Source organism: Sabethes cyaneus, chromosome 2 (genome assembly GCF_943734655.1).
Source record: "Sabethes cyaneus chromosome 2, idSabCyanKW18_F2, whole genome shotgun sequence".
Lineage (NCBI taxonomy): Eukaryota > Metazoa > Arthropoda > Insecta > Diptera > Culicidae > Sabethes > Sabethes cyaneus.
The window spans coordinates 178,029,211-178,101,299 of NC_071354.1; the positions used below are offsets into that span (position 1 = coordinate 178,029,211).

General features: G+C 39.3%; 1 protein-coding gene across 1 annotated transcript; it reads left to right on the plus strand.

Annotated features, from left to right (window-relative positions):
- The first annotated feature begins 6,370 nt into the window (after window positions 1–6,370).
- LOC128737315 (uncharacterized) lies at window positions 6,371–35,161 on the plus strand. Its single transcript, XM_053831931.1, has 3 exons — window positions 6,371–6,670; window positions 33,765–34,016; window positions 34,072–35,161. Exons 1-3 carry the CDS (start codon window positions 6,644–6,646, stop codon window positions 34,957–34,959), a joined length of 1,167 nt encoding a protein of 388 aa, XP_053687906.1. The 5' UTR covers window positions 6,371–6,643; the 3' UTR covers window positions 34,960–35,161.
- The last annotated feature ends 36,928 nt before the right edge of the window (window positions 35,162–72,089 follow it).

Sequence of the window (72,089 nt, forward strand, 5' to 3'; positions counted from 1 at the left end):
TTGTTTGACTCAGAAGCTGGTCGCTTTCCTGTGTGTCTGGAACACTCCCAGAACGTGTCCGAGTATGACTAATGTGATCCTGGACACTATGTATGACAACAAATGAACTATTTCAAACTAGTTTTGCAATTTCGAGTACCGACTTAGAGATGTCACATGTTGTATTTTAGTTCCGGAATCCGGAACATTCACGGACATGTTTAGATGTGGCCATTGACATCTTGAACACTTTATACGACTACCAATAGTCTCATATTTATATGTTTTACTATGCTGCCCCATATATTCCGAACGTGTTCCCACTGTAACTTCGGAATCGTGAATCCGATCCAAATTCTCCTCAATAGTATTCTTCTAGGCCATAAAATCTTCTATTTAGTAGTTGCTGCAGTCGAATACGTCCAGGTATTTCCAAAAAAACAGATGATTATTGATATATTTTTACTACTGTGACTGTTATGCGTTTATTTGTAATATGGGACTGACATAGTTTGATATGTTTTTCAACATCTTGGGAACAAACATAACTTTTTTGTTTGAAATATTGAAAGAACAGTTAATTTAAAAACGATTCCCAGGTTTATCTCAAAAGTGGTGAAAAGTCAGATGGGACTGTTATGCATTTATGCGCAGTATAGACATTCAAATATATGCATCATGTCCGACAGCCAAGCAGCTCTAAACGCTCTAAAGTCGGCGACATGCACATCAAAACTTGTCTGGGAATGTATTCAATCATTCCAAAAATTGTCTTGTCGTAACCAAGTCAACTTGTACTGGGTCCCAGGTCACTGTGGAATTGATGGAAATGAAAGAGCTGATGCACTAGCAAGACTCGGATCATCTCATCAACTTGTAGGACCTGAGCCCTTCTGTTGCTTATCTGCTTCTGCTTTAAAAATGGAGCTAAAGCATGGGAATGTACGAAAGTGGAATCAAATTGGAATAAAACTTTCAATGCTAGGCAGTCGAAACGTTTTATCTTTCCAAACGTTTCAATGACTCGCAAAATCCTGGAGCTTTCGAAGAAAGATCTAAGCATTTATACTGGTCTAGTGGTCTTATAACAGGACATTGTCCGAACCGCTATCATCTGAAGCTAATGGAAAAACTTTATGATGATATATGTCGCTTCTGTAGCATTGAAAAAGAAGACTCGGAACATCTGTTATGCCGATGTCCGGCAATTCTCAATAAAAGATTAAGGTTCTTCGAAAGAGGGCTGTTAGAACCCTCTGATATTTGGAGAACAACTCCCAGCGCAGTAGTGCACAATGACAATTACTTCTGATAGTGGTGCGTCATCTTGACAACATAACAATAATAAAACGGGGAATATATCACAATAGATCAAACAAAATAAAAATACCCAACATGGAAAAAAAATGTTTCGAAGACGTGTCGATTTCTATCTCAAATAGCAAGTAAGACCGTATAACAAAGGTTCCTTTCACCACTAGGTGGATTAAATCGGGTTTTTTGTTTTGTTTTCGGCCACCAAATAAGCGATGCATAAGTGATTCTGGGTTTAACTATTGCTGAGTATATCCAGTAAATCATATTTGGTTTAAGGCCCCATTTTTTACCGAAGGTTCTTTTACAGACCCAAAAAGCATTTATTGCTTTACTTGTTTGTTGTTCGATATGTGTGTTCCAACAAAGTTGTTTATCTAAGGTATTTGACATCTGTAGATAGAGACAACTTAACGTCTCCTAGTTTTAAATCAGTAAAGGGCACTTTGCGTCTTTTAGTAACTGGCACAATTGTTGTTTTCGTAGGATTTATGCTTCTAGCTTAAATGGCACCGTTCATGTTCGGTCTTGTCTAGACATGTTTGCTTATGCCGCAACAAGGATAGGAAGTCATTTCCCATCCCGAGGAGATAAGCACGGCTCCGACAGGCTTTAAACTGGATTTTTACAAGGATTGTGAGGAGGAGATGTGGAGTGGTTTGTTCCATCTACAAAAAGGGTGATCGGCTCCCCTGCTGCAACTATCGTGGCATAACACTGGTGAACGCCGCCTACAATGTACTCGCGCAGATTCTGTTACGCAGGCTGTCACCGATAGCACAGGGTCTCGTAAGGAATTATCAGGCGGGCTTCATGGTCATGGGGCTCGCGCAACTATGAACCAGATTTTTTCCATAAATCCGATAAATCTTGTAGAAATGTCGGGATATAATGATGTGTTAGTGATGTCGTGGTCATCTATAGAATAGTGGATGTCATCGACACTCTCGAGTCCCTCGAGACACGGCGGGGGTTGAGACAAGATGACGGTTAATCCGGCATGCTGTCCAACATAGTTTTTGTAGATCAGAGATCACCTCGACGAGTAGGTATGTGAGGCATGGTTTTCACCAAGGGTAGCCAACTTCTAGGCTTTGCAGATGACTTTGATATTACAGGACCTTTGCTACGGCAATTTACGCCAGAATGAAAGCAGAGTCATTTTTTTATAGAAGCCTGAAGCATACGCCGCTGCATGAAGCTGACGATGTATAAAGCCCTTATTAAATCAGTAGTGCTTTATGGACTTGAAGCCTTGCCGCTACTCACGGAAGACAGGTCGGAGAACAGGTCCGGCGCATATCCTTGCCGTGTTCGACCGGAAGGTACTGCGGACGATATTTGGCGGAGTACAAACTGAAAGCGAAGAGTGACGGAGGCGTATGAATCACGAGCTACACGCACTGGTAGGAGAGATTCTCATCGTACATCTGGCGAAAATCGGTATGCTACGGTAGGCCGGACGGGACGTAACGATGCTGGACGATGGTGCGACGAGAACAGTTCTCTTCAACAACCCCACCTCAACGTGCTCAGAGGGGCTCAACGTGTAAGATTGCTCGGCTAGGTCGAAAGGGCAATTGGCGACGAGTGGCCCAATATTGAGTTAAATAGAAACAATTGCTTGAAACAGTACGAGTCACCCCGGCTGTAGGCAGCTGACGACGATGACGATCACAGTGTAATGTGAAATGATTTAAATTTTAAGTATTCAACGCATTTTGGATACAAAAGAATAATTGAGATTAGCAACGATGTGTAGATCTGAAAATATTTTGACGTAGAACTACGTCTTTGTTTACTATACTGGGACTGGGTAGCACTTTGTGAAAACGAAAATAGAAGTGTAACGTTTGAATGAAAGATTTCAAATGGTAATAACTACTAAACTACTGAACGAAACTGAACAATTTATATGTCGTTGGATAGATCAAATGAACAGCAATTTTAAAGAGGGGGTAAGAGACCAATATTAAGGAGGGCATAAAAGGGGGGGTTCTATACAAATGAAACACAAATTTCCTCAAAATTCGAGAACTAATCAAGCAAACGGAACTAAATTTGGCATGTGGGGGTTTTTGAATGTTAGAATTTTTTCTATGGTGTACTGAGACCCCTTCTACTTTTAAGAATGGGGGTTCCCATACAAATGAAACACACATTTCCTAATAACTCTAGAACTAATCATGCAAATTGAACCAAATTTGGTATTTGGGGGTTTCAGAACCTCCCAGTTGGCATCGAGGTAAGACGCTGGTCTAATAAGCCAGTCGTCATATGTTCGAAACTCGGCTGGGAGAGGCTGTTAGAGTCAATAGGATCGTAGCACTGACCCCGCACTGTCCTGTATTCTAACAGCTGGTTGCGAAGTCTGCGGTTTAAAAACAGAAGGTCAAATTTCGATAACGGAGTTAGCACCCAGGCTTTGCTTTGCTTTGGGTTTCAGAACGCAAAAATTTGTTCTATGGTGAATTAAGACCCCTCCCCTTTTTAGGAGGGGGGCGATCAGGCGATAAACGAAAAGCTTTATTGAATTATGGCGATGGCTGTCAAGCAGCGAAAGCTTTACCGGTTTTATTGCTGCTTTCAACAGAGCATGATGACCTGATTCTTACAGCGATTACGAAAACCTTCTGAAAAGCGGGCCACTTAGTTTATAGCGGTCATCAGAATGTTCTGGTGGAGCTCATAGTTTTATTAGCGGTTTTGTGAAATTGGTCATGAAAACCACTATACGAACGTAATAAAACTTGGAATTGTTACTTGGATAGTTGATTCGCAGCAGCCATTTCGAAAACGGTTAATTAACTACGCTCGATGCTTTGTTTGTACTGCCAGTTTTATCCCGGAGCAAAGAGGTTGCACATCATGAGGTACTTCGTGTCTGCTGGATATAACTGATTCGGTATTTATAATATCCTCTCCCTTCTGTAGATTCTACTGTAGTTCTGTGCAGTGCAGACGATGAAGAGGATGATTGAGAGCAAGGAGGCTTCATCGTTCCAAGCCTTTGGCTAAGTGACCTCAGCAACCGGACAAACGGTGAAAAAGTAACTTGCCAAATTGGATAATTTTATGTGAAAGCGTTAGTCGAGGCCAGCCGTGTTTGAGCAGCAGGCAACCATCTGGAAAAAGGGGCTGTAGTTGCTCGTGAAAACCATCTTTCCGACGAAGCACGATGGCGAGGTCATAATGGATTATGAGACCTGCTTAATGCTGGACAGGAACGACTGACAGGGGACCGAATAATTTACCCTCCCCGAATGTGCTTATAGCTATCCCCTGTAGGCCAACAAAAGAAATGTTCAATTTTTCTCTATTTCTAGTAAATTATCTGTCCGTCATTCATTTTTTTCTTAAAAGTAACACACATTCATCACCAAATCTTTTTAACGAGCAATTAACGAGTGAACTACTTTTTAGTAATTACAGTTCCTAGCTCCGGCGAAATGCTTACTTCTTAATTATCTATTATAATGAAGCCAAGTTGGTGTTGGCATGTCGCGGATAAACCGGTATTTATATGTCACTGGACGAGATAGACAGGCCGACGATACGCGTTGTTTCGAAGACTGCCAACCCTCCCAACTTTCCTCAGCTGCGACCGATAGAAAAATTTTGAGCGAATCTCAAACGGATAATTTTGTATTTAAAATCTCTTTAATCATTAAAAAAATAATTATTTCGTGACCAAAACGGAGAAGCACTTGATCACCAAGGTTACGAAAGAAATGAAGAACAGGCCGACATCCTTTTTTCATCGGCCCTGGCTAAGGTTTCGGCCTAATGCCGTTAGGTTGTGGTCGGGTTGGCGTCAAAGCATTTTCGTAGAAGGCCCAATAAATGTAGTATTTAAGAAAAATCTATGCCAGTGAATAATCTTGTGTACTGTTTTTCATCGTCATCTGAAATTAGTCCATTTTTCATGCATACGTTATGACCAGCATGATAACCTGTGTTCTGAAAGCCGTAAAAAGAAATATTTAATTTTTGTCTATTTCTAGTGAATGATCTGTTTACTTGTTTTTTTTCTTAAAAGTAGACTCCTTTCAGTATTTGGCAGATTAAACCGATTTTTTTCTAAATGTAAAATTTATTAAAACTCTTTTCTGAAATCACCTATGTGCGCATTATTCAGATATTCAGAAGACTAAAATGTATAATCCTGTTTTAAAATCAGCTCCATAGCTGTTCGCTTTGCTCGCCTCATTTTAAAGTATTATAATACTAATACTTGCTGCTGTCATCTGAATGCAGCATAAGCATCGCTGCGCAGTAACCCTGAAGATATGATGACAAACAAGAGAGCGCGAAAATATATTCGATTGTCACTGCACTGTTTTTGTATCCACAAATAAATAACGTATCAAGATGCATCCATCAGTTCAACATCCATTGGATGCTCTGTGTAGCATACCCATTCTGCACCATTTCACGTATCGTTATCGCTATGCAGGATACAGAGGACGATTTTGTATTTTAAAAAATAGTCATAATGGAACTTATGATGAGTGTGAAATACCAGATTGGATTGAGAATCGAATCAAAATTTTACAAGATTTTTTCTAAAAGGAATAAACGCATTTTCTTAATCACTGTTTGAAATGTTTTTATTTTCACAGAAAATTTTTAGTGTTTCACAATTTCACACTTCCAGTGTGGCGCTCATGTACAACCCGCACGAAACGCCATTCACTTGTGAGCGAATTCCTACTTTGTCGTCGCGGTCCTCATCCTCAGTGAGTGGTGCTGCGACTATGCGAAGAGCTAAGAGCGTGAAAAGTTCTGATTAGCGACGACACGTCCATTCTGGATAACGAGTTCGGTCTGGGGATCATTCCCGATATACCTGTGCTGTGTAGTGATCTCAAGGCAACCGATCATTCGGCGTTGCTCTTCCTGGTGAGGGCGATGATCGTGTGTGGATCACCCGCCGCTGATGCCGCGGTCGCGGACTGCGGAGACAACAGCAGCAAAACAAAACATCGCGAAGACGTTCAGCTATATAAAAAGCTACGGCACGATCGAACCGGCGAGTTATTGATTTTTTAGCCGGCAACCGGCAAAGTCGAAAGCTTATCACGAGCGGGAACGAAAAGTTGATCGCGAGTATTTGGTGGATAGCTGCGTCAACCTATTGTTCGGTGATCTTATTTCTTTTTTCATCGGAAGGACCTTGAAACAAGGCAAAGAGAGGACCCCACAGCCTGTGTTGGGAAGTGAAAAGTGGAATAACAGTGACGAACACTTTTTTGACTCTAATTAGTCACGCAGTGTCTGGTGGCGCAAATTCTAAGTTGAGCTCGCTTGGATCGGAGAATAGTGAACTAAATTAAGGAGAAGACCCGAGATGCTCCGAATTATATTTGTTTTAGTGGTATGTTTGGTGGTTGGTTTGAAATGTATTTGTTAAATGTCAATTTGAGAATAACCGTTATGGATATTGTGATTCTGCTCAGAAAATGCATTAGTGACTAATTTACGAGGCGACGAACCGTGAATTATGGATGAATTTGAATAATGAGAAAAGTTCTGAATTCATGATTAATCTGGTTTTGTGAATTATGAACATTTAACATGTTTCAATTGTAGATGAACTGCATTTTCTTGGTGTTTTGCAAGATGTTGGCAACAATGGTGATAACATTATAATAAAATCATTCCACGTTTTTGGATTGGTAGAACGTATTACGGCGAATACATTCTGTCTTCGATCTAGAATTCCTGGGTTTGATAAACAGGCTCTTTCGAAAATTGTTCTTAAGTTTGGAAAAACTGTTGGGAGAAGGCACAGTTTCAACGCTCAGTAATGACGAATTTGATTTGAAATTTTTTTAATTATGGACAGAAAACAACTGATTCTAGGACAAAGATACCGTGCATTTACTAGTTTTTCCCGAAAAAACTAAACTGTGACTATTTTCTATAGCCGATAACACATTTCAGGTTTGACTCGTGAGCCAGGATAAAATTGTAAACATTGTTGGGATACAATTTATTGTTGAATTTGAATTTAAAAATCTACAAAGAGACTTACGTAGAGTCCTGCGTCGCCTATGCGGTCGTGCCTTGTACACAATCCCTCTGATTTTTTTTCAATATTTTCAACATTTTAATAACCAGTTGGTCCTTCAGCGCGGTCGATAACTTGGAAGTTTCCTTTCGGGCTCAATTCCAACAAAGTTTAATGAATTTTCCATTTGAAAACACTCCTACGCTACTGAAATTATCACTTAGTCAGTATCTCAATACTGTTATATTGCTTCTTGTTGACATAGATCCAATGCATAATCATTCTTCAGATGTTTATATAGATTTAGAACTGGATTGCGGGATGGTCACCATAATTTTCGAGTTTCAATCTAGCATTTGTAGTCGTACTGCTTTGTAGACTAGCGTTGTCTTGCTGGAACGCGAATTTTGCTTTGAGTAAAAGCTGTTTGGAGCTTCAATAAAACGTATGAGTTAAAAAAAATGGACTAGTATCGGAAGGCGATGTAAAATAAACCCACAAAAGACAATTCTCGGGTAATTTTTCAAATAGACCAAATTTTCAAATGTGACAATGAGAGCTTCTCTTCGCGTCTCCTCTCTTCCGCTTGTTACGGCTACATAAATGCATAGAAAAGAAAATTTTCAAAACATTTAGATAACTAGTGACTCCGGCAACCGATTCATGTAAAGCTGATATGTTAAAATTAGGGCTGTCGGTATTGGGCGCTTTTGGTGAAAACCGGTATTTCGATATTGGTGTAGAAAATACCGGTAAGACCGGTAAAATACCGGTATTGGCAAAATATTCAGGATTCAGTAGAAATGTTGACGTTTTTCAGTGAATATTCTTTGTTTTCCAAACTTTAGCTTCAGTATTATTGTTTAGCGAAGTAGAATTTAAGCAGATATAATAAGCTTAGCGATTTATCTCCTTTGCTAGAATGCATTTTGTTGTCAATGCTTCCAGCAATTGAAAAATTTGCCGCTTCCACCGAAGTTTCACGAACGGCTCCAGGGGCATCAGGAATTTTTTTTCCATTTCTACAGACTTATAGTAGGGAAACTCGTTTTAAATTCTTTTCTAAAATCCAAGTGTTGATTGCAAGATTTGGCACGCATTTTTCGCTTCGATTTTGCTCCTTTGATTACTGCTACTCAGCCAAGCAGATTTAGAATAAGTTGTGTATGGAACATTTAAACTAGTAATTGTCAACAATAATGCTGAAGAAAATAAAGTTTTACCTTTAGTATTCACACCGCTGTAGAGCTGCAATATCGTATGTGACAAAAAGAGCTTTCTTTATACTACCAACGAGGTAGCAGCCTTATAGCGCCATAAATACAAAAAGCTTAGTAATACTTTCTTAAGCGATATTGTAGATAATAGCTCAATCTACAATTACCCCATACATCACTTCTTCAAATTCTGCTGGGCTGAGGTGCAGTAATCAAAAGAACTGCAGCTTCCAGCATAATGAATGCCCCGGTCTCCTGCAGTTTCTTCACAAATTTTTCCTGCATCCTCAAACCAGAACACCCTAGCATAGCTTCATCTACTTCATCCACGTTCACAGATACCTTCTCTTCTTGGTTATCAATACCAGTATTGGGCATTTCATCTGCTTGCTTTATTAATGTATCACTCGAAACCTTAAGAATATCCCGAAATATTTCCTGGCAGATCCTTAACTGACAAGAATCCCCGTATTCTGATCTTGTTTTCTAAATTCGTTGTTTGACAGTTTCGAATAATTTGGTAGCTTTGAATATCAAGTTGTTCACAAATAAATTAAAACTTGACGTCTGGCTCAGGCAAAAAAACATTTGCACGGCAAAGATTCTCTACTGCGCTTCAAACGGGTTTAAGAGTTTCAATTATTAGACCCACAGTTTCACCCTCTTCATTGCTAGTAGTCGAAGAATCTCTGCAGCATTAACACCAAGTTATTTTTAGGATTTCCACAATCTTCTATCAAACTTAGTTCTTCTTCGATACCAAAGCAGACATATTTTCGAAGCAAAGTTTTAAAGGGGTTTAAAAAATTATGATATTATAAAATACCGAAAATACCGGTTTTTTGCCTTTCCAAAACCGGTATTTCGGTATCCAAAAATTGGCCGGTATTACTGGTTTTGGTACTACCGGTACTACCGGTTAGACAGCCCTAGTTAAAATGCATAGCATCGCCGTAAACAGCGGAAGAGAGGAGGCACGAAGAGAATCTCTCATTGTTACATAGGTCTATTTGAAAAATTACCGGAGAATTAATCGCCTTGGTAATGAGATGCCTCTCTGTTTTGGTCATGACATTGTTGGAGTAGGAACCTCCGTTTGAGACTCGCGACTCCAATATTCTTTTGGCTTAATGGGCTGATGCCAGTGTCGGCCAAAAGACCAAATCCTTCTTCGCGTGATTCTTCTTGATGCATCTTAAGCCACTCCTTCTGGGTGATTACCTGCTGTTCATACTCGAAGCTAGCCGATGCTTCCATTTTAGTACTTCTCTACTTCTAAAATGTCAATTTTAGTAAGTCTACACTTTAATCATTGTTTATTTGAGCGTCTTAGTATATTTTTATTCTTATTCACTGTTTAGCTGATTACTCCGATCTTCCGGCGCAAAGTTCGGAACAGTGAAGCCACCTTGCTCTCTGTATTCCTCGTAGTGGCCGCTCCACTTTACTTTCGCGCAGCACCGTCGGGTGGCCTGAACCAGGCTTCGATCCGACGTACTCGCCTTTCTCCAGAATAGTGAAGATGTTATGAATACAGGATCGGCTGGAGAATCTGGCACCTGGCGGATACGAAGTGCCTCATGATGTCCGACTTCTTTGCTCCGTGGTGAAGCTGGCAATACGAACACAGCATCGAGCGTAGTTATTTGACTCTTTTCGCCATGGCTGCTGCAAATCAACTGATATGGTTGTCAATTTTTTTGGGCATAACTATTGACGGCCACTTAACTGGGTTTTACCCATCCTTTAAAGATTGCTCTACTTTATCCACTCGTTCCTTACTGCCAGTACTGTCTTATATTATAGCATTGCGTGGCGAGGACTCATAGTGTTCATTTGACCAGTGCGCTTAAACGATAAGAGTGACTTTTGCACTGTCAAAAGGTTTCATCGGGGTATATTGAATTCTGCTTGAAATAACGGTAATGAGGGGCCTGAGCATAAACCCATGCTGGTTCCACTAAGATTCAAAGTTCGAACCCATGACCATTAGCTTCTAAAAGCAGACTCGGTAACCTTGCGATTACGGAGCCTCCCTAAAGTCACAGCTTTTCGTATCATTTAGAACAGCAATTCCATGAAAAAAGGAGTACAGCCTGAATTCGTTAATTCAGTCACGACTGCATTTCAACTATCGAATCGTGCTTCGCGAATTAGGACAACTGACAGTTGATAGAAATTTTTAAACTCGGATATTCGATAGAATTTTCATTCATTCACATTCAAGCATTTTGCAGTTGGAGCATGGCCCAACTAACGAATACCCAATTAACGAACCGCTCAATTGGGGAACACTGAATTAGCGAAAAATTGCGGTATCGAACTTTAAATGTGCGCCGATTCTGTTTAAGGACTATGATAGGGCAAAGCAAAGCAAAGCCTAGGTGCTAAAACCCGTTATCGAAACTTGACCTTCTATTTTTATACGACAGACTTCGCACCCAGCTGTTAGAATACAGGACAATTGCGGGGCCAGTTGCTACGATTCCAACAGCCTCTCACAGCCGATATTCGAACCTACGACGACTGGCTTATTAAGCCAGGATCATACCTCGAGGCCAACTGGGAGGCTCTTGTAACAGGGCATTGGATGATATTTTCGGCATGCTTCTAATTATTGGGCCTGTACGTGAAACACCAATTTATCACCACGAAACTTATGTGCTACATGTAGTACTGTACTGTCAGTTCACAATCATGGGTCACACACAATTATGGGTCAGTTTAGGTTTTTCTGCTGATTAATGCGTGAATATTATACGAAGTGATTGATAAATTTTTTTTAGAGTGGTTTTAACCGAAAGGGTCATTCATCAGATGATTGATAAAATTGTAACTCAAGCACTAATAATTTGATCAATCATTTGGTGATATTTAAGCGCTAATCAGTAGATAGAGCTAAAATGACCCACAATTGTGTGTGACCCATGATTGTGGACTGACTGTATATTGGAATGAATTAGTAATAATTTTCTCCCTAGGATGCGAAGAACAGAGGATAGGTCCAAAATATAAACAGGCTGACAAAGATGTGCCGCAACCATACTTGTTCTGTTTCGAAAATTTTTACACCCATTCAAGTATAATTTAGGTTACGCTACGTTATGTAAGGTACCGGAGATAACTGACAACTAAACAAACTGCTTTGCATCATTTACACTACTATAAATGTGCGAGGTAGAGGCACCAACGCTCCTAGTATATTGAGTAAAAGTCCATACTAAATTAATTATATTGCCTGTATATTGGCAGCACTAGAAAAACACCAACACATAAATCATCTGACTCCCTTTTGGTCTACTATTGAAGTACAGAAATCCGCTGAAAAAGCCTTTGGGCGGTGCTGTTTACTCATCACAATTTCTCGGGCTGCTTCAAATGAATATAGCTGATTTTTGATAGGCAATATGCCCTTGACAAGCTCGAACAATTTACCAAAAATCAGCTTTATTATTGACTAGCTGACCCGACAAACTTCGTATTGCCACAAATTAACCTGTGTTGTACATAAATCATGAATCTCGGATGATCTTTGTCACTATCTCGAGTTTTGCAAGCCCCCCAGTGGGCGGCGCTTCCGACGGCGGGTCACCGGCAACACTCGCGACCGGCTCGTCCTGAATGATCTAGTGTTACTATAGATAGTTTTTGTGGTCTTGTTATTGATTAATGTTTTATGGAAGAGTCTCGAATTTCTCGAGTTGGATTAGTTTTTGAGTTTCGCAAAAATTTCTGTTTTATTTGTATGAGAGTCCATATCCCCCTACCACAGGGGTGAGAGGTCTCTAACTATCTATACCTATAAAGAAGGATTTCTGTCTGTCTGTCTGTCTGTCTGTCTGTCTGTCTGTCTGTCTGTCTGTCTGTCTGTCTGTCTGTCTGTCTGTCTGTCTGTTTTGTGTTCCTTATAGAATCAAAAACTACTGAACCAATCGGCGTGAAAATTTGCATGTAGAGGTTTTTAGGGCCAGGAAAGGTTTTAGTGATGGTTAGAGACCTCTCCCCCAACTAAGAGGGGGGGCTCCCATACAAATGAAACACAAATTTCTGCATAATTCGAGAACTAATTAAGCAAATAGAACCAAATTTGGCATGTGGGTGTTTTCGGTGACAAGAATTTATTCTAGGGTAATTTGAGACCCCTCCCCTCTTTATAAGGGGAATTATAACTCCTCTCTCCTTTAAGAGGGGGGGTTTCCATACCAATTTCCTCATAACTCGAGAACTAATCAAGCAAATGGAACCAAATTTGGCATGTGAAGGTTTTCGAGGGCAAGAAAATTTTCTATGTTGAATTAGGACCCCTCCTCACTTTAAGAGGGGGGGCTCCTGTACAAATGAAATACCAATTTCCTCATAACTCGAGAACTAATCAAGCAAATGGAACCAAATTTGGCATGTGTGTGTTTTTGAAGACAAAATTTTTTTCTATGATGAATTGGGACCCCTCTCCACTTTAAGAGGGGGGGGGGGGGCGGCTCCTATACAAACGAAATACAAATTTCCTTATAACTCGAGAGCTAATCCAGCAAATGGAACCAAATTTGGCATGTAGGTGTTTTTGGAGGCAAGAATGTTTTCTATGATGAATAAGAACCTCTCCCCACTTTAGGAGGGGGGGCTCCTATACAAATGAAATACAAATTTCCTCATAACTCGAGAACTAATCAAGCAAATAGAACCAAATTTGGCATGTGGGTGTTTTCGGTGACAAGAATTTATTCTATGGTAAATTGAGACCCCTCCCTCTTTATAAGAGGAATTGTAACTCCTCTCTCCTTTAAGAGGGGGGGCTGCCATACAAATTTCCTCATAACTCGAGAACTAATCAAGCAAATGGAACCAACTTTGACATGTGAAGGTTTTCGAGGGCAAGAAAATTTTCTACGGTGAATTAGGACCCCTCCCCACTCTAAGAGGGGGGGCTCCTGTACAAATGAAATACAAATTTCCTCCTAACTTGAGAACTAATCAAGCAAATAGAACAACATTTGGCATGTGGGTGTTTTTTTTGGTGACAAGAATTTATTCTATGGTGAATTGAGACCCCTCCCCTCTTTATAAGAGGAATTATAACTCCTCTCCCCTTTAAGAGGGGGGACTTCCATACAAATTTCCTCATAACTCGAGAACTAATCAAGCAAATGCAACCAAATTTGGCATGTGAAGGTTTTCGAGAGCAAGAAAATTTTCTATGGTGAATTAGGACCCCTCCCCACTTTAAGAGGAGGGGCTCCTGTACAAATGAAATACCAATTTCCTCATAACTCGAGAACTAATCAAGCGAATTGAACCAAATTTGGCATGTGTGTGTTTTTGGAGACAATTTTTTTTTCAATGATGAATTGGGACCCCTCCCCACTTTAGGAGGGGGGGTCCTGTACAAACGAGATACAAATTTCCTCATAACTCGAGAACTAATCCAGCAAATGGAACCAAATTTGGCATGTAGGTGTTTTTGGAGGCAAGAATTTTTTCTGTGATGAATTAGGACCTCTTCCCACATTAGGAGGGGGGGCTCCAATACAAATGAAATACAAATTTCCCCATAACTCGAGAACTAATCAAGCAAATGGAACCAACTTTGGCATGTGAAGGTTTTCGAGGGCAAGAAAATTTTCTACGGTGAATTAGGACCCCTCCCCACTCTAAGAGGGAGGGCTCCTGTACAAATGAAATACAAATTTCCTCCTAACTCGAGAACTAATCAAGCAAATAGAACAACATTTGGCATGTGGGTGTTTTTGGAGGCAACCATTTTTCCCATGATGAATTAGGACTTCTTACCTTTTTAGGAGGGGGGGGGGGGCTCCCATTCAAACGAAATACAAATTTGCTCATAACTTTAGAACTAATCAAGTAAATGGAACCAAATTTGGCATGTGAGAGTTTTAGATGGCAGAATTTTTTTTCTGTGGTGTATTACGACCCCTTTCCCTTTTAAGAGGGTGGGCTTCCATACAAATGAAATACAAATTTCCTTATAATTTGAGTACTAATCAAGCAAATGGAACCAAATTTAGCATGTAGGAGATTTTTGAGTCTTGAATTTATTTTATGATAGTTAGAGACCTCTCACCCCTGTGGTAGGCGGATATGGACTCTCATACAAATAAAACAGAAATTTTGGCGAAACTCAAAAACTAATCCAACTCGAGAAATTCGAGACTCTTCCATAAAACATTAATCAATAACAAGACCACAAAAACTATCTATAGTAACACTAGATCATTCAGGACGAGCCGGTCGCGAGTGTTGCCGGTGACCCGCCGTCGGAAGCGCCGCCCACTGGGGGACTTGCAAAACTCGAGAAGTGATAAAGATCATCCGAGATTCATGATTTATGTACAACACAGGTTAATTTGTGGCAATACGAAGTTTGTCGGGTCAGCTAGTCATAAAATAAATTCAAGACTCAAAAATCTCCTACATGCTAAATTTGGTTCCATTTGCTTGATTAGTACTCAAATTATAAGGAAATTTGTATTTCATTTGTATGGGAGCCCACCCTCTTAAAAGGGAAAGGGGTCGTAATACACCACAGAAAAAAAATTCTGCCATCTAAAACTCTCACATGCCAAATTTGGTTCCATTTGCTTGATTAGTTCTAAAGTTATGAGCACATTTGTATTTCGTTTGAATGGGAGCCCCCGCCCCTCCTAAAAAGGTAAGAAGTCCTAATTCATAATGGGAAAAATGGTTGCCTCCAAAAACACCCACATGCCAAATATGGTTCCATTTGCTAGATTAGTTCTCGAATTATGAGGAAATTTGTATTTCATTTGTGTAGAAGCCCCCCCTCTTGAAGTGTGGAAGGATCCTAATTCACCGTAGAAAATATTTTTGCCTTCAAAAACCTCCACATGCCGAATTTGGTTCTATTTGCTTGATTAGTTCTCGAGTTATGGGGAAATTTGTATTTCATTTGTATTGGAGCCCCCCCTCCTAATGTGGGAAGAGGTCCTAATTCATCACAGAAAAAATTCTTGCCTCCAAAAACACCTACACGCCAAATTTGGTTCCATTTGCTGGATTAGTTCTCGAGTTATGAGGAAATTTGTATTTCGTTTGTATAGGACCACCCCTCCTAAAGTGGAGAGGGGTCCCAATTCATCATTGAAAAAAAAAAATTGTCTCCAAAAACACACATATACCAAATTTGGTTCAATTCGCTTGATTAGTTCTCGAGTTATGAGAAAATTTGTATTTCATTTGTACAGGAGCCCCTCCTCTTAAAGTGGGGAGGGGTCCTAATTCACCATAGACAATTTTCTTGCTCTCGAAAACCTTCACATGCCAAATTTGGTTGCATTTGCTTGATTAGTTCTCGAGTTATGAGGAAATTTGTATGGAAGCCCCCCCTCTTAAAGGGGAGAGGAGTTACAATTCCCCTTATAAAGAGGGAGGGGTCTCAATTTACCATAGAATAAATTCTTGTCACCGAAAACACCCACATGCCAAATTTGGTTCTATTTGCTTGATTAGTTCTCGAGTTATGAGGAAATTTGTATTCCATTTGTATTGGAGTCCCCCCTCCTAAAGTGGGAAGAGGTTCTTATTCATCATAGAAAAAATTCTTGCCTCCAAAAACACCTACATGCCAAATTTGGTTCCATTTGCTGGATTAGCTCTCGAGTTATAAGGAAATTTGTATTTCGTTTGTATAGGAGCCCCCCCACTTAAAGTGGGGAGGGGTCCCAATTCATCATAGAAAAAAATTTTGTCTCCAAAAACACACACATGCCAAATTTGGTTCCATTTGCTTGATTAGTTCTCGAGTTATGAGGAAATTGGTATTTCATTTGTATAGGAGCCCCCCTCTTAAAGTAAGGAGGGGTCCTAATTCAACATAGAAAATTTTCTTGCCCTCGAAAACTTTCACATGCCAAATTTGGTTCCATTTGCTTGATTAGTTCTCGAGTTATGAGGAAATTTGTATGGAAACCCCCCCTCTTATAGGGGAGAGGAGTTATAATTCCCCTTCTAAAGAGGGGAGGGGTCTCAAATTACCCTAGAATAAATTCTTGTCACCGAAAACACCCACATGCCAGATTTGGTTCTATTTGCTTGATTAGTTCTCGAGTTATGCAGAAATTTGTGTTTCATTTGTATGGGAGCCCCCCCTCTTAGTGGGGGGAGGGGTGTCTAACCATCACTAAAACCTTTCCTGGCCCCAAAAACCTCTACATGCAAATTTTCACGCCGATTGGTTCAGTAGTTTTTGATTCTATAAGGAACACAGGACAGACAGACAGACAGACAGACAGACAGACAGAAATCCTTCTTTATAGGTATAGATTGAGCAATTAAGTAGTTACGGTGTGCACACACGCAGCACAACCCATTGAGTTATTTGAGGAATTGTTTAATCTGTCTTTGGAAAAGTTTAATAATAAAACCTAGCGCATCTTTCTGGAATTCTAAGGTGGCCTTCACCTATCAGGGTGATACGAACTTTTGTTTTTTTTTAATAATTTAAAAAACTTTTTTTTCTCCGAAAAGTTGCAGAACATAGTAAAATAAGCAACTTCACTGAATATAGAAACTATCTATCTCTTACCGGTTCTGCGAAATATAATGATGTGTTAAAAAGAGCACTTAAAAACCAAATATGCCCAACAACTTTGCACACGATTTTCTTATTGCTTTCAAATGTTCTACAAAGTTATTCAGTATGCTAAAATACATATTTTCCATGCAGACTGGTTATCACTAAGATGCATATTTAATAAGCTATAAAAATTTTTAACAAAAAATAACAAATATTTTAATTGATTTTGTCTGGGATTCCTTTGGAGGTCTCCTGATGGAAATATTTATTTTAGAGTATTTAGATTTTAGAGTACTTTTACCTAATGGTTGCCTGGTTTGCGCGAAGTTGCCCGAAATCGAAAAAAACTTTTTTGAATATTATGAATTTTTTTCATATATTTTATAACTTATTAAATATACGTCCTAGCGACAAATAGTCTTCAAAGAAAATGTGTATTTTAGCATACTGAATGACGTTGTAAAACACTCGAAAGCAATAAAAAAATCGTGTGCAAAGTTATTGAGCATTGAGCATTGAGTGTGCAAAGTTATTGAGTTATTGAGCTACTTAACACATCATTATATTTTGCAACCGGTAAGAGCTAGATAGTTACTATATTCAGCAAAGTTGCTTATTTTAGTATGTTCTGCAACTTTTAGGAGAATTTTTTTTTTAAATTTATTTAAAAAATCCGATTTAATCCACCAAGTAGTGAAAGGAACCTTTGTTATACCATCTTATTTGTCATTTGATATACCATCTGATTTGTCATTTCCAATTAAAATATTATTTTTGATTGGAATGAAGCTTTGCTGATATCAAAAACATTCCATCAAGAAGACTGGCATCTCTTCGTCGCGCCCATACAAATGACGAGCAACAGAAGGAACAGCACACCCCGCCCGACAAAAGTTGAAGCTGTGTGTACATGGTGGGAAAATATGTATGCGAGCATGGCAATGCATTGCATACGTGTTTGTGTACATCCATATTGTAATATACACACACTAGTATGTGAAAGTTCAACTTTAACTCGGCAGATAGCATTGCTGTTACTGTCGCTCCACTTTTAGCAGAGTTGCCAGTCTTCTTGATGGGATGTTTTTGCTGATATGTTGGATACCACGCAAGGATTCATTTTCCATTAAGGGGGCATAGTACTTTTTCAATTTAAAAAAATCGAAATTTTTTACCTTTGTTATACTATAACAAAGGTTTAGGAATTGGTCGAAAAACACGAAATTGATCCGAGGCCCGGAGGGCCGAGCCACATATACCAATCAACAGGGTTCGACGAACTGAGCAATGTCTGTGTGTGTGTGTGTGTGTATGTGTGTATGTATGTGCGGAGCGCAACTTTTCTATCGCCTGTTTCTCGGAGATGGCTGAACCGATTTGTTCGCTATTACTTTTGTTTGAAAGGTATTATTGCCTAGTATATCACTATTGAATTGTTTCGAGGTCCGACATTTCGTTTAAAAGTTATAAGTAAAAAAGTAAAAATTACGTGACACGATTTTCTCCGAACCCAAATGACCGATTTCAACGATCTTGGTATCGAATGAAAGCTCTTGTTAACACTAAATTTTTCGGATAAATTTTATTGAAAACAAACAATCAGTTTAAAAGTTATGCTTAAAAAACCTGTTTTGACAAGGTAATAATTATCGCCTGTTTCTTAGAAATGACTAAAGCGATTTATACGCTATTAGTCTCATTTGACAGGTAACATAACCTAATAGATCACTATTGATTTGTTTTTTGATTGGACGTTTAATTTGAGAGTTATGATCAATTGAATACAACACATTAAAATTTACAATAATTTATAACGATTTCATCTAAAATGATTTATCTAGTTTGAATTATTTTGGCATCAAATTAGAGATTTTAATGCTACAAATATATCTGCAAAATTTCAGAAGAATCGGTTTTGCCGATCAAAAGATATTAACCCTCCAACACTCGCCCCGACTTTTGTAATTCGGTTTCTCGTGCGCACAATGGTCCAAAGCCAAAAAGACATGCGCATTAGAATTTTGACTGGGAAAACTTGGTTTTAGGTTTATGGAACCTTCGGAAGAATTTCTTGAAATTGAAAGTTCTATCGTCTGGTGCAATTTAAATTTTGATTAATCCCCCTATAAGTGAAATAAAAAAAATATTTTTCTTCAGTTTCAATATAACACATTGATGTGTTCTGCAAAGTTTTAGAACATATTATTACAAGAAATTTTGTTGAATACAGTAACCTTCTATCTATTAAGCGAAGAGAGAAAAATCTTATTCATTGTATATGAATTTGTAAGATCAGTTTTTTCTATTTTAGCTCTTTTTGTAATTGTTGCATTCCTTTTTATGTACTACAAAATTGTATAAATAGTAAAAATACACAACTTTGATTAATATAGTATACCTCTATGTTTGTTTGTTTAGGTGCTGTAGAACTTTGATTAAAAAAAAGCCTTAATTTTGACCCCGAATGACTCGACTACCAACAGATGCATTTTAAACATTTTATATTTGCTAATTATGTTGCTGCATACAGACACCATTTTTACATATGAAGAAACGAGAGAAACTTCCAGGGCCAATCGCGGTACAACTCACATGCTGATTGCTTCGTTTCTGTGATGTCAGTTTATGCTGATCTATTTGCCCAACAATTTAAAGTATTAATGCATAATTATGACATTTTGCTCATAACAAGGTAATTGAAGAACATACGTTAGTTAAGCAGAGATTTGTAACTTTATAACAATATGGCATTCAAAAACCTACACGTGTTGTACAAAATGCAACAGCGTGAGTAATCGAAGGTTAATAGAAATTGATGAAATTTATTCAAGAAAACTTTATTGATGTCAATCAAAAATAATGGCGTTACAGAAATTTATGCGTAGTTCAAAAACCTATGAACTAGACTTTTACTACGCAATGTATATGTTAAAGAATAATATTTCCTCTTATAACTTACTTTTACTTGCACTTACTCAAATTAGAAACAACCAGCTTACCCTTACTCAGTAATTTAATGAAAAAAGGATCTATCAAAATTTATAGGTGCTGCTATTTTGTTCAAATTTTGTAAACTTATTAAATTTCCAAAAATTTAATGAAAACCAACGCACCACGCAACGTTAACCAATAGATGAATTATGTTTCAAAGACGTGTCGATTTCTATCTCAAGTTCTAAGCAAGTAAGACCGTATAACAAAGGTTCCTTTCACCACTAGGTGGATTAAATCGGGTTTTTTATTGATTATTTCGAAAGATTAACATTTTAACCATACGTGTTTCAAGTCATTTCGATGAATTCCAAAAATTGACAAAGTTACAGCTATTTGTACCGGGCATGTCTGGAGCGATTACGCAGCGAATAAAAACTTCAACGTCGTTTTTCTCGAAACCAGGTTTTGAAAGTCGGTACCATAAATATCTCAAGAACGGCTCAAGCAATTCTCATGATTCTTTTTTTGTTTTAAAGCCAACAAAATTATCTAGTGTTTGACCCATCCTTTTTTGATATTACAATTTTTGTATTTTTTAGAAATGTTTAAAGTCAATTTTTTCGACTAAAAACGTTACTTTTATGTTTGAATGTCCGCCATTTTGTTATGCGTTCGAATTTTAAAAAAAGGATGGGTCAAACACGAGATAATTTAATATACTTTCATGTCGTTTTGGAATTTTTCAATTCGGATAAGCCCCCCAGCGCCAATCAATGGTACCGTAAATCATGTTTTTTTCGAATGATCATGTTCAAGAAGCCGTAGGGGAGAGGGGAAGAGGTTCACATATGCATACAAAATTGTAAATATTAGTATAAAGTGCAATGTTTTGAATGTAAAAAACCAGAATCGATTCGCTTTTCGCGTTATCGAGAAAAAAATATTTGAAATAAGGCAAAAAATATGGTGTAAAAAGTACTATGCCCCCTTAAGGGGACATGAACGACTAAAAATTTTGAAAAAATCATTATTTTTTTATTTCACATTTTGATTTTGAAATCTTTTCCGCTTATTTTGATACTAAATTTGTAATGATCCGACCACGGGAAGTGGTCAAAAAACGATCATGCACATAAGCATTCCAGTGCGGTGTGGAACAACTTCGGCGGAATAAAACGCCTCTCCTAGAAAACCACGATTTTCAAACTTTATGTACCTTTTTCTCAGAAACTACACAACGTATTGGAACAAACTTTTTTTTGTTTTGTTGGTAGTAGCTTGGCAAAGACTTTTATAACTTTTTAGTTTCGTAAACTAAACACAGCTAGAGAAAAAAGAAAAAGAAGACAAAATTTTATTTTTTCAGGCTTCTATTTTTCTTCTTTTTCATTTTTCTCAAGCTGTGTTTTGTTTACGAAGCTGAAAAGCTATAAAAGTCTTTGCCAAGCTACTACCAACAAAACAAAAAAAAAGTTTGTTGCTAATTTCCTCATTTTTTCGAATCCGGACCACCGTGGCGTGCATCCGTTTACAAATGTTTGCATTTTTGTGTGTTATGATGCGCATTCAATTTCTGATGGATGCACAAGATGAGCTGTTTCTAATTTATTTATTGGAATAAACTAAAAATGTTAGACCTTAAATTTTTCAGTTGGTTTAACATATTTGTCAATATATCGCTTTGAAACAAGCAACGAAATGTGTCAAATCAAATATATCTTCGAAATCGTATGCAATATACCATTGAAATAATAATTGAATATAGTCATCGCATCTTTTCAGTTTCAAATTGAGGAATGTTTCCATTGTCAACAGTTCGGCGTCTTGAAGACTTGCGCAGCCGATATTCAATTTACACAGCAGCGTAGCATCAGACACGTGCTCGAAAATATTGATTAATATTCTGGTTCCCTCTGACTAATCCGTGTGTCACGATAGTCAATCACTCATCGGGAGTTATAGACAAGCTTAATCCGAGGGCGCAGACGTATGGAATAATTGCTGTCATTCGCGAACGAACGTGAACAAACGCTAGCAGGAACTGCCAAACTTTCTATCGTCTAGTCGTGTCGTGGTGTTCGGAGATAGATTTTATTTCGAATGCGATCAACCCTAAAACACTTGATTCTGATTAGCTCGACGGAGCCAGTATTTATCGCGAAAAATTATTGATATCATAAAGAAGTCATTCGCCTTTCTTGCCAGCTTACTTTCCTGCTGCAATAGGTACAGCCTTGAACCTGACAAACATCCAAATAGTTAGTTTCTTCTTCCAAAAAGAGGTATCTGTTTCGAAGAAGCTTCTGCACAGGAAAAACCTGTCTAACTTGCTCGAGTTTCTATCGCAGACCGATCCCCAAAAAAGATGATCTAACCGAACGTTTGCTTGCTTGCGGTTGATAAAATTAACTCACATCCACATAGAGAAACTGGCTGGGTTTTAAAATTAGCATAAATCTCCAATAATATTTAGTAAGTTGTTGTTATAGCTAGTAATATCATCGCGCAGTTTTAGCCGTGGCGATTAATGCAGTTTGTTTCGATGTTGTTTACTGATTTGGAATTCAAGATTGTTACTGAAGTTGAATACTGTTATTTCTTTCAGTTCTATTTAAAAGCAAAAATTTAACTTGAATCAGAACATGTTGGTAATTCTAGTAAATTTTTTACATAGTATGCAACTCAGAAAGAGCTCTCACAACCAGAGTAACCAGAGTAATTTTTAAACTGAATCAAAAGTTAGGCATTTTTTTTATTTAACAGGGACACAACGGGTACCGTTGGAATTTTGGATCATATGTGCTCCATTAAATCCACCAATTGCTCCAATTTTCGACAGCCAATAAGTGTATTCTGGAAGCGTAAACATTTTTAGCCAGAAAAAAAGCTCATTTATACTATACAAACAGAATATCAAGCAGCTAATTTGGTTCAGGCCAGTAGACAAAAACGCTTGAACCAATTCCACGAATCATCAATATTAAAATTCCAGCAACGGGTGAATGGTGGTGAATTGAATCTGGCGAAAAAAATATCCATTTTTTTGTACCGCCAGAATATCAACAAATAAGCCTAGATTCTTTATTTGCACTAGTTCTACGGTACTCGCTAAACGTGACTGGAATGCAGTGCAATCCCCTTTGTTTTTATGCAGACTTTTGTTTTGACAATGCACAAAAACATTGTTGGTAATCGAAAATTAGAATATTGTGTCAACGACTGGAATCGGAAAACGGTACAGCAGAGTGGACTCCCTGTAGTGTATAAAATTAATTCGGCAGAGCTACGAGTCCAGCTCAGTTCAGGCTGCGAATTGCGTATCAACGTTGAGAAAGGACCAGTTTTGTTTACAAACAGAGTGTTTGAATTGAGGAGTTGAAAATTATTCATTGGAAGCGGTAGGATGAATCACCATATTTGTCAGTATTAAATTGTTTCGAAATGAAATTTTTTCTTTTCCTGTAGAAAATTCACGCGGAAAAAAATGATTCACCACTTTGTTATTCTAACAGAGAATTCTTTTGCTGTTGACTTGCCAGTTCCATCAGTGTTTGTCTTGAATTAAAGTTTAACCTTTAGTTTGTAACAGACACTGACGAAACCTGAAAATCAGAAGTGAAAAATACAATAAAGTAAAGGTGTATCAGTAAAGTAAAGGTGTATTTTATTATTCTCGTCAATTGCATACCACACTATTATTTCACTAAAAAAGTGTCTTTAATACCTACACATCAAATGTGTTTAAATCAATTTACCAACCAAGTTTCAACCGTTTCACTTAGAGCTCCAATTTTCACTTTCATGACACCACGTAGCGTAAAGGTGCGTTGGCAATGAAAAAGTTTTAACTCATTTTTACTGGCGGAATTTGCCTGCTTTTAGTTCAGAGCAAAGCAATTTAAGTAAATCATTTTTATAGCCACGTTGTGCGCAATATAATATACTATTGATTCAGCTATTTCTGCTAGGGGCAAATGCTGCACTCAGGTGCTAGTGAAGTTGTATTATTTTCATCATAAAAATCATTCGAAAAACGTGAAATGGTTCCGTCGAGTTTGATAGACGCATTGCAAAATGTGTGTATGTCCTGTGTCCTGTGTGACATAAATGATTCCAGTTGATTAAAAATCTAAAATTTTCGGAAACAGAAAGAATTTTAAAAGCAAATGAATAGTCGAATCTATTATTCGTCGAATATGCCACGAATTCACATGATTTAGTCGAAAGAGAATTCGTCGCCATTTTTATTTAAATATGTTTTTCGCCAATTGACTATCTCAACTGACCCGGAGAAAGTCCAATTTACGATTACCTTTTGTAGCGACGGAAGTCGAATGGCAGTAATAACGTGACGAATGTTTTTTTCAAAACATCAATCGTCTGCGGCTTAACGGCTTAGACTAGAGACTTCACATAACGATACAAACAAAAGTCCAACTGTGTCAATTCGCATTCTTTTAGACTAAATCAAATATCATGTTCGTGTGGAGACCGAATTTGAAATTATTCATTCACCGAAAGTTTCCGTCAATAAATCAATTATGCAACCGCTACGTTTACCGGAATAATAAACAAACAATCTATGGCACGAGCAGTGTGGCATGTTGCACCGTTTTGTTGAAACCACAGCTCGTCCACGCTGGAAATACTCAATTGTGTTATAAAAAAGTCGGTAATCATGGCTCCAATTGTTGAGCACATTGTCAAAGGGACTCATTTCGGTCTTTCTCGACACTATGCTCTACAGTAGCAGCCGCGGCAGCAATAGTCATTCGAGTAACTATTTTAATATTGCAATCAAATATGAACGAAATCACGTAGGTGGTGTTTATCGTAATGAAAGTTTCTGACAACCTCTAAAACGTTAGTCTAAAACTACAAGATAAATAATTTAGTTCAGTTTTTGCGTGATCGGGGAGTAAGATGGAATAAGTATAGGTCAAATACACTTTCTACCCCATAAAAGGGTGAAGGCAGCCTATCACTTATGGAAGACGGAGACGGAGACGGAGACGGAGACGGAGACGGAGACGGAGACGGAGACGGAGACGGAGACGGAGACGGAGACGGAGACGGAGACGGAGACGGAGACGGAGACGGAGACGGAGACGGAGACGGAGACGGAGACGGAGACGGAGACGGAGACGGAGACGGAGACGGAGACGGAGACGGAGACGGAGACGGAGACGGAGACGGAGACGGAGACGGAGACGGAGACGGAGACGGAGACGGAGACGGAGACGGAGACGGAGACGGAGACGGAGACGGAGACGGAGACGGAGACGGAGACGGAGACGGAGACGGAGACGGAGACGGAGACGGAGACGGAGACGGAGACGGAGACGGAGACGGAGACGGAGACGGAGACGGAGACGGAGACGGAGACGGAGACGGAGACGGAGACGGAGACGGAGACGGAGACGGAGACGGAGACGGAGACGGAGACGGAGACGGAGACGGAGACGGAGACGGAGACGGAGACGGAGACGGAGACGGAGACGGAGACGGAGACGGAGACGGAGACGGAGACGGAGACGGAGACGGAGACGGAGACGGAGACGGAGACGGAGACGGAGACGGAGACGGAGACGGAGACGGAGACGGAGACGGAGACGGAGACGGAGACGGAGATGGAGATGGCGATGGAGACGGAGACGGAGACGGAGACGTAGACGGAGACGTAGACGGAGACGTAGACGGAGACGAAGACGGAGACGGAGATGGAGACGAAGACGGAGACGGAGATGAAGATGGAGACGAAGACACGACGCCGGAAACAGATACGAAAACTGAGATGGAAACGGGGATGGAGACTGAAATTGATAGAGAAGTCATCTTCTAATTAAGTTTAATTAATTAATTCTAAATCGACCAATATACTTACGATACGATAGGTTCTCAGATCTGGATATCTTGTATTTTGGTACAGGTAATTGAAAATTCACTGAAACGTGGATGTCTTGAAGCGATTCTGTAAGTGTTACTTCTTTTTCTGCAGATATAGTAGGGCAACTGGTTGGGGTTCGTATAACTTTTATTATTCTTCATGGTACCCTTACAATGATACACAGGCTTCCACAAAACTTCAACGATATTCAACAAAAATTTGGGAAATGTAGAAAAAATCGCTGTGGTTGATTCTATACTTGGACTTGGAACAATACTTTCATGTCTAATTAATTTATAATTTGACTAGAGGACCCGGCGCGCGCTGCTACGCCGTTCTAAAAAGGGGGTACATGCATAATCCTGAAGATTTGATTAATTGTAATCTTGCAACCAAGAGATTTCTTTTTGACAACCCAAGATATTCCTAAATCATGCCGCAAATTTCTAATCCAACGCATCAGGATTTGTGACTCGAGCAGCTAGCCTAACGTAACGATTTGGGTTTTATTACCAACCCTTAAAATGGCAATGTTGGCCAAATCGTAATAAAATATCAGTGAAGTTCGATTGAAATCAGTTGAAAACTGGTCAGAGTGTAATCTTAGTGTAATCTCAACTTTATTTTCTTCATATTTTCATCTCAACAATGTATTTTCTCTTCAATTTTGTTTTTAAAATAAGTATTATATTACCTTACTTTTAATTAATTTGACCCATTATCTAGGCTTCACCGATTTATTCTTAACAATTTTGTTCCAAATTTATCTTATATTTTAGTATGGACGGCAACACTCGCGAGTTCGATTACTTTTTGAATATTGCAAAAAATTCTGTTTAATTTGTATGAGAGCCCTCCCCCCTTCCAGAGGGGAGAGGAATCTCATTACGCCATAGAAAAAAATTTTGCCTCTAGTAACCTCCAAATTCATTTGCTTGATTAATAGTCAAGTTATGGGGAAATTTTGGTTTCATTTGTATGGGAGCCCCCCTGTTAGAAGAAGGAGGGTTCTCAATCTACCATAGAAAAAATTTCCGCCTCCAAAACCCTTCACATCCCAAATTTGGTTCCATTTGCTTGATTAGTTCCCGAGTTATAAAGAAATTTGTGTTTTATTTGTATGGGAGCCCCCCCCCCTTCTAGAGGGGGAGGGGTCTCAAACAACCATAGAAAAAAATCCTGTCTCTAGAAACCCCCACATGCCAAATTTGGTTCCATTTGCTTGATTAACAGTCAAGTTATGAAGAAATTTTGGTTTTATTTGTATGGAAGCCCCCCCTCTTAAAGAAAGGAGTGATCTTAATTTACCATAGAAAAAATATCTGCCTCTGAAAACCTTCACACGCCAAATTTGGTTCCATTTGCTTGATTGATTAGTTCCCGAGTTATGAAGAAATTTGTGTTCCATTTGTATGGGAGCCCCCCCTTCTAGAGGGGGGAGGGGTCTCAAGCCATGCTAGCAACATTCCTCACATCAAACGCAATGTGTATGCCAAGTTTCATCAAAATCCGTCGAGCGGTTTGCGAGTCTATACCGGACACACGAACAGCATTTCATTTTTATATATATAGATTTTCAATGACAGCGAAATCATGATCCAAGTTCACTTTCGACCAAGTCAAGCCATTTTGCACGTTGAGCCCCCTGATCTTGGTGCCAGTGAGATTGTTGAAGAAAACTGTCTTCGTCCGGCATCCTTACGACGTGTCATACCCACCGTAGCCTGCCATATGTAAGATGAGACTCTCTCCAAGTAATGGCTGTAGCTCGTGATTTATGCGCCTCCGCCAATCTGCGCATTCAGTTTGTACTCCGCCAAATACCGTACGCAATACCTTTCGCTCGAACACGGAAAGGGCACGTATGTTCTCCGTGAGCAGCGTCAATACGGGTTTTGTACATTGTTCGCTTCGTACAACAGCGCATGCTTCTTGGTCGAAGCGTTTTGCGATGGGCAAAGTAGGCTTGATTTGCCGCTTAAATGCGCCACTGGATCTTCTTATTAGTGTTGTGTTCTGTGGTCACCAGTGATCCCAAATACACGTTTGTATCTCAATCTTCCTAAACTCCGCTTTCAGTCTGGTCGGTTTAGGCGATCATCGTGAAAACAGCGATTTATTTATAAAATCCAACATTGCGGCCAAATCCAAGATGGCCGCCAAATTTTTTGTTACTGCATTTGAAAGCCCTGTTCTTCTTCTTTAGAGAACCGGGCAATTTATTTATTTTATTTATTTATTATTTAAAAATTCATCTAACCTATTTGTGGTCTTAATGAATAAAATAGTTATAACACTGGATGAAAACTATCTACGCCAAGCCGCTCTTTAAAAGCAGCACTCGTTAGCTAGTTAGTCATTGCAAATGTATGAAATATCACATGATATAGATCTCAAGGTTTGCTGAAAATTCAACGTTTTTTGAAACTGTTAGGCCTCTTGGCGAACAAGGGATCCACTATTTCGAGGTATTAAAAGTGTAATGCTCATTTTTTTAACCATTTTCAACCAATTGAGTGCAAAAGTTCCAATATTTTAACACCTCGTGTCAGTAGTGGCCCCGTTTCAACGAGAATTACTCTAGTTCCTTATTCGTCGTTATTTAGCCATCTTCTTCCTAGTGGCAATGCTTCTCATAGGGATAATAGGGATTATCTAGCTACCGAGATGTTCAGCCGAGGAGGACTACTTTGACGTATCTGATATACGGTTGATAGTTTTGAGCGCACATATACTGCTACTAGGTCAATATCCGCACCCCGTAGGGAACGTATGTTCGTGATATTAGAGAAAAATCGGCCATCTGTGAGAACGTGATCAATCTGATCTCCCGCATAAATGAAAACAGTTGTGAAAATGGTCATAATCATATTGCTATTATAATCCTTATAATCCACCATACAATCAATGGTTACAGTACATTCCAAAAACAAAAATTTCGTTGGCGTCTACCATTTACATTATGGTTCAACCATTATCGTTATGTTCATCATATCCTACGCTTCAAAAATATGTATGGAAAATCACTCGTTTTCGTACACGGTAAAAAACTATCACGTTAAAGTAAAGTGATTTACCTTTGAATTCGCACTACTTGCCAAACATTATAATTTGAAATGAAAACGTGTTGAAAATGAATCAATTCAAAGCACGATGAAGCCAACAGAAAATCACTTCAATTTCGGGTGTATTACGTTTTGAATTTTGGACTGTCAAATGAATTGAAAAAAAAAAAACGCATATTGAGATTATTAACTTGTTCGAAAAGTTTATTTAGTATATTACATTAATATAATGGGTAACATAATTTACCATAATAAATGATATTGCGTAATTATCCGTAACCACAATCACCTATCATTGAGGAGGATTACCATTCTTAAATATTTTTGGTTGCCGCTGCCGTATTCATGCCCATCTCTATCTTACCTAAACTGAAAACATTTAATTTACTAATTTCGATCACGGGGATAAATTCACTATACTCACGGTCTAGAATATCAGTGATTTCAAACGAAAACAATGGTTTAGCTGATTTTCTGTTTTTGTGCTGACCATTATAAGTTGCCCGTTTGTTTCATAAGACTTTGACATATATGAGTTGCAAAAACAAGATTCATTTTCAATGGATGAAAACAGTCGTGCAGATTCTAAGGATATGCATTATAATTTGATGGTGTTTTATATTAAATACCTCTCAATAGAAGATCACTTTGTTGAAAAATAAAAATCTCTCAAAAAACAATGCTAAATCACTTCAATTTGCAGTGCGGCGTGACAAATTGAAGCAAATGCAAAAACCCTTGAAAAAGACGTGACAATTTTTTACCGTGTATGGTGAACATTCTTAACGATCCATTGTTTCTATGGTTACTTGTCGAATAACCATAACTAATATAGTTGATATTATACCAGGCAACTGTTTTAGTACGGTGCGACACCATTTCACAAATGGTTCTAGATTGGAAGATAGATGGTAATATCTATGGTTAGAGTATTGTTCCAATTAATGCGGGCTGCCGATCTCCAAGTGGCATTGTGGATATATTTGCACGAAAAACAGGTGCTTCGAATCACCAGGCCTCGGGAAGCTGTGAAGTCTATATAACGTTGGCCGCTATGGTTCATGTCGGTGTGCAGCATACGGGGTCCTATCACCGGTCTATATATTTCTTTTCTACCAACGCGACGTAGGCGTTCATATCCCCGATGACGATCTTGATGTCTCGTGGCGAGTAGATGTCGTACGTTGCTTCCAACCTCGCATGGAACAGTTCCTTTTCCTCGACGGGTCACTACTGGCACGAGGTCGTCAAATATCGGAACTTTTGCGCTTAATTGGTTGAAAATGGTTAAAAACTAAGAATTACACTTTTGATACCTCGAAATAGTGGACCCCTCGTTCGCCAAGGGGCCTAACAGTTTCAAAAATGTTGAAATTTGAGCAAACCTTGAGATCTATATCATGTGATATTTCATAAATTTGCCATGAAACTACTAACAAATGGCCCGGTTCTGTAAAGAAGAAGAATAGGGCTTTCAAATAGAGTGAAAAAATTTTTTGGCGGCCATCTTGGTTTTGGTCGCCATATTGGATTTTATCAAAAAATGGCCGTTTTTACCATGAGCCCCCTAAGAGATTTTCATTTTTTGAGACCACCATTGGAAAGCTGAGAAAAAATGCTATAAGAAACATGCATAAAATCATGATGGAGCTGCTATCTTAGGTGCCGAGACAACACAGAGCCTTCTTCCCTGTGGATTTACGACTTTAGTTTCCACCGGAGTTGGTTACCCGATCTCGACTAAGGTTGCTTGTATTCTAAAGCTAAGGACCACTATGGGGTCTACACTACGCGTTAGAGGATATCATTATAATAATCATATCAAGTGAACTTAAGAAACTGAATAAGACGAATGCAGAAGTCCTCAAACATTCTGATAATATAGCGAAAATAAATTTCGTTCAATGATTTCAATTGCTCGCAAACATCAAATCATATGTCAATGTACTAGAATGATCGTAATTATTTCTTAACAAATTCGGAATTGTAGATTTGCATATAATAACTAATGAAATGCGCAGAAATCAATTGTATATAATGTTACCAACTAACAAGCACACGATCAATAAACACAGAATAGTCCACAGTAGTGTAGATTAGTCACATTAAATCGGATCATAGATCATAGATCATAGGGTAAAGAACCGGTTTTAAGCAGTCTAAGCGGGTCACTGATTGTTTTACCTTATTACAAGCGATGGGTTGACTAAGTGGGGGATATCAGCATACCAATCTTCTTGCTATCTTTAGTTCTTCAAGCTGTTACCATTGGAAGACACTATTGTTGAGCTAAACTTTTGATTTTTCGCTTTAAAAGTTGGAGCGGCGGAACTAATTTTGATCAGACCGAACATATTTTCACACTCAAGGTGCTTTTTTAAGCAATCCTGAAATCTGAATTTTTTTACGTCCTCTTAAAAAATCCCTCGAACTTTTCCCCCTATTCAGTAAGTTCGCGTTCCTATCCGCGACCTACTAATCGGCATCTGATGCGTAATCGGCATAGCGTATCGGCATAGATGCGTGAAATGCCATCTGTCTAAATTGTTTATCGGGGCATACACTCACCGCACCGTTCGGCAAACGGTATTCGTCGTCTCTTTTATTCTCTAGTGTTCTTAAGGGAAACTGCGAGTTTGACATCTCACACGCTGTTCATAAGGATGATGGGAGAACAAAAGAGGTAAACATAGCAGTACGCACGGTCCGACTCAGAACAGTGTTGTCAAAGCAAATAACATTGAAACATATCGTTGCTTCATTAAATCACTGAGAAAATCTTCGAAAATTATTGAAAAAGCTGTCTTTTCTGTTGTTTTTAATAAAGAAAAATTAATTATGAACATACATTTCTCTTGAAAGTATTGAACCACGTTTTCACCATTGGAGGTTTCAGTTAAATTCAAACCTATAATTCTTATTTCCAGAACCGAAACAGTGTCTTGGCAACACGATAGTTTATCAGTTTTGCTGCAGCTGCTGCTACTGGTGAACAGGTTCCGTCAATTCAGAATTTGTTTTCAGTTTTGTTATAAAATAATAAAACTTTCGGCTAGAGACAAAGCCTTAGATAATAGAAAAAAAGAGAGTGAATAATATGGTATGTGACAATTGAGTGCTTTTAGAGTGGTTGTAATCAGTGCTGAAAAATGTGATGGATTCGTTAGTAGCGAGGTGGCGATTGCCTTCAGCAGTTGAAAAATGTACGTTTTTGGACAACAATTTTTAATTCTTCATATTTCTTTTCGGAAACCCAGTAAATTGTGTTTGTGTGAATCAAATGTATGGTTAAGTGATTTGTGAAGATGATCCTATCAAAAGATTTTGAAAATATGAATAAAAAAGTGCATTTTCGGCTCATTTATTTGCAACTGACTAAAATAGGTGACACTGCTTAACTCGTTCCTTACCCTATATTGAATCATCTATATAAATGAATCGTGTACAATTACTAATCAGCGCGTGTGGTCCTCCAAAATAGTACATCCCACGCAACAATTTGGCTTAATAATACACTTATATTGACTTTTATGATCAAAATTGGTCATGAAAAACTAATTAGGAGTGCAATAAAACTCCCACTGTTACTTAGGATATAAGGTGGTTCTGCTTATCGAATACGATTTTGTTGGATACATATCCGTGCAAACTTGCCATTTGTAACGTATGAAAATGTGAGTTTGGTGGTGGGATTTTTAGCTACTATTATGTATGACGGAAAAAAAATTGAATTTTGCTGTACAGTTAGGTACCTAAATATTGTCAGATAAGTTAACGCGACTGGAAATCAAGCAAGTACCTAAATTCCGTGTCCGCTCGTGTAAAATTTTTAAAAACCAACTCTTACCGAATTTGTTTGATTCGAAACTTTAACATTTTACCAATTGATCACCAAGTTGAATTATTCCATTTAACAATATTAAACAGCTTGGGGCGATCCAACTACCGGTTGAAAGTCGCATCAAAAAGTAAATAGATAAATATTGAACAGTTTGTTTCAACTGAACTGAATTATAATTTAGATGTCAAGGATTCCAAATTTATACCTACCTATTGTTACCCAACACCAAATTTTAATCAAAATTCATTATAGTTTGGTTTACTAGCTCAAATATTTAAGCATTTACCCTACCATAATGGTTCGTCTAGGCTCGTTGCCAGAGATGAGACAGCCACAGCAGTATCTTTCAATGCTCTCGGAAAGGATGTGAGAAATTATTTTTGTTTCCTACTTAGTGCAGTGGTATAAAGAAGAATAAACGCACTATAGCGACAGCAGGCGTTAGTATATTTATAACTAAGAAATGCCATCCTTTTTTTGGCGCTGACGATAATAATTTGGCCTCGCAAAGGACACCATCATTTACCGAACGGCCTGGGTTGGTACTGGTCCTGGTACTGGTAGTATTTATCATTGCTGCAAGCCTTAGATTTTGTACTTCGATGCATTATAGATTGCAAAAAAAAACTTGGTGGCTCATTTTTCATTCTTGAGTTTAATATTTTGATTATCGTACCAGTAAAATGACATAAACGATTTCATTTCCAACGGAATCGAAACTTAATCACAAATATTAACAAAAGAACAGAAGCACGCGATAATTTACTGCACTCAAACCGGATTGATTGATTGCCCACTGAATCATTTCAACATAATAAACGGTTGCTGTCTTGCCAAAAAAAAAAACTTACTAAGTCACAAGCCGTAACGGATTCCTGCATTAATAATTCTGCGAACCAGTTCCAGATCACAATCCGTCAATCAGTGGGATTAATTTTTCTTTCGCCTCTTTCTCGCATTTAGGTGAGCGCACCAGCGCTTCTGTTGGCCGGTCGGATTCAACTGGTTAACCTAACGCCGGAGGAAGCTCAAAAGTATATCACACAGCAGAGCTTGGATTTGCGGTACGCCAAGAAACTGGGTGAATACCCGTTAGGTTATTTCAGGAATATACCGGATCCATCGAAAACAAATTTTTTCCACAAGGGACGATTGATTGACCATCCCGAGGATTATGTAGAGGAAGGCTATGAAGCGTCTCAATTTCATGGACAGGTTGGTAATATGACGGAAAATTATGCACTCATTCTAATCGCTTCTTTGTTTTTAGGACGGATTAGGCCGAGCAATGTTCGGTTACTCCGACTACAACCAGGCACGATTGGAGGCACGTAACGCGAACGGTGAAGTTCGTGGTTCGTATCAATACGTTGACCCCACCGGTCAGGATATTGTTGTTCAATATTGGTCCGATAGTTTGGGATTCCATCAGATGGACAACCGACCGGAAGTAGTGTTGAAGCCCGTGACGGAAACACCGGAGGTTCAAGCAGCTCGAATCGCCCATTTGAAAGCTTATAAGGAGGCCGCCGAGCTAGTACGAACTGGTGGCCCGGCTTATCCTTTCCGTCGCCCTGTTCAAAATGGCGTTGAAGAAGAGGAAGACGAAGTAGTCGGTGCTCTGTCTAACCAGCACCAGAGCCTGGTTCGTTATCCGAGTCTACCCTATGATAAGCACATTTCAGCGGAGACATCACCGGCAGCGTCAAATGATGCAGTCGTAGTTGAAGCGAAGCACACTCTAACGAAACGTCAAAATCCGGAAGGAAGTTACAAGGAAGAGGAGGAAGAACCACAATATGATCCAAAAGGATTCTTTTATAGTTTCGAATATCCGGTGTTTAACATCGTTGAAACCGAACAAGCCAGAACACGGTCTCAAACTCAAACCAGTCCGAAAACCAAACGATCGAATCCCGAAGAAGAAATCAAGGTCGAAAGTGAACCTACAGTAGCTGTGATTGCCGACGCCGAAGCACCCGTCGAAGTACCAGAACCAGCTGTTAAGAGTTCGATTGATGAACAAAAGCCAGAGAAACCAGAAGTTTCTGAAGACACCAGGGTGTCACTAAAAGCCGTTCTAGCCGGGGAGCAACTGGTTGCAGCAGTGCACGATGTGCAGGTATCCCCTAAGCAAAAACTGAACGATGCAGAGTAACTTTGATTTCTTTTGGTCAAAAATGCGATCCTATAATTTTGAACAATTGATTTACGATAAGCGAAATGCAACGGATCTCCTCCTTCTCGCACAGAAATTCTACGCAACACTGCAAAAAAACTGTATAAAACGCCATAAAGGTACAACCAAACAGGAACGTACAATCACACAGGAACAAAAGAACAGCGGAATAAAATACTCAAGCGGTAGTAAATAAACTGATATTCGATGAAAAATAAAAGAAATTCAAATGATTATTTGTGAACAAAACAATTTTGATCTCCAAATCCTCTAGATGTGACCGAAACCGAGAGTTGAAAGTTGTTCTCAGTTGCGATGACGCATGATTTTGACCTATATAGTGTCGCACGAATCAGCGAAACTAGTTTCGTCGAAAACCCATCTTCTAGCCACAGCACATTTTTTACTGAATCGTACACCGTCTTAAAGTCCACAAACAGATGATGAGTCTGCAATTTGTGCTCTCAGAACTTATCCAGTAACTGATGCAGGGTAAACATCTGATCCGTCCTCACGAAAACCAGCTTGGTACTCGCCGACAAAGGACGCCGCTAACGATCTCAGTCTACAGAACAGGAGACGGGAGAGCATCTTTTAGGCAGAACTGAGCAATGTATTGCCTCGATAGTTTTTAGGTCGAGTCGATAACTTTTTTTAAAAATGGGGCAAATGAGGCCATCCAACCAGTCCTCCGGCATTTGTTCTTCCGGTCAGATTATGACTATGATCCGGTCGGTCGCTCCCCGCTTTTAGTCGGGATACCGTCCTTCTCAGTAGCCTTACTGAGCTTACTGATTGCCTTCTTAATTTCTTCCTGTGTTAGCGGTTTCACAGCTTGGCCATCGCTCAAAATTCTTATCCTAGCTGAACTTCGTGTTTATCACCCCACAAGCCACAACGTCTGGAAGTGCTCCTTCCACCTAGCTCCTACCGCCGTTTTATCAGTGCGCCGTGCCGCCTTAGCCACCCTTATTGATTGTCATTAAGAAGGTTGCCAGGATTGTCATTGAACATTACTGATGTGGCAAAATCCCTGTAGTTTATCGTTTTTTAGAAACTCCGTGTATTGTTTGTGGCAAATCTCTCCTCTGCGTCGGCGAGCACGTGCTATAGCATACTCGTGTTTTGTAGATGCTGGGCTCTTTTTTCCGCAGCTTTAGTCTCTCTCTGTATCTTTCTATGTTCTGACGTGTAGTTACGCTGTCTTCCGCGCATCGTTTCCTTGTGCTTTGCCGTGTTCTATACCAATTGATCCGTTCCGTATTTCTGTTTACTTTGTTCGTGGTAAGGGACAGTTCCGGTATACTACCTTTCACGGTACCTACATCCCGCTGGTAAGTCTTAGTTTGCAGTATACAGGATTTCACATTCAGCCGCTCTTCCGAAGCAAACGCTGTTTTGAGCCGCCCCTCACTTGGGAAACAGGTACTCAAGTTCGCATCTCCTAGCTTAGCTGCTCCAGTGTGTACATAAAGTATTTCGATCGTCATCGTTTGACTTACATCTGTAAGGAGGTGCTAGGTAGGGGCTTGAAAAAATCAGAGAGATTTGACGCTCTTACCCCCAAATATCTACTCTACTCTGGCATACGAGGTGAAAATGCTGCTCGAGAAAGAGGAGTTGGATTCCTACTGAGTCCAGGGGTACATGCGGCCTTGATGAAGTAGGAACCGATAAACGAAAGAATTATCGTTGCCAAAATCAGAACACGGGTTAAAAACCTTTCAGCAATCCAGTGCTATGCGCCAGCAGATACTGCTGACCTGCAGGAGAAAGAGAGTTACTAGAGCCAGCTGAACTGCGTGGTTGAGAAAATATCAAAGGAAGACATCCAAAACCACTTGGGCGACTTTAACGCGAAGATTGGCTAAAACAACGCGGACCTTGAACGCGTCATGAGACGCCGTGGCCTAGGAGAGATGAGCGAAAACGGGGAGCTGTTTACAGAATTCTGTGGGAACAACAACATGGGTATTGGTGGATCGCTCTTTCCTCATAGACCTCTACATAAAGTCACGTGGGTTTCTAGCGACGGCCGAAAGGAAAACCAAATGGACCACATCTGCATTAGCCGAGAATGGCGAAGGAGTTGGGTGCCGTTACGACGTCCGAGCGATTGGAGAATCCTGAGGTAAAAAGGGCTTTTGTCGAACAACTTGGATCCCGAGCCTCGGAGTTGCTACCTGGTGGAACCGCTGAAGAGCAATGGACCGACATCAAGAACGCCTTCATCTCGACCAGTGATCAAACCTTCGGCAAAGCGCGCAGCGGGCGGAGGTACACTGAGCGAGCGCAAACCAGATCGGCTAAGACAGCTGCCCGTCAACGATACGCCGAACTGGAGAAGGCTGTTAAACGAGCTTCCGAGTCACCGATTCTATGCTACAACACAAGCGCCTATGCTGCTGTACTATCAAAATCGCGGAATTTTCATTGACCGTATCTGACTCTCCATATGACTGTATTGTTCTGACTTAGTCTTGGCTGGACCTTCAAATATGTTCAGCTCAACTGTTTGGATCCGAGTACACCGTCTTTCGTACCGATCGTTCTGCATCAAACAGTAATAAGTCGACCGGTGGCGGGGTTGTTGTTGCAGTCCGACGTTCATTGCAATCTGCTCTACTAATGGACGCTATGGATGATTCACTCGAACAATTATGGATAAAAATCAAAGCAGTGAATTCAGTAGTCGTAATTGATGTTATATATATTCCCCCAAATTTGCGCAATGAACTTGACGTAGTAGAACGCCACGTTTTATCAATTGAAAAGGCTACCGATTTGGTAGGACCCAATGACGACGTGTTATTATTTGGTGATTATAATCGTGCTGGTCTCGCCTGGTCGAACCATCCACGTAGCAACTATTTTATCGTTGACGTGTTGCATTCTGCTATCAATAGTACTAGTTCCTGCTTACTTGACGGAGTTGCTTTGAATGATTTGTATCAAATTAACGGAATTCACAACCAGAATAACCGATTTCTCGACCTCATTTTCGTCAATCAGCATGCTTTGCCTGCTTGTGATGTTTGTCCTGCACCGGATATTTTGAGTGTTATTGACGCTCACCATCCGCCCGAGATGGTTAGTATTCACCGGAATTTTCAACAGACATTTATCGACGAATTTGATCCTTCTGGATTTGACTTTCGACGCGGTGATTATGATGCTATGAACACCGATTTAGCCACAATTAATTGGACGTTGATTTGTAGTTGTAATGATTTAAATGAAGGTGTTGATAATTCACCATGAAAATTCATGAGGCCATTGCTCAACATATTCCTCTAGTTCGTCCACGTCGTAAGCCCATCTAAGGAAATATTGGACTCTCCCGCCTGAATCGCAGGCGAAAGTCTGCTCTTCGTGCTTATAATAAAAACAGGAACGCTTTTAATCGTGCACGTTTCACATCAGCAAGTCGAAGATACAAAACTCTAAACAAGCGGCTCTATTTGAGTTATGTACAGAATACAGAACGTAATCTTCGGTCTAATCCGAAGAGTTTTTGGAAGTTTGTAAATTCGAAACGTAAGGAAGATGGATTACCTTCGAGTGTGTTCCTGAAAAACGAATAAGCGTCAACCGTAAACCATAAATGCGATTTGTTTGCTGAACATTTCTCGAGTGTTTTCATGAGCGACGATGAGTATGCTTCATCTGAAAATATTGCAGCAGCTCTACGTTTTGTTCCATGTAATGAGATTGCAACTTGGACATTTACAATTACTGAAGCTGAAGTTGCTGATACCGTTGGGAAAATGAAACAGTGTTATTGCCCTGGGCCGGATGGTATTCCTTCTGTACTGTTAAAGAAATGCTGTGCGACTTTGAAATCACCAATGGCCTCCTTATTTAATTTATCCATGCACTGCCATCAATTCCGCGGAGTTGGAAGTCGTCCTACATGTTCCCTGTATTTAAAAAAGGTGACAAACGCAATGTCGAGCACTACCGTGGAAGTCCTAGAGGCAATTGTTTACAACCATCTCTGGTTTCATGTTAAGAATAACATTTCTACATCGCAACATGGATTCTTTCCTGGAAGATCAGTTTCGAATAATTTGCTGGAGTTTACTTATCTATGTTTGCGTTCAATGGACCATCGTGATCAGGTAGATACTATTTACACTGATTTAAAGGCCGCATTCGATCGCGTTGATCACGGAATTTTGCTAGCTAAGCTTGATAAGCTGGGTATCTCAGCAGACCTGACTGCGTGGCTTAGTTCTTATTTACGAGACCGTAGAATGGCTGTAAAATTGGGAGCATCTCTATCATGCTGGTTTCGAAACAATTCAGGTGTACCTCAAGGTAGCACTCAAGGACCTCTATTGTTCTCTCTGTTCATTAACGACGTATCCCGACTATTACCGCCTGGCACAAGATTACTCTATGCAGATGATGCTAAAATTTACTCGGTTATTCGTAATACTGATGATTGTGTGAGGCTTCAAGGACTAATAAATCTGTTTGTTGAATGGTGCAAATGCAATTGTATGGCTGTCAGTATACCAAAATGTACCATCATTAGTTTCTCCCGAGCACACGTTGATATATAATTACTGCATTGATGATCAAACACTGCAACGAAGCGATAGGGTTACTGATCTCGGAGTAGTATTAGACGAGCAACTAACGTTTAGACAACATTACAACATGATCATCAACAAAGCTAATCGACAACTGGGAATGATATTGAAGATTGGTAAAGAGTTTCATGAGCCCGGCACTTTACGATCTTTGTACTGATCGCTGGTACGCTCAATTCTAGAAACCAGCTGCGCAGTCTGGGATCCCCAATTTGACAGTTTGTCTCTTCGTATCGAAAAGATACAGAAACGTTTCGTTCGAAGAATATGCCATATGCTACCATGGAGGAATCCTGATAACTTGCCATCGTATGAGAACTTGTGTTTGTTAATTGGCATAACTTCGCTTAAGGAACGGCGGAAAGATATCGTCGCTAATACGGCACAAAAAATTTTGATGGGAACATACGACAGCCCCGCCATACTATCTTTGCTCCTGCTGCACTGACCACTATGTCCTCAACGACATCAACAATTGCTACGTGTAGGAACTCACCGCACTAACTACGGCTTACATGAACCAGTTCGACACTTGGCTAATGAATATAACCGTCGTAGACAAACCTTTGATTTTTAACCTATGGACCAATGTTTTTAAGGCCATTGCAAATCATATTTAAAGTTTTTGTCACCCCCCCCCCCCTCCCTTGGAAATTGGCTTGAAAAATTGGGGGGCAAAAAAATAATTTGTAGGATATGAGTCAAATTTCTTTTTATAAAATCGATTGTCTGTGGGCTCTACTGTCTGAAAAACTCGAAAAATGAGTCTCCGAGTTGAATTAACGCATCTAAAAAATGGAAATTCAAATTCCTTCGTTTTTGTCTTTTTTCATATATTTTTGCATAGAAAATAATAACGTAGGGGAGAGTAGTCAACAATGAGACAACAGGAACAGTGAGACATCGGGAATAGCTTCGCCATAAAACATACAAGATCCATGATATTTTCCTGCAAAGTAAAGTTTGTGAATCTATATCACATAATACAGTTTGAGAAAAATTTGTTAATTTTTTAGTATATTTTGCAATAAAAGTCGTTTTTGGGGGGGTCAAAGTACATTTTATTGCGATCATTTTCAGGTGATTTTTAACGACAAATCGCATAACTAACCCAAATTAAATTTACTACATGGCATCTCATAGGAATAAGAGATAAAAATAAAACATATAAGACCATAGAATTGTTTGCTAACACCACTATTTCACTATTTCTTATAAAACATTCCTATTGGGAACAGTGAGACAAGCAGATGAGGGTAATTTTCAAAAAAAAATTTTTTGTTGAATTGTAAATCAATCCATATAAATTGATTGTAAATGAGTTCTGAAGTGTAAGTTGAAGGTCAGATAACCAGGATTGGACCTTTATATGAATATAAATGTAGATGTGAGAAAAATCGGAATTTTCAATAATACACAACAATAATGTATCCTTCATGCACAAAATAAACAGTACGACCTCTAAACTATTCTTTGTAACCAAAAAATAAGGTTTAAGTTTAATTCTAATATGTATCTCAGTATTCAATACTCGTTGTCTCACTCTTCCCACCTACTGGGGAACAGTGAGCCAAAAAGACACCTTCACATTTGCGTTTGTAACTATTTTATCTTTTAACCAAACGGGCTGAAACTTTTTTTCAGACAACTAGAAGGATATACCTTTCAAACGGATTGAAGACCTCGTTGGTAACTATCAACAGACGTAGACGTCTCTCCCCTATATATTATAAGCAAGAATAGATTCGGTTTTCACGTTTAAACCTTAAATAAAAATTCTTAAAATCGATGTTTTTTTTTGCTCGATTAAAAAATTCACTTTGTTTTTTTTTCGCCCCCCCCCTTCAGTGGCCGAACACCGGAAGAACAAAAACTTAATAAAATATTTGTAATGGCCTAATTATGTTTAATTTGGGTGATTGTTATGTATTTTATGTATGTATTTTTAGTTGCTAAGACGATTTAGTGTAAACTTATAAAAAGATACTGGGTTTTTTATGCCATTTTGAGAATGCGTTTATTGTGCAACTCAAGATGGCTTTTCCCAGCCATATATTTAATATATTTCATTAAGTCCTTGAGTCGGATGGAATTATTAAAAATAAACAAATAAACGAGCTTGTAGGCGGGACAAGAGAGCCTGGACTGACTCCCTAGCAGAACAAGAGGAAACCTCCGCCGCCAATGGTGATATCCGTTTGTTGTACGGTATTTATCGCCGCTAAAGGACAGGGCTGGTCAGCAACTGACTGACCGCACAGAACAGCTTAAGCGTTGGACTGAACATTTTGAACAACTCTTCTGAGTTTCAAATATTAGAGACCAACAAAACCAGCAGCGTATGACGCCTACAGTTCGTCGAATCAATCGCGTCAACTCGGAGGCCCCATCGCTGGATGAAATTGTAGCAGCCATCAAGAGTATGAAATCCAATAGAGCGAAAGGATAGACTGAATTTCAGCCGAAATGCTCAAAGCTGACCCATCTTTGTCAGCCCAGATGATGCATCAGCTTTTCAGCACCCCCAGTTATGTTCATACATATATTGTACAAATTTATTATTTCGATCGAATCGCAATTTTCTACATGTCTGATAAAATATCTTTCCGTTAACATAAAATTCGCTGCTGAAAGAAGTTTTAATAGAACTAATTCGGGTACCTAACTATTAGGCCGACCGTACTTTGATATTTTCTGTAAATAAAATAATTCAGCAGACTTTGTTTATTGGAACACTTTAAAAGATGAAACATTTCACGAGGTACAGGCCTACAGGCACTGCTTGGTGATATCCGTATCGTGCATCTGGTGAAAATCGGAAGGCTACGGTAGGCCGGACACATCGTAAGGTTGTCGGACGACGACAGCGGTGCGACGAAAACGGTTCTGTTCGACAATCCCACCGGCACCAGGAACAGACGGACTCAAGGCGAGCGATGACTCGACCAGATCAAAAGCAACTTGCAACTTCTGAAACGCCTAAAAATTTGGCGCCGAAGGACACAAGATCGAGTTAGATGGAGACAATTGCTTGAAACAGGACGAGACTTCCCGGCTCTAGGCTGACGACAACGACGACGACTTGGTGAAAATCAGGTAGTTACGGTGGCCGGACACGTCACGAGGATGTCGGACTATAAATACGGCGAAATTTATTAATCTGTAGGGTAAGGTGGTGCAGAATGCGACGCTTAAGCAAAAAATCATTTTGCAGAGCAACGGCGTGTTTGTTCCACATTTTTCAACTTCTTGAAGACTTTGGGATCTTTTTTACACTTACTCCTGGTGAAATTTCCTAACAAAAACCAGTATTTTTTGTTATTTTTGACGATTTTTGGCAAGAGTCAAAATCATTATGTGGGGCAGAACGCCAAAGCCCGTGGACAAAACGCATCAAGTTTGCCCAGCTAGGCGTCAAACGCAACCAAAAAAATTACATTTAATCACGTGTTGTATAAACTCCTAAAACTAGGCTGCCGAAATGGCGGAAGCGTTCGTTATTGCATTTGTTGCATACGCTTGTTTGCTGGGATATAATGGGTTCATATCTCAACATAATTGGCAATAAAATGTAAGCATCTACTTTTCTCCAACTGATGTGTGATGAAATATTGTAAGTTAAACAATGTACAATTAGGTTTAAGGCAAATTCTAAGTCCTATTCAATACATAATATTGTTACATTTTTAATAAACAATCCGAAACAAAAGAGGTACTGCAAATTAAAAATATTTTATAACTGTTCGATCCCGCTGTGATGCATTCTACCCCTGTTTTGTATTTTGAAGTTTTTTGCAATATATGTAAAAAATATGACTAGTTAATGCCGTTTTTGTGATGGATCATCGAGTATGACAGTGTATCAATTAGATAGACTGTATTTATTATGAAATTTGCATACCGACTAGTGGTAAAAGTTTAAAAGAAAACCGTGATTTCTTACATGTGGAATGAGATCGCGGATAATCGCTTGATTTTATTGGAAGTGGCTATGTTTGATGCTTTTACATTCTACACAATTATGAATTTGCTTGTTTTACACCAAAATGAAATGCATATTCATAATTTTACCAAATAGTTTCCGCGTTTTTAAACAATTAATAGCATGGGTCATTCTGGACAGTCTTCCCCTATTTGTCAACATCTAAACAAACTGAAGTGAACAATTATAAATTATTGTCGAGCATCTAAGTAGAGTGCACGAATCAACGAGAAAGTTAGGACAGAAGACCATTCAATTCTACTACAAAGGTTTTCCTAATTTTCTCGTTGAAAATACCGTGTTGAAGTGAATACTGATACAGTCACTCCCAGTCGAGATTTGATAGACCGGTATTACCCCTTGAGGCTACTTGAGATCCGATTAGGCAGTGAATTTATTAAAATAGCAATAAAATGACCTATAGAAAGTTAAAGCAGTAGAGTTAAATTTTATTTTGTATTGTGCCAGTGCAGCTTTTAGAAAAAAAAAATTTGTTACATAGACAGTATATTTGAAATCAAAAATGTATTCGTATAGAAACACCAAACAAATTAGTATATACTTTCAATGTATCAATATCAGCGTAAACAAAGAAGCGAAAGTTGTAAGGCACGGTTTCTTCTTTTTTTTGAAAAAGATTTTTCCTAAACTATCCTTAGCTTTACTAATTTTTCTTTTCTTCTTCCTTTTTTTAGCTTTCTCGTTTACTTTTTCACCACTCAGAAAGCGGTTTCGTCGCTTATGATTTATTAAAATGTTGTCACCACCGAGAAGCTCCACCGCCAACCAACCAATGTCGTTTCCAATGTGTTCAATTTGCTTTCGCAGTTCGTAGAAACCAAGAATACTTCGTCTTTCGTCGTTCGTTCTGTTCTTGATGCCACTGCTACTGCCAAGCAGGGTTTGACTTGGTGCTGCATCCACCACATCTGCGGGCTAGATGTGGGTCATCACCAGTAGAAGAATTACAATCGTCCCAGAACGTGCCGTACGCTGGCGCTGCTGCATCATCGCTGCATTTTCCTTCCGTCGTCGCGGTTCAATTTGATTTGCTATTTTGATCGTCGCTCGCTTTGGCTTATAACCATGATTGGGGAGGGAGGAATTTTCCAATATCAAACTGATTGGCGTCCTCCCTCTTTGAATTTCAAATTTGTGCAACAAGCAAAAAGGCGGGCGATAATTTTTAATTCCATCGAAAGTTGTTCAAGAAATTTCGTTTTTTCGGATTCGATGCTTTTGCCATCAGCTGGAAGTGTGAATTTATTTAAAGAGATTAGATGGGCGGTTGCAATCCTAAGTGGAGAGTTGATTGTTTTCGAAGGGTATTTTCAGCTTGAGAGTTTTTCGGACAGAGCTATTATCTTGGTAACTAGAATGGAACAAAAGCTAACCCGCGCCGCAAAGCAGTTGGAATAGTTTTTTTCGATAAATTCATTTACGTTTAGTTTTAGAATTGATAGTGCTATTAATATTATTTTATGTAAGTTTTATATTAATTAACTTCCAGATATTCTTAAACTTGTCAGCAAATCAAAATAAATGATGGATATATAATAGTTAATTATGAATGCAGTAATTTGATAAAATAGTGGATGCAGCTTACTTGGGTTATTACAAACGAATTACGCTAATAGAAGTTGCTACGTGCACATACAAGAATTTTACGGCAATGTTTGAATTTCCCTTTGCATCATTTCCAGTCTAACCTGCCTAACACATTACCATCCACAAAATGACGAAAGGAAAGTGAAACTATTTTCCAGATGGTGAAAATTGCTCATTACCGCTTGGCGCTTAGTCGAAAATGATGGCTCCGATCATCCGGCCTGTCGCTTGCTGTACGAGCAGTACGTCATCTCCAATTCATTCATCTTACCCATGTTGTAACGATGCGATGAGTTATGATGCGGTGATGCTACTGTGGTTGTTAATGTTACTGGTTGGACCACCGGCAGAGAAGAGTTTAAATTATGCCTGAGATAATGATCGGCAACGAGCTGCCCGGTCGGAAACAATCGTTGTCACTGCCAAGCACTTGTTTCGATCGTGGTCAGTTGGAAAGAGATCTAAAATGCAAACATTTTTCATCGGTTTGGTAAAAAAATTAAATTTCATGACACTTCCACGATCCATTGTTTTCTTTTGGGACGTTTTCAGATCTGGCTAGTTCGAAGGGTGGAAGGATGGTGTAGGAAGGTGTGATTATGATTAATTCAACAGGTGCAACTTCAACGTCTGGCTATGCTATGAGGCAACTCGTTGTCACTTTCTGCACAAAACATTATGGAACGTGCGACCGTTTGTTGGGTTCCACTCTAATTTTATGCATTTTTACGCGTAAATGGGAAAGCAATCGAGAAAAGGAACTACATTTTTGCAATACAGTTTCGTTTTGTTTTTGCCAACACGAAGCATATAACTCCGAAGCAATAGTTTAAACTTACTGCTACGAGTTCTGCATCGCCATTCTCGAGTTATCCATAATAGGGAAAAGCCAAACAACAGATTTATTACTGGATTTATTTTCATCCATTTTCGGAAACCGCAAGGACTAGGACAGTGTAGAAAATTTGGCAATTTGGCGCGCCCTCGTTTCCTAAATCAGTGTGTTTTCTTCAGGTTTATCATTTTTTCGTATTCGTCTCTCATCCAATATTTCGCTGCACTTGTCGTCTATATTAGAAAAAGGACTCATTTCGAATGGCGATGAAAAAAATACACAAGCTAATTCAATGAAACAGATTTTCCTGAAATCTTATGTTAATTAAGCCTTCTATAACAATGTTTCGATGCCCTGCCAAATGGTTTTACGGCGGTTCACCGGAACCTTCGCTATGGCCGATCAAAAGTTAGACGTTGGTATATTATTCAACTCTTTCGTGACCTTGGCGATCAGCTTCTTCTCCATTTTGACAACAAAATTATTGAAACAAAATTAAATGCTCCGTTTGAGCTTCGCCCAAAGATTTCCTATAGGTTGCAGTTGGGAGACGTTGGGAGATTTGGTGATCGTCGGTACAACGTTTATCTTTAGCCGGTTCATCTCCTCCAATAATCTCTTAGGATAATGGACCGAGGTCAAGCCAGCCAAAAGACCACATCCTTTACACGATACTTCTTGATGAAGGCGGCAACTTCCGGTAGGTATTTCGTTTTATATGTTCGTATCTTCTTGTTCACTGTAAACCCTGAACGAAAGAACAGCGGCTTGAACATTCTCTTCTCGCTGATCGCCAGCCACAAGAGAATCATCTTCGAGAACTTGGGGCGAAAGAAATACTTGACGTCATCACTTGCCTTCTTGTTTGGGGTTGTAAAGTACTCGGTCCTCTGCCAGTCATTGCCATCCAGCGTCAAATAGTTTTCGTCATCCATTATGACTACGACATCGTGTTTCGACGAAAAGATTTCTTTCTCCAGCAACTTCAGCCGTCCTCTAGGCGATTGACTGCTACTCAGACACAGTCAGCCTCTACTGGCGCATCCGCTTAAGATGTCAAATTTGGCCAAGTACTTCTTCACCGTTTAGCCGTTTGCTCAAATCTTCCAGCCTAAGCTGTGGAACGATGAGACCACTTTGCTCTCATTCTTTAATTTTCAGCTTCTGCTGCACGTTACGGTCGAGCAGTACTGTCGGGCGTCCGGAACCAGGCTTCGGCTCAACGCTTCCGGCTTTCTCGCGGGGGAGGATGTTGTAAATGCCAGATTGGTTCTATTCAGCAGATACGAAGTGCTTCACCATGTCCAACTTCTTCGCTACGGGGTGGAGCTGGCAGTACGAACAAAGCATCAAGCGCAGTTGTTTGACTGTTTTCGTCATGGCTGTCAACTGATCAACTGATAACGTGGCATTAAAAATTGCTACAATCCGTCCAGTTTTTGCTAATGCATTACTGAATATAAGCCCTTTTTAGCGCCCCCAAGAGCTAGCGCCCTTGGCGGGGACCAGGCTGGCCAACCCCACGCTACGGCGCTGCCAACGACATCCGCGGACTGTTGACTAGTACCTGTCCTGGCGACAGGTGAAATCCATGGCGGGTAACCTTCAAAAGTGGAGATCTCTATATATTTTCACTATTGAATTAACGATCTCTGAGCAACGAAAATATGCTAATAAAATTTAATTTTAACCTTAACCTTATATTTTGTAGTAAAACTTATTATCAGTTCCACAGGAAAAGATATACGCAATTCTGTGCTTCATAATTGGTTGTGAAACAAACGAAACCTGCTACTACCGACTCTTCTTTCTCTCGGAAAGTACGTGTCAATACATAAACACAAGGACAATAGGTGATCGCAATAGCTCTACCACAGACTAACAGATGTAACACTTCGAACAAATTTTCTAATAAAACATCGTTTCAATGATACCCCTAAAACTTGGAAAAAGCACTAGTATCACCTGGTGCAGTCTTCGCGCCACGCCAGAGTAGGTTGCTATAAATTTAGCAATGCTATTAATTTAGCAATGCTATAAATTTACACTCAAGTCGCGTAAAAATAGTCGCGTAAAAAAAACCGCGTAAATAAGAACCGCGTAAAAAGCGACTTCAGTGTACTTGTACGTTATCTGACAACAGCGCCAGCGCAGGCGAGTGGCATTCTCGCGCAGCGACTGTTTTTATTGACGATGGAATGAGTCTTCAGTGTTACGTCTGTTAGTCTGTGGCTCCACGGTCAGTTGGAAATGCCTATGTGCTTATGCAGCAATGTTATTTAGCGTATAACGTAACTTGACGGGTTGGTTCCGCTTTTTGATGTAAGTGATCATCAAAATCAAATTTGATGTAAGGTAGGGTATGTTGCTGCTTCGTCGTAATTGCCTATTCCCGTCCTATCCAACACAAATTATTAAAAATATCAGCATTTTTATGGCACACAATGCAAAAATAGTTATTCCCTAATATTTTAGTTTGTTGTCTATCATACGCGATCAATCAAAGTGAGCTTAGATCTATTCAAATGCTTTTTATCATTAAAAAAGTCCTACCAGCCAAATGTCCTACGTTTTTCCGTGCGACGAAGAAGAAAATGTCGACTAATCGTTTTAATTTCGGTCATTCATAAATGGAAATAACTCACGCAAGGCATTGTCGTTATTCTACAGCCAGGAAAATTTGCCTGACATGCAGAAATTTTGCAGAATAACATTTGTTATGTCGTCCTACACAAATACATGCGCGATAGTTTCGTAAATATTGTTGTGATTTTTAGTTCGGACGATGAAAAATTTTGATGGACTGATTTTAAAACGGTACGACGAATTTAAGAAATAAAGTCAGTAGCGTATTTCCAATAATATGCTTTAATAATCGCTTTTCAGTGATTTCAAAGTTTACGGATCGGAAGGTAAGTGTGTTTTAGTTAAATCAGCACAAGAACTTTTGGAGTATTCATTAAATCCGTCCAACAAATGATGAACATTAGAATGACTTTACTTACTATGACGGGAATTAGAAATAAACCCAACATAACAAAATTCTTTACGTTCCCGAGAAAGAATCTATACCGATAAAAAAGGATTTCTGTCTGTCTGTCTGTCCTTATGTTTCTAATAGAATCGAAAACTACTGAACCGATCGGCGTGAAAATTTGCATGTAGAGGTTTTTGGGGCTAGGGAAGGTTCTCTCGATGGCAAAAGACCCCTCCCCTCACTAAAAGGGGGGGCTCCCATAGAAATCTATGCCTATAAGAATGGATTTCTGTCTGCTCTACGTTCCTTATAGAAAACTACTGAACCGATCGGAGTGAAAATTTGCAAGTAGGGGTTTTTGGTGCCAGGGAAGGTTCTTATGATGGTTAGAGATCCCTCCCCCCACTGAGAGGGGTGGCTCCCATACAAATCTATTCCCATTAAAAAGTGATTTCTGTCTGTCTGCCCGAATGTTCCTTATAGAATCGAAAACTACTGAACCGATCGGCGTGAAAATTTGCATATAGGTGTTTTTGGGGCCAGGGAAGGTTCTTATGATGGTTAGAGACCCCTCCCCCCACTGAGAGGGGGGGCTCCCATACAAATGAAACACAAATTTCTGCATAACGCGAGAACTAATCAAGCAAATGGAACAAAATTTTACAGGTTGGTGTTTTTGGAGACAAGAATTTTTTCTATAGGGAATGAAGACCCCCCCCCCACTTTAGGAGGGGGGCTCCCATACAAATGAAATATAAATTTACTCATAACTCTAGAACTAATCAAGCAAATGGAACCAAATTTAGCATGTGGGTGTTTTTGTAGGCAATTTTTTTCTATGGTGAATTGCGACCCCTCCCCTCTTTAGGAGGGGAATAATGACCTCTCTCCCTTTTAAGAGGGGGGGCTCCCATACAAATGAAATACAAATTTCCTCATAACTCGAAAACTAATCAAGCAAATGGAACCAAATTTGACATGTGGGTGTTTTTGGAGGCATGAAATTTTTCTATGATGAATTAGGACCCCTTATCTTTTTAGGAGGGGGGGGGGGCTCCCATACAAAAGAAAAATAAATTTCCTTATAACTCCAGAACTAATCAAGGAAACGGAACCAAATTTAGCATGTGGGTGTTTTTGTAGGCAAGTTTTTTTCTATGGTAAATTGAGATCCCTCCCAGGCTTGGCATACACTTTTCACTTTGATTTTACTCTTTTGATTACTGTATGGAGCATTTGTAGAGCAAGTAATTATCTGTAATATTGCTGAAGAAAGTGAAGTTTTATCTTTAGTATTTACGGCGCTGTAGCGCATCAATGCCGTTGGTAGCAAAATGAGCGCTCTTTTTGCTACCAAGAGGGTAGCAGCCTTATAGCGCCATAAATACAAAATGCATAGTAATGCTTACTTCAGCAATATTGTGGATAATTATAAATTCTACAAACGCCCCTTACATCACATTTTCAAATTTTGCTTGGTTGAGATGCAGTAATCAAAAGAGCAAAATCTAACCGAAAAGTGTATGCCAAGCCTGATCCCTCCCTTCTATAGGAGAGGAATAATACCCCTCTCCCTTTTAAGAGGAGGGCTTCCACACAAATGAAATACAAATTTCCTCATAACTCGAGAACTAATCAAGCAAATGGAACAAAATTTGACATGTGGGTGTTTTTGGAGACAAGAATAATTTTTATGTTTAATTGAAACCTCTCCCTGCTTTAGCAGGGGGAGGGGGGGCTCCTATACAAATGAAATACAAGTTTCCTCATAACTCTAGAAGTAATCAAGCAAATGGAACCAAAGTTGGCATGTGGGGGGTTTTGGAGGCAGGATTTTTTATAATGATGGTTTGACACCCCTCACCCCTGTGGTAGGGGGATAAGGACTCTCATACAAATAAAACAGAAATTTTTGCCTAACTCAAAAACTAATCAAACTCGAGAAATTTTAGGCTCTTCCAACAAAAACTATCAATAGTAACATTAGATAATTCAGCGCGAGTCGGCCATAGGCCGCGAATGTTGCCGGCGACCTGTCGTCGGAAGTGCCGGCCACTGCGGGGGGCAGCCCCCCGTAGAGGTCACCTTTATCTAGTTTTATTTATTTTCCTAGATCTACTGACCTCTATTACTTTCCCTCAGATTGGTCACCCCTGCGAAATAGTACTTTCTACGAAAAGATTTTCCATGAAATGGTACATCCCGCGTAAGGTTTTTCGCGAAATGGTATTCTGCGAAACTCTATATTCCGTGTTATGGTCAACCGAGAATTGGTGTTCCGCAAAATTGTATTCGGCGAAATGGTTTGTAATGATGGCGAATATTTAAATGCTATCCGCTTTATTTTATCAGGCTGAGCGCTGGGGGAGTTGTTTTCTACTTTACTGTGAGGAAAATTTGTATATTAAAACACCCATGAACTCCTCAGAAACTTGCAAAATTCGAGATTGTGACAAAGGTCATCCGAGATTCACGATTTATGTACAACACAGTTTAATTTGTGGCAATACGAGGTTTGTCGGGTCAGCTAGTTTACCATAAATTGAATCAAACAACAATGCGTCTACAACAGTTTTTATTGTGGACAATGAAACTTATCGTAAATATATTGTAGAAGTGTCTCAAATTCAAATTTTATTCACATTGTTGGTCATATTTAATCTCAAATTCACTGCCTTTTTTTACTATATTCTGTTATTTCGATTAAAAAAAAATTACCATAATAGGACGATAACTTTAAATGTAAATCTAAATTTTTGTTCGCAGAAAAAAGAGAGTTATTGTTAAGATATTTGACAACCGTCATTTTTATGGTAGAATCTCTCAAAACCATGAAACTGGTTTATGGCTTGGTTTTTTTTCTGATGATAAATTTTATTGTTTTTTTTCTGTATTTTGTGTCCTGTTGTTAGAATAATGTTGATTTTCATGTCATGGTTATGGTTTTAGGTAGGCTATTAATACGAATTTAATTTATTTATTTGAACGCTTAGTTTTTTCTTCTAAATACTGTCGCTAAAATTGCTTAGACTAAATTGATTTGAATGTGTTTGTGTTATCATAGACGGTCTCCGAGACCTTTACCTTTAGGTGAAATAAACTTAGTCAGGAAAGTCTGGTTTTGGGTCAATATTAAACAAAAATCATAAAAAAGCAGACAAAAAAGCGTCGTTTCCTTCTAACCACGGATTCTGTTTAGCTCATTGAAGGAACATTAAACAATATGACATAAAGGTGATACAAAAATTACAGCAAAATAACACAAAAAATTACCCAAAAATAACACACAAGCTATACATTAATGAAACAAATATGAATTGCAGAACAGAAACATGATTCAAAAATGGCACCAAAATTACCAAGAATGTTTCAAAATATAAAATACAAAAAATAACATACAAAGCCAAAAAAGACACAAAACGAACGTAAAAAAGCAGAACCTAACTAGGAAAAGATATAAAAATACACTTCAAACACTCGTGTGGTTTAATTTTCTCACACACACGTACTCGTTCAAACGAACACACCGGCATAAGCATCCCATTTAAACTCTAGCTCCTATTTATTCATGCACTGCGACGAGTTTATGCCAATGTATATTTAGCTAACAGCCACGGTCGTCGCTCTCACTCGTCATAGCAGCCCCAGCTGATACCGGGTACTCGCGAGGGCTCGCACTCCCACCCAAGTGTAAAATCGGGGACTTAAGATGAAGAAGAAAAAAAGTAATACAAAATCTGCATCCCTGTGTGCCGCTATGCCTCAGTTATTTGCTGCGTGAGTGAGTTATGCAGACAGAAGCTGTGTGTTCACAAGTGTGTAGGTAGCAGAATATCAGAACACAGCAACGACGGCTGTTTGTCGTCCGCATGCGTAAGTAGCGTAAGCGTTAGATGCTATGTTTCTCATGCTCGCTCGCGTGACAGTCGTTTGCTTCTCGCTCGATTTTCAACGTTGGTATCGCTTTGTATCATTTTTGTGCTATTGTAAAGCCAAATTAGTACATAATTGAACAGACCAACCGCGTTGTTTTTATGTCTTGGCCTTGAATGAGGCTAGGCATACAATTAAGTTTTTATAACGGTAGAACGAACGATAGAAGAAAGTAAGAAAGTAATGAAAGTTCACAACTTTTTAAGCGTTGCTTCATATGACCCTCCCTTACCACCTCATCTTCCGCTGTTTCCCATTCACGCCTGGGGTCAAACTGTTAGATCCTATTGATTCTTTGTTTCATTACTTTCTTCTACCGTTCCCTTCGTCAATTGTAAAAATCTACCGTTAAATATAAACATAATCGAAGTAATAAACGAAACAAACATAATTTATATGAGATTCTGAAATAGAAATTTTACCCTAAATCTAATCTACAAATAGTAATATTATTCGTTTTAAAAAAAGCTTGAAGCCTAAAGCTGCATTGTATCAATATAACTAGCAAAACGCCAAATTTGCCAAATTTTTATAACGAGTGGCAATTAACTAATGCAACACACTTTACTCAAACATTTTTACGGCTGCATTTTTTATGGCCAATTGTTCATGAGAAATAACATGATGGTTTACCTGTACTTATATAAGTTATATTTATTGACCAGAATATGTAATTCATTTTTCTTATCAAATGAATGATTTTTTGGGTTTTGTAATCTAACAGTCTTTCATTAATTCACTGCAAAACATAGTCTGATTTACTAACTACCCTTTCCAACAATGGTGACGTAAATATAAATTGTTCGCGTAAAAAATACCTTATAAATGACAGTTCCATAAATTAATTCACCATCACTATTTTTCTCCTGGGAAGGGGGCCAAGAAAAGGTGATAAAGAAAATGGTAAAACAAATGATAAATTAAGATTAATCTTAACCGATCACCACGGTAACGCGCTGTCGGCCACCGCAAACCAGTCAGTCAGAGCGTCTCAATTTCAAGCTAAATGTTCATCAGTTACACTAGTTTAGCCCGTGAAACATGATTGCTCGGGTCACACCACACGGACGGACGGACGGCACGGCATGATAATTCGTCGGTTGCATCAATGGCGCCATCACATCGCCAACCACCGCAGCACACCGCACCCTAGCATTAATTGCTTTCCAAATCATAATCATAACATTTTGACGCACATTTCATTCGCCTTGTTTTCACGTTGCTGCTGCTTCTTTTTACCTCAGATGCCTCGGACAGACCGACAGACGGACGGTCAGGCAGACAGCCGATTCAAGTGTCAAGACATTTTTGGTCCGAAAGTACATCAGAAGTAAAACATTCGCTGCATCTGCTCTGTGAAAATTCAGCTTTCCTTCCCACCTTCCGTTCACGTTTGCCGAATGTGCTTCGGGTGGTGGGTGGACGGCCCGTGGTGGCGTTTGTTTTGTTACTTTTTTTCGACAATCGTATAAAGTAATGTCCGACCGGGTGGCTCTGGTTTAGTCCACCTGCTGTTGCGGCAGTGAATTTCGGTTCCGTCGGTTGAAAGTGAAAAAGCGAATATTTTTGCGGAGGAGAACATTAGAAAGCGAAAGAACAATGCGCTGGAGTGTGGGAATTGGATCGTTTCTGATGCTGTTAACGGTTTGCATCCGGTCATCCTCTGTTCAGGGAGCACCGGCAAACGGAGTTTGGAATCATAGCATCGAAAAGCGCAGCTTTAGTTATTATGATCTTCAAAAGCAAGTTGGTACGTTTGGTGACGATCTGAAGAATATGCTTACTAACTTGATCGGTGCAACGAAGGTTGTCTACTGGAGAGATCCCGCTAGGAAACCACCCAGCAGAAAACACGGAGCCAGACCGGTGCAATCCGGGACGGTCACAGATCCGGTCCGACGACAGTACGCATCCGGAAAGCGGAAGAAAAAGGCTATTCCTTCGGATTTCTCCGATCTGATAGCAATCGATACGTGGGCATTTTTCCGATAAAAATATTCTCGTTGAATAACAGCCAAAGAGCTTGAATGCGCCTATTTGTATGCATATTTAGTGAAAGAAGCAACCAAATGACGGCGTGATTTTGCAACGAACATTTGTGAATAAAATGATACGGTGGCTATAAAAGTATAATTTTAGTGAATACTGTGTGCTGATGAAGGTCCGTATCGATCTGACTGGTTTTTGATTAATGTAACAAAAAATAGTGCAGAAAATATCGGTTAATTTAGACTGGCTTGTCGAGATGGCTTAACGGCAACAAGCTCTTCCGACTGTGCAAAATGACGAACATCAATTACTGCTACGTCTAGTTCCATAATCAATGATAATCATATTTGTTGGTGGAAGAAAACCAAAGGCAAACGCGGAGTAAGCAATAAACTGATGGAAAGATCTCGCAATGATTGTTACGTAAATTTTGCGTTATTTTTAATCGCACTGTGTATAGTTTCGCAATAAAACAAACGTAACTAAACAACAATAGAAAATCTTTCTGTTTGTGTTTTGATTTTGCTCAGTCGATTGTGAATGCCCTTGTGACCCTTTGCGACGGTGTTGTTGTGGAAAACCTGGTGGCTTTCAGCTTACTTCGAACTGGGTCGAACCTGGCTGTGTTAAATTGCTTTGTTTAAACGATAACATATCTCTTCTTAATTGATCATGATCACCAAAGAAACATTGAAACTTTTGTTTCTTCTGGAAATCAATTGAAACAAGTTTTCAACCTTCTTGTTGGGTAAGCAAAAATAAAGTTTTATTTTCATATTAATTAAAGAAAAGTAGTTGTTTTACGCGATTTATTTTTTTTTTCAATTACTCGGAAACGGTGCAATTTCGTTTTAGATCAAAAGTAATCATATAATGCATACATATTAAAAAAAATATATAAAACTGGATTTTGACTATCAGATGTCATAACATAATCCAAAAAGTTTCGAAATTGTTTTCCCCAAGAAACCAGGAGTGCGAAAAAGTTACTTTTTATGCGATTTTATCTAAACCTTATCTAAAGCCTATCCAATAAGCGATTTTCATAAAGACTCCTAGTTTGGAACTTAGATGATACAATATTATGAGAAAATTTACGAAAATTGACCCTTCTTACGGAGGAAGTAAATACTGACTGTGTTCCTGTAGAGTCTTGTTGTTTTAAATTCCATAACCCTTTTTCTCGGATATTTACCAACTTATTAGACCACACTTTTCTTAATTTTGTTGCTAGACATTTGCAGAAGACCTTTGTAACTTTGTTCGGGTTATGTTTTGTTTACAGAGATCAAAAGTCATAAAAAAAATTTCATACATTTACTAACAAAACTAAAAAGAAATAGTAGCAACCATTAGAAGTATTTCCACACACTTCCCGAGGTCAGACATCACAAAATTTGTATCAAAATAAATAAAAAAGTCGAAAGAATCCTAATCTTAAGCATAAAAAATCGATTAAAAAAAATTCACAGCTGGTACATAGCTAAGGGTACATTTTAGGAGAAGATCGTTTATGGTTTGATAATAAATAAGACCAATCTTTAGAACTTTTCGTTGAAGAATGAGAAGGATTTATTTGTTTGTTAATAGATTCATCACCAAGCAGCACTTGGCACACTTTTGGCTGCAGCAACTTATTAACGACTGAAATTAGCAGTGGGAGTAACTGGTTTGTAACAACTGTGGTAGTAGGGTTTAATGCCGTCGTTTAAAAGAATGAAAATACTAACTAAATAATTCAACCAAAAGCGCTTGACAGCAGCAATTGAAACTACTACACAAAACATGGAAATTAAAATAATCGTATGCATTATCAAACAAAAAACACAACACGACTAGGTTATTGTGAGTATATTAGGAGCACCTGAAGTTCGGCCAACGAAACTCTTTAATTCGTAGAAAGCGCGGAAGGGCACTGATGTTGAATTGATTTGAGCCAGGATGACGGGGTAATAATATTCGCCTACTAAAACCTTCCTAATGAAAAGAACCCTTTCCAACTTTCGCCTTCTTTCTAATGTGTCTAATCTGTATGACTAAATACCAGTATAAGGGCTGAGCATCACAGCTGAAGTACAGCAGTAATTACGAATCACGCGAGAAGGTAGTAGAGAGCGAAGTATTTCGATCCCGAAATTCCTTGCTGAATTTTAGATAAATTCCATATTTTTATTGACCTTCGCAATTATGTACGAGTAATGTTCACGGAACGAGAGCTTCTCGACCAGGTGTACACCGAGGTCTTCAATGACGGAGACTCTATCCAGTGACTGGCGTTCGTTATCGAAGTTCCGTTAAAACGGGCTCTTTTTGCGGTTGAAACAGATGACCAAGCATTTACGCACACTTGCAAGGATCTCGTTTATTTTGCACCATTCGACGAAGATGTGGAGGGGCCTTTGGAGCTCGCGACAAACTTCAATAGACTTTACATTGAAAAAGAACTTCTTATCACCCGCATACATTCCCGAGGTAATACTGCGCATACATCTTTGAAGAATAGTGAAAAAAGCAAAGGTCCAGGTTTGTTTCCTTGCGGGACAACGGATCTATTACAAATTGGATTCGAATGTGCGTTGCCCAGTCTCGCAGGTAGACTCCAGTTAACCAGATATGATCTTAGCCAGCCGACAAAGGTCGGTACCACACCCATCCGCCTTACATTGCCTAAAGTAAATCATGGTCCACTGGAGCAAAGGCCGCCTTCAGGTCTATTTTATTAGTATCTATTTGAGTGCCGCTTTCCATGTTTTGGATGCAGTCGGATGGGAACTCTGTGAGATTTGTGGTAGTCGACCGTCCTGGAAAAAATCCATGCTGATTCTTGAAACTTACTACTTTGCATTACCAACCACGTTCCTAGTAGCAGTAAGTTAGACAAGTTATAGTTAATTTGCCGCTGAACAAGAACCTTCATTATGTAGCTCGAGCCAGTACAGCACTTATAACTTGTCAAGGCAACCCAGCTAGCACCAACTCGTATATCAATGTACGACAATTATCGTAAATATCTCCCAACAAATTCGAAATCGTAATTAAAGCTGGATAAACTGGGACCAAGTTGATTTTCTATCGTATAAAATGATAATAACTGACATACATACGATTTTCAGCATATGATTTTCAGCAGTAGTACGGAGCGACTCGCGCCTAATCGGATATTGTCGTATATAAATACCGTGAATTCGGGTGAAATTGATCACTTTTTCGAGTATTTGTTAAATATCTTTGAATAGAAACATATTTAAGAGGATGATTGAATTTTAAAATAAGTACTGTAGTGCTGGCTACACGACAGTATCGTGTATATCGTATATAAATAGTTTTATTTTAGATAAATCTTATTGTAATCGTGAAATTGAAAAATCACAAATAACGGGTGAAATTGATCACGTAGAAATCAAGACGATATTGCTATCAAACCGTATGCTCTGACAGCAATAAGCTAGCGTGCAGTATAAAATCTGGCGTAATCGAGATAGGCAACATAACATCTTGCATGTAGGCAACAATGTCGCGTATAGCAACTAGCACAAAAATCAGACAGACAGCTCTACATTAGCATGGATGATGTGGCTGCTAAATAAATATGACAAATAAAAAAGAAATTAAGAAAATTTTAGCATCGTATTTGCGATTTTTTGTTTAAACATAGCTGTATGTATGTGTAAATATACGATTTACGTATACAATCTTCACCTATCTAGTGAAACAAATAATTTAATTCTCCTCATATACGGGAGCTTGACTGTCTCTTTGAATGTGTAGTTGCATTTCGCCAACCGATCTCTAGCACTCTCAGGCAACTGCCATATGGATCGTTTGTAAAATTTGTGCGAAGTATTGTCTGTCTTTTGCACTCTTTTATAAATCTCCATTCTGCTTCACAGAAAGAACAAACTTTCGCAGGTGGCGGCTCCATTTCGCAGCCATAGCGAACTAGAAATCTATGTTGTCTCAGTTCATGATGTTATCAATCGTTTTATTTTGTAAAAGGTCAAATTAAACAATTTCTATCGCATTATTTTATTAATGGAAACTATCAACGCACAGCCAGGTAATTAGAGAACCGAATTAGTTTCATTAAAACTTCCTGCTGCAACGAAATTTGTGTTAACGGCAAAGAGTTTTATCGGGCATGTTGAAAATTGTGATTCGATCAAAATAGTAAATTTTAAAAAATCAAGCCATTTACAAGATCAATCTTGCTGAAATACAAATGACTTTGATCTGTAACTCAATCTTTATATGAATGGGTGCATATACTGCTTTATGAATCAGTATAAATGGAAAATAATGAGTTTTTTACTCGATGGTCCGCTTTGATCAATTTCACCCGACTGATCAATTTCGCCCGAATCGACGGTACTTAGGTAGTCGTAACGCTCAAAATTATTCGTAATCACGTATAACGCCTCCAAAATATTACGGATATGCCAGTTTTGCGCATCAAATACGATTTATTAGCATGTATATCTGTACGTAATGTTGATTTTGATCTTTTTTATACATATGAAAATGCTAGCTGGGAAGAAGTCTAATTGTTGGTAAAGCAAAAATTAGTACAATAGCTAAATGCAGAAGAGCTCGGGAACAAAATCATGCTAAAATTATTTGACAACGAATGGCTTGAGTTTACTAAGACTCGAAACCACAACCATTCGCTAGTCAAAGTCGGTTCGGTAACCTTGTGACTACAGAGCCGCTCCGTCCTCGTTCCCGTTCCCGCTAACAAGTAAATCAAGGAAAGACAGTAACATGGGATTACTTTTGTTTATTTTGATGATGGAAACTCGAGCAAAACTGTCATCAAAGAGTGTCACTGGTCTAATGATGACAAGTACTCTCGAGCTACTAAGTTATGTTGGCCATTCTCTAATTGAGTTTCTCTAACTGCGACGAATTTTTATAAGTGTGTGTTTAGTTATCAGCCACGGTCGTCGCTCTCGCTTGTCATTGCAACCAACTGTTGATACCTCATCACCCGAGAGGGCCCGCACTGTTAACCGTATGTATAAACGAGGGTGTAAGATGAAGAAAAAACCCGATGTAATCCACCTAGTGGTGAAAGGAACCTTTGTTATGCGGTCTTACTTGCTATTTGAGATAGAAATCGACACGTCTTCGGAACATAATTCATCTATTGGTTATCGTAGTGTGCTGGTTTACATAAAATTTTTGAAAATTGAAAAAGTTTACAATATTTGAACAAAATAGGAACACTTTTAAATTTCGATGGATCCTTTTTTCATGAAATTGCTGAGTAAGGATAAGTAAGTTGTTATTAATCTGAGTAAGTGCAAATAATAGTAAGTTGTAAGAGGAAATCTTATCCTTTAGCATATACATTGTCTAGTAAAGGTCTAGTTTATAGGTTTTTGAACTATGCATAGTTTCCTGTAATGCCATTCTATTTGAATCACATCAATAGAGTTTTCTTGAATAATTTTCATCAATTTTTATGAACTCACGCTGTTGTATTTTATACAACACGTGTAGGTTTTTCAACGCCATATTGTTGTAAAGTTACAAATCGTTGTTTAACTAACGTATATTCTTCAACAAACTTATTGTGAGCAAAACGTCATAATTATTCAATGCATTAATAATTTAAATTGTTGGGAAAATGTATGCAGCAAAACTATCAGCAAATGTAAAATGTTTAAAATGTATCCGTCTGCTGGTAGTCGAGTAATTCGGAGTCAAAATTAGGGTATTCTTTATAATTAAAGTTCTACAGTTCCTAAACAAGCAAACATACAGGTATACTATTTTCAGCAAAGTTGTGTATTTTTACTATTTGTACAATTTTGTAGTACATGAAAAAGTCATACAACAATTACAAAAAGAGCAAAAATAGAAAAACTGATTTTACAAATTCATATACAATAAATAAGATATTTCTATCTTCGCTGCAGAGATAGAAGGTTACTGTCTTTAGCAAAATTTCTTGTAATAATATGCTCTATAGCATGTTCTTTGTAGAACACATCAATGTGTTATATTGACACTGAAGAAAAATATTTTTTTTATTTCACTTTTAGGGGGATTAATAAAAATTTTAATTCCACCAGACGATAGAGCTTTCCATTTCAAGAAACTCTTCCAAAGGTTCGATAAACCTAGAACCAAGTTTTCCCAGTCAAAACTCTAGTGCACACGTTTTCTTTGGTTTGGGGCTATTTTGAGCGCGAGTAACTGTGTTACAAAAGTTGGCGCGAGTGTTCGACGGTTAATATATTTTAACCGGTAAAACCAATTCTTATGAAATTTTGCATATATATTCGTAGTGTCAAAACCTCTCGTTTGATATTAAAATAATTGAAATTAGGTAAATTATCTTGGTTAAAATCATTATAAATTATTGTTAATTTTGGTGTGGTGTGTACGATTGCTCATAGCTTTCAAATTAAACATCCAATCAAAAAACCATTCAATAGTGATCTATTAGGATATATTATCTTTCGAATGAGACTAATAGCGCATAAATCGGTTTGGCCATCTCTAAGAAACAGGCGATAATTATTACCTTGTCAAAACAGGTTTTTAAGGCTAACTTTTAAACTACTTGTTTGTTTTCAATTAAAAATTCCTGAACAATTTACCTTTAATAAGGGCTTTCATTTGATACTAAGATCGATGAAATCGGTCATGTAGTTTCGAAGAAACCCGTGTCACGTATTTTTCACATTTTTGCTTATAACTTTTAAACGAAACGTCGTATCACGAAGCAACTCAATAGTGATCTACTAGACAATAACACCTTTCAAACAAAAGTAATAGCGAACCATTCGGTTCAGCCATCTCTGAGAAACAGGCGATAGAAAAAATCATTACATACATACACACACACACACACACACACAGACATTGCTCAAATCGTCGAACCCTATCGATTGGTATATGTGACTTGGCCCTCCGGGCCCCGGATCAATTTCGTGTTTTTCGACCAATTTTTAAACCTTTGTTATAGTATAACAAAGGTAAAAAGAAAAAGTAAAGCAAACTCTGTATGCATCATGCACATCCTGGTATGCCCCTGGCACTGTTAGCATCTCACGAGGTGCTGGCTTCGTGAGCGGGTTGTGCTGAAAAACGTTACGATCGCAGGTGTGTGGGAAGTAGAATGCAAGCACACAGCGCCGGCCGGCGGTTGTTTATCGTACGCTTGCGTCAGTGGCGTAAACATTGGATGCTATACTTCTCACACTCGCTCGTATGTGAATGAGTATCGTTTAGCGAGTTTAATCGAGCGAGAAGATTTGTAACATTGAGGTTAGTTCTTTGCGCTCGGCTGTTTCGTATACGTGAAATCCTCGAAAATATGATGCGTGGGCACGTTGTACTCCCGACATTTTTAGAGCATTTATCGGAGCGTGAGAATGTGATCTGTACTAATATGTATCTCCATAAAACCTCCCTGGTACTGCCCTACGAAATCTCTCGCTATTTGGGATCGTATATCTCGTATCGTATCCCGTATATACGATGTAACAAGATTTTGAAAAACACCTTCTAAGCGGCGTCGGTCAACGTAATGCCGCGGTAATCACAGCACAGCACAAACTATACCTTCCATTCACTGCTGCAGTAGTTTTTGCTCCTCCTAAATCCTGGAAATTATCCTGTGAAGTATCGTTGCTATTTTTGTAGATCTTCCCATTTTTGTAGATTTCTATCCAAAGTCGCTGCTTTCCGTCGGCTTTATTTGTCCTTTACCGACAAACCGGAAAGCCCTTGTATAGCTTTATCCCCTTCAATATCGTTTGCAGGTACTCAAGGTACTGGCCCAAGGTACAAGGTACTAGACGATCGAGACCAGCTATGACAGATAATGCACGAACACGGTTGTTCGGATGACGCGACTTGTTACATTTAGAGAGATCCAATGTAGATCGAGTAATGTGCTTCATGCGCCTTTCGAGGACACTCTCGAGTCGAGTCCCTTCGAGACGCGGCGAGGGTGGTGAAAAAGTGCTTGCTTATTCTGCATTTTGATCAACACCTTTCTTGAGGGGGTGATCAGACGAGCGGCACGATTTTCACCAAGGGCAGTCAACTTCTAGGCTTTGCCGATGACTTAGATGTGCTTTGTTAGATGACTTAAAACATATATCTACGCCACACTAAAGGCGGAATCTAGGAGGATTGGGCTAAAAATAAATACGTCGAAGACCAAGTATACGAAAGGAAGAGGCTCAAAAGAAACAAACGTGCGCCTCCAACAACCGTTGACGGTGACGAAAGGCGCTGAAGGTACTGGCAACCTTATACTCACTCTATGTGTTTGACAGTAGCCAACATATACTGTCAGTATGGATTTTATTTGGTCAGATTTGGTTAAGTTTTGAAAATAATACCCGTCTGCTAGTATACCGGCTATACAAAGCTTGGGGGGGCTCTGTAGCCGCAAGGTTACCGAGTCTGCTTTGACAAGCGAATGGTCGTGGGTTCGAATCTTAGTATCAGGCCATTCGATGTCAAAGTGATTTTAGCATGGGTTTATTCTCAGGCCCCTCATCACCCTTCCTTCATGCTGAGTTCTACATTATCCCGAAGACGCTTCTTATGGTTAGTATACTGGTATGAGGACCTATTGAGGTAATGGTTTTGAACCTCATGAGGACTCACCAGTTCTAACTATAACGAGGCGAAACAGGTTTGGTATAGTAGGACATGCATCGAAGCAAGGGTAAAACCCTCATACACATAAGCACGCATAAAAAATCGAAGCTTATCGTTTACTCAATAACGATAAAAGCACAGAAATGCAGTGTAGAATACAGCATACACCCGGGCAACATTACAATAGATCAATAATGGTGTGGTCAAAGTGATAAGCCCATACAAAAAAATCAGAGGGGTTGTGCAAAAGACACGACCGCATAGGTGACGTAGGACTACGTAAGTCTCTTTGTAGCGATAGTAGGATGTATCCATGTCTGTAATAATACGATTCTTCATGTATACAAGCTACATACGTAACGTTTATCAAAGTAGAAACATTGTATACATTCAATTGGAGTTATATCTATGAATTAATTGAATCTATTTTATTAAAACGAAACCAAGTCAGTAACTAAACCAAACAGTAAATAATTTTTTATGATATGTTTCTACACTGATAAAAATAGACACAGCGTTACCACAAGATCACATGAATTTCAACGTCCAAATATTGATAATCTTGTTTCATATGTCAATCATTACGGTATCAAAAGTGCTTCCCTTCCCTTCCTATGGAACTGTAGTGATTAGCACCAGGACAATATCTATGTGATCTGCACATTGATCGCACGTGTATAGTTTTTTCGGTGTACGTTGAATAGTGTTTTTCCTCTGGTAATCGGTAGACGGTACGCGCGAGTTTTCAAAAAGTTGAAAATTTTGCGCAACTTTTCTGCGGCTTACAAAAGAACACTGATAAAGAATTTACAACCTGCAGACGTTTTGGAAGTCGCAGAAAATGTCGCCTGCGACCAGAAAACTTATTTCCGTCAATTGTTGGTCGTCCGCAATGGCGAAAAATTCAACTTTTCCCTCGTTGCTTGTGTTATTATGGTATTAACTGGGCAAGAAAATATAATAAACTCTTCAATCGTTGTGTGGCCCTTGAAAGGACAGATTGTTTGATTATCATAACTCCAGCTTGCAATAAACTTGCACTAACGCACTTAACGTAATTCTCTGTTCGGTAAATTGGAGTACCGATAACCTCTAACCAGGCACGGCTTGTTGCAACGGTCCACCCGGAAAGCTTCAGCAGCTATGCGATCAACGAAGCCGTTCATGTATGGTCCTGAATCACGATGAAATACCACTCCAAGTGGCCCGCTGCAAGTGACGTGGGATGCTTCTGGTCGTTTTGTTGTCGCGTGCAACATATTTCCTGCCAATTCCAGAACTTCAGTAACCAGATATTTCATCACGGCAGCGAAACGAGTGCTCCAGCTTCAACACACTGCACTGTACACACACTGCAAAAGTGCACGAGTCGAGCCTCGAGCGTGACTTTCGTTTGCTCTGGCAAACGATGTTGGCAGTAGCTCAGCTAGCGTTTGAATAATGCTTTTCGCCGGTTTACCTCGTGTTATGTACCAGAGCAAGCGACAAGAATCGGCCACACCCATTTTTCATGGTCCTTCATTCTATCATCTACGTTAATAAATAGAGCATTTCAATTTCAGTCTGAACATAAGAGCAAAGTTATCAGTGAGCCGTTCGCCTTTTGCTGCCCAAGAAAAATTACGCTTTTTTTTGTGTGTGTGGATATTATCACTACGACCAGCATTTTGATCTATTGTGATTTTATCCAGGTGTTGTTCCGCACTTCGTTGTTATTGCAGTATCGCTATAGAGTGAGCGAACTGCTTATTATCCGTGCTTTTGGTGTGTTTTTCACCCCTTTTTCCTTCTACGCTTCTTACTACTTTTCAACCAATCTAGCTCTAGAGCCGGGAAGTGCGGAGACTAGTTATAATTTGTCCTTGGACAAGAGGCTTCATTCGCACCTCGAGCAAGTATCATTCTTATAACCAGCCCCGGCTAAAGGCTTCATGGTCGGTAAAGCAGAGTTCAGCACAGAGTGAGGGTGTGTTTTGTGTGTATGTATGTGTTCCTTACTACTACTTATTATGCATTACCAATCTCGTTCCTAGAACCAGGAAGTGGAACAAGCTATAATTTGCCCTTGAACAAGAGGCTTCATTCGCACCTCAAGCAAGTACCACTCTTATAACTTGCCCTGGCAAGAGGCTTTCATTGTTAGTTAATGCAGAATGCAGTAGGAAGGATGTGGAGGGGCCTGAGAATAAACCCATGCTAAAGTCACTTGACAGCGAATGGCCTGATTCTACTAAGATTCGAACCCACGACCACTCGCTTGTCAAGGCAGACTCGGTAACCTTGCGGCTACAGGGCCCCCCAAAAATTACGCTACGTATTATTATTGTAGTATTAGTGATGGATAAATTTGTGTTGCTAAAGAAATCCGAGTGAAAAGTCCTAAGTTCCAAGTTTCCTAGGTTTCATCAATTACCGAAAACCGTTCTTTGAAGAACGAACAAATTCTTATATGAAGATGCAAAACATGTTACTAAAACTCTTTCATTTTATTAAACCCATGGTTTCATTCATTTTGACGCTCGACCGAACACATTTACTTGGAGCTGGAATATTTGTTGGCTGCTTCTTACCTTCCGAGACGGCCAACTCAATCAGCAGCAACTAGAATTAAAATCAGTGAGCGAAAATTCCACAATTCTTCATGAACATTATGTTTTGTTCTTAAAAGAACATTTTGTCGACGTGATGTGTTCGAAATTTAAGCCTTCTTTTCCGTCTTCTTGGGCAGCAACAAAACAGCTTGTATGAGCAGTGGTGACACGGGACAGCAATTGTTCAACTCTTCGTTGTTGCGGATGGCCAGCTGTAAGTGACGATAATTCTGATCGTATCGTTGTCGCGAGCAGCATATTTCCTGCCAATTCCAGAACTTCAGCAGCCAGATATTCCTTCACGGCAGCGAAACGAGTGCTCCAGCTCCAACACCTCGCTTGGTGAATTTGCATGTCTTCGTTGCCTTATCCGTGGGAAGCAGCAACAGCAGAAGCTCAACAGTTTTCGATTGGATTCTATAGGGCGTAAATTAAATACAATCATAAGGAAGCTTAACCCATAGCTTATATCGTATATATTTCTGTCATCCGTGCTAAGGAAGCACTGACGAGGGAAGGCAAAAATATGAAAATAATTCAATTTTTCAATGACGCGCATTGAAAATCAATAGTTTTCTGTATTTTCAATGGATTTTCCGATCAATTGGTGTAAATATTTTAGAAATCTATTGAAAATTGACTGAATTATAAGTCGAAGCGTGAAACGCGTTTCTACTTTGATGACGTCATTTCCAACAACCAATCACGAAGCGAGAATTCTGGTAAAACATAGGTTCATTATTTTGAATTTTTCAATAGTTCAACATCAAGAATCCATACTTTTCTTCATTTGGGTCAATTCTTAGAAGATTTTCCGATCGATTGGTGTAAGAATATTGAAAATCGATCGGAAAACCGCTGAGCTATTAGCGCTCAAAACCTATCATTTTTCGTGACGCTCGCATTTTTCGATTTTTTGGAATGACTATCTCAAAACTAGCCGTAACACGTAATCCTACGTCAAAAAAAAAAAAAATACAAAGCTTGCAGCAGTGCTATGAGGTTATACTTTCGTAAATGCTTAGAAGTTAGCTGCTTAGCAGTATCTTGTAGATATCGTCTCCTGTGTATTATCAATCCCACTATTCGTAGTTAGTTACTTTGAGATTTCATCAGCTTGTTAATCCAGTGTGCAAAGTCCGTGCTTATGTTGCTTATTTTGCTGACACGAGTGTTCTCGTTCTATCGAACACGCTTGCCTGACACTCTCGTTTGAATTCCTTTTCTTCATGCACTGCTACGAATTTTTGCAAACCGTTTTGCTATCAGCAACGGTTGTCGCTCTCGCTCGTCATTGCAGTCCAATACTTTATAACTCATCGCTCGCGAGGGCTCTTAAACGCGTGTTTAAGCGAAGGTGTAAGATGAAGCAGAAAAGAAGTAGTAAAGCAAAATCTGTATCCATACGTACTAGTGTGCCGCTTGCACTCACAAACAGTTGGCTTTGGCTTGCCTTGCGAGCAAGCTGTGCAGAAACACACTACAAGGTTGTACGTTCAGGAATGCGCATCGTTAGGAATACGGGCGATAGGCATAATGGATGATAGACATAATGGACGTTGGGTATAATTTATAAAATTTTGCTTTTCTACGAATACGCACTTGAGTCAATCATAGCTGCGTCACAATACAATGAGAAGCAGAGCTTGGCATAACGTCGTTTGCCATAAAAATATCGATATAAACATAAGGGATAATTTGGCAGAAAAACATTTGGCACAATTCTGTGAAATATATTTTGTTGAAAGACTTTTCACAGACGATTCAGGACGAGACGGGCGCAGACCGCGAGGGTTGACGGTGACTTGCCGTCAGAAGTACCTGCCATTGCGTAGGCGTCCGTCGTTGTTGTCGTCAGCAGCATAGAGCCGGGGTGGCTCGTGCTGTTTGCACTAGTGACGACTTTCAGTTCAGTCACGGACCACTCGTCGTTTCAATATCCGCTCGTCGGATCACCCCCTCAAGAGCGATGTTGAACAATATGCAGAATAAGCAGTCACCTTTTCGCAATCCTCGCCGCGTCTCAAAGGAACTTGACTCGAGAGTGTCCTCGACATCACTGGATCTCCCTAAATCTAACCAGTTGCGTCAGTTTACCCGGACAACCGTGCAATATCTGTCATAGCTGGTCTTGATCGTCTGTATCGTAACATACCCCCCCCCCCCGCAGAAATTACATCTGTCTAGGTTCATTCGCTCTCCCAGGTCTACCGACTTTTATCAGGCCCTCGTATCGACTTACTTAACGAATTGGTACCGAATGGTCGAATTACAAATAACCGCATTTGGCCGAGTCATGAGGCCAAATTCCTACTCGGGCTGCTACTAGAACGACTACTGGAGGAATGAAAGACGGGGTTATTTGGCCTATCTATAAGAAAGGTGATGAGCTGGATTGCGTGAATTACCGAGTGATAACTATGCTGAATGCCGCTTACTACGCTCATCTTTCATCGATTATCGCCAATAGCCAATAAATTCGTGGAAAATTATCAGGAAGCTTCATGGAGGATCGGCCTACAACGGACCAAATCTTCATCCTGCGGCAGATCCAGCAGAAGTGCCGCAAAGTCCGAGTCCCCATGTATCACCTGTTCATTGATTTCCAAGCCACATATGATAGTGTAAACCGAAAAAAGCTATGGAAAACTCCGGGCGAAAGTAACTCTATGGGTAAGCTTACTAGACTTATCATGGCTACGATGGATGGGATCCAGTGCTGTGTGAGAATCTCAGGTAGATTGTCGGACATGGGTCGCAGGGAACTCCGACAAGATGGTCTTTTTTGACTGCTACTCAACATTGCACTTGAAGGTGTTATAAGACGAGTGGCGATCGATATGCGGGGCACGATTTTCAATAAATCTAGTCAATTTATCTGCTTTGCTGACGACGTGGATGCTGTCGGCAGAACATTTGACATGGTGGGAAGATCATTACACCAAACTAAAACGCGAAGCAGAGAAGATCGGGTTGAAGATAAAAGAACAATAACACCAGCCGAAAGATTAAAAGGCATATTATCATATTCGTGTTTAACACGGACTCCACAAAGACTTCGTCGAACAATCTGTGCCTCCGTTCAAAGTGCATATTTTACAAAACGCTAATTATATCGGTTGTCCTACACAGGCATGAAACATGTACACTGCTAGAAAAGGACCTGCGAGCACTCGAAGTTTTCGAACGGTTCAATGACATCCTTTACGCATGCATCCAATGCACGGTAAAAAATTAGGGCACTACGGAACAAAACGACTGATTTGTAGCCCCGAAAATATCAACATCGGATATTTCGGAGTGTCTAATTTAACCTAAAATACATCTAAATGTCGAATAGAAAGCACGTTTTGGAAAATTCTGTTCTAGATATTTGCCATATTTTCAGAATAAAATTTGAAAGATATCCAATTTTCCAACACTCTACATGGCGGTGTAAAAGTAAAAGTCATTCTTATGAAGCGAGAATGAAGCTGAGATCTTTTACGCAGTCAGGTAAGCGTCAAAGACCTATTATATTCTATTTTATCTGGTGCCTATGATGTGGATTCAACTGTAATTCGAAATGTTTCCTTCAAAAGCGGTACCAAATTTCACCAACGTATTGTTTAAGTAGCCTCAATCTGATTCGGATCTCCTAAAACTAGTTGAATAAAAATGGAACAAAATTTAAAGAAAATGGAATCAAAAGTCGGATTGGAAGCACCGTTAAGCACAATAGTCGGCTGTTTTCTGTAGCAGGCATCAGAAACCTTAGTTGGTGAAACAAAGTTGATCGACACTAAAGCGATAATTACTTTAAATTTGCATATGTCGGGTATTTTAGAGTTTCAAACTCGCTAAATTGCAAAAAATCTACTCATGCACTAAAGAATGCAATATTATAATATTGCACTTTATTTTGTTGCCCCATCGCATTTCGAAAATGTTTGAAGAAGGGGGGGGGGCTGACATATACTTTTAAAGATATGTATTTGTATATGCCTTATTTGACTTAAAATAAAACTATTCACCTTCACTTGCTTTTTAAACAAACTGTATTTCCATGTCACCACATCGTTCAAAAACAATCTTAAAATCCATATATCATAATATAGAAAGTGGAATCACTTTCTGTGTTCTGATTTCTTCTCACTGCCACTTAACATCGAATAAATTAGGACAATAAATAACAATTCTTACTTTCTATTCACTATTTACACAGTCTTTTCTCACATTTCATGCACATTCTAGAGCCAACCATCATCCAATGCAATCAGCTTCCAGATCGTGTTAAACTCACTTTTCTTCTTCCGTTTCTTTTGCTTTTTGGTGGTGGTCGAAACTTTCTTTCGGATACGAATGCTTTGGTACTTTGATGGATCCCGAACAGGATCGTCGACTTCCACCGATACCATCTTGACGGGTGATTTAGCCACGTCGTCTTCCGGTGCCAGCGGAACAGCTTGCAGCGCCGGCGACGGTGTCAGTGGACCAGGCGGTAGGGGAGGATCTTTTGCTCCAACGATCTCAGTCGAATCGGAAAGTCCAAATATGGACTGGAAACGACTCCAAAGAAAGCGAAACGCCGACAGTATTCCATTGATCAAGTCCGGAACGTTGATTTCGAGCGGTAGTAGTCCTTGTTTGCTGAATATTGGCTTGCTTGTCGTTAGGGCTCTACTGATTGAGCCTGGTTCGGAAGAGGCACTGTGAACTGTAACCGTCGCAAGAAATAGGGCTACGATCGAGAGACCCAGAGTAGTCCACTTGCTGCCGATCATGGTTCATTTGCAGGCCCTCGTGAGGTCGTGAAGATGATAAAATCGGACCGGTCATATAACAGCTCGGCTTACTGCCACAGGTGGGAGTTTGGATTTATTATAATCAGCACTTAACTATATCCGATCATAGCCGGATCTTTTACGGTTTATAATCCTTTTTTACGCTGCGGAGGACAGGTTAATTTATGTAACTCTCGATGATCGCACGATTTGGAGAAAATTCCGGTTTCTTGGTTTTGTTTTCACGTTGTTTTTTTTGTGTTCAACTGACACTTCGACAAATTGAAGGAAATAAAAGAGAGGGAACTGTGAACTATGTGATTAAATCGGTGGCAAGCTTGATCAGTTGCTGGCGGCTCAAAGAAGCTCTGGAATACCGAATACTGACGTCTGAGGTTTTGAACGCGTAAAATGAGACTAAACGCTGCATACGAAAGTGGACTCCACCGCACCGAAGCGGTCTGCCTTGAGCGGTAACGGCCACGGTAGTATACCTATCATGCTGCTGGTAGTGGTTAACAATGTTTTGGTCAAGTCTCTGCCTCTACCCAGCGCGGTCACACCTCCCATGCCGGATGGCAGCTTCGCGCACCCGCCTGTCGGATATTGTTATACCGAATAACAAGCTAATTGATACTAAGAGTAGTATTTCTTGCGGTAAATTTACCTATAGGGGCGCGCGCGGGCTGCATTTGCAATCAGAGCAACATAATCGATGCAGCAGATGCGCAATAAAATGCGCTCTTGTGTGAACAGCAGACCACGAGCGATCCGATACGGTGCGATTTTTTGAATCATGGAATTATGTGAATAGGATTCGTTACTAAGTTGCTTTGAAATTTAGTTTTTGTTTATTATACTTTGATTCTTTGTGAAATAGTTTTTGCTACTTAAAAAATTAAGACATGCTTCACCATTCAGGCAGGTAAGATGCAACTCATGACGAAAATGCAAATGTTTGTACTTTTACAGTTTTGCTTAATTTTATTTGCAACTCTCCGAGTGCTTGGTCGACTACAAAAATACGTGTATAAAGCGCATCGTTTACCGTTTAATACTGTTTTGCTTATTAGTTTTTATGGTCTAATGGAGATGGTAGTGCGTAAAAAGTAATAAATCATCGCATTTCTTTTTCAGTTGTTACTGAATAGTCTAAAGCTTCTATTACGTACAGCCTAAGGGAGTGTGCTCTCGGAAGACGGAAACAA

What these genes read in the sequence shown, in the direction of transcription:
- LOC128737315 (XM_053831931.1), top strand. Translation starts at nt 6,644, where the DNA reads ATGCTCCGAATTATATTTGTTTTAGTG. An exon ending in GAATTATATTTGTTTTAGTG is followed by an intron (nt 6,671 to 33,764) that starts GTATGTTTGGTG and finishes TCTCGCATTTAG; the next exon opens with GTGAGCGCACCAGCGCTTCT. An exon ending in CGTCTCAATTTCATGGACAG is followed by an intron (nt 34,017 to 34,071) that starts GTTGGTAATATG and finishes CTTTGTTTTTAG; the next exon opens with GACGGATTAGGCCGAGCAAT.